This window comes from Petromyzon marinus, chromosome 82, assembly GCF_048934315.1.
Source record: "Petromyzon marinus isolate PM22_M1 ecotype Great Lakes invasive population chromosome 82, UKy_Petmar_22M1.pri1.0, whole genome shotgun sequence".
Lineage (NCBI taxonomy): Eukaryota > Metazoa > Chordata > Hyperoartia > Petromyzontiformes > Petromyzontidae > Petromyzon > Petromyzon marinus.
In genome coordinates this window covers 6,419,829-6,491,917 of record NC_133747.1, presented here as the reverse complement: position 1 = coordinate 6,491,917, position 72,089 = coordinate 6,419,829, and the positions used below count along the sequence as shown (strand labels likewise).

At 47.8% G+C, this 72,089-nt stretch overlaps 2 protein-coding genes across 2 annotated transcripts; both read left to right on the top strand.

Moving 5' to 3' along the window:
- Window positions 1–18,472: 18,472 nt before the first annotated feature.
- Window positions 18,473–37,025, top strand: LOC142907751 (uncharacterized). Its single transcript, XM_076057485.1, has 6 exons — window positions 18,473–19,236; window positions 23,456–23,547; window positions 25,198–25,369; window positions 30,879–31,003; window positions 36,776–36,827; window positions 36,942–37,025. The coding sequence occupies exons 1-6, from the start codon at window positions 18,931–18,933 to the stop codon at window positions 37,023–37,025; spliced, it is 831 nt and encodes a 276-aa protein (XP_075913600.1). The 5' UTR covers window positions 18,473–18,930.
- On the top strand, window positions 29,997–40,140 carry LOC142907732 (uncharacterized). Its single transcript, XM_076057405.1, has 4 exons — window positions 29,997–31,003; window positions 32,980–33,018; window positions 36,776–36,827; window positions 36,942–40,140. The coding sequence occupies exon 4, from the start codon at window positions 38,572–38,574 to the stop codon at window positions 40,039–40,041; it is 1,470 nt and encodes a 489-aa protein (XP_075913520.1). The 5' UTR covers window positions 29,997–31,003; window positions 32,980–33,018; window positions 36,776–36,827; window positions 36,942–38,571; the 3' UTR covers window positions 40,042–40,140.
- Window positions 40,141–72,089: the final 31,949 nt, after the last annotated feature.

The following is a 72,089-nucleotide window of genomic DNA, read 5'->3' as shown; positions in this document are numbered from 1 at the left end:
TATAGGTGACAGTGTTTAGTCTATGGTGCAGTGCTGAGTCTATGGTGAGGTGTTGAGTCTATGGTGCAGTGTTGAGTCTATGGTGCAGTGCTGAGTCTATGGTGAGGTGTTGAGTCTATGGTGCAGTGTTGAGTCTATGGTGCAGTGTTGAGTCTATGGTGCAGTGCTGAGTCTATGGTGCAGTGTTGAGTCTATGGGTAGTGTTGAGTTTATGGTACAGTGCCGAGTTTATGGTGCAGTGTTGAATCTATGGGTAGTGTTGAGTCTATGGTGCAGTGTTGAGTCTATGGATAGTGATGAGTCTATGGTGCAGTGTTGAGTCTATGGGTAGTGTTGAGGCTATGGGCAGTGGTGAGTCTATGGGCAGTGCTGAGTCTATGGGTAGTGCTGAGTCTATGGTGCAGTGTTGAGTCTATGGGTAGTGTTGAGTCTATGGTGCAGTGTTGAGTCTATGGTGCAGTGTTGAGTCTATGGTGCAGTGTTGAGTCTATGGGCAGTGTTGAGTCTATGGTGCAGTGTTGAGTCTATGGGCAGTGTTGAGTCTATGGTGCAGTGTTGAGTCTATAGGTGACAGTGTTTAGTCTATGGTGCAGTGCTGAGTCTATGGTGAGGTGTTGAGTCTATGGTGCAGTGTTGAGTCTATGGTGCAGTGCTGAGTCTATGGTGAGGTGTTGAGTCTATGGTGCAGTGTTGAGTCTATGGTGCAGTGTTGAGTCTATGGTGCAGTGCTGAGTCTATGGTGCAGTGTTGAGTCTATGGGTAGTGTTGAGTTTATGGTACAGTGCCGAGTTTATGGTGCAGTGTTGAATCTATGGGTAGTGTTGAGTCTATGGTGCAGTGTTGAGTCTATGGATAGTGATGAGTCTATGGTGCAGTGTTGAGTCTATGGGTAGTGTTGAGGCTATGGGCAGTGGTGAGTCTATGGGCAGTGCTGAGTCTATGGGTAGTGCTGAGTCTATGGTGCAGTGTTGAGTCTATGGGTAGTGTTGAGTCTATGGTGCAGTGTTGAGTCTATGGTGCAGTGTTGAGTCTATGGTGCAGTGTTGAGTCTATGGTGCAGTGTTGAGTCTATGGGCAGTGTTGAGTCTATGGTGCAGTGCTGAATCTATGGTGCAGTGTTGAGTCTATGGGCAGTCCTGAGTCTATGGGGCAGTGTTGAGGCTATGGGCAGTGGTGAGTCTATGGGCAGTGCTGAGTCTATGGGTAGTGCTGAGTCTATGGTGTAGTGTTGAGTCTATGGGTAGTGTTGAGTCAATGGTGCAGTGTTGAGTCTATGGTGCAGTGTTGAGTCTATGGTGCAGTGTTGAGTCTATGGGCAGTGCTGAGTCTATGGGTAGTGCTGAGTCTATGGTGCAATGTTGAGTCTATGGGTAGTGTTGAGTCTATGGTGCAGTGTTGAGTCTCTGGTGCAGTGTTGAGTCTATGGTGCAGTGCTGAATCTATGGTGCAGTGTTGAGTCTATGGGCAGTCCTGAGTCTATGGTGCAGTGTTGAGTCTATGGTTCAGTGTTGAGTCTATGGTGCAGTGCTGAGTCTATGGTGCAGTGTTGAGTCTATGGTGCTGTGTTGAGTCTATGGGTAGTGTTGAGTCTATGGTGCAGTGTTGAGTCTATGGTGCAGTGTTGAGTCTATGGTGCAGTGTTGAGTCTATGGTACAGTGTTGAGTCTATGGTGCAGTGTTGAGTGTATGGTGCAGTGTTGAGTCTATGGGCAGTGTTGAGTCTATGGTGCAGTGTTGAGTCTATGGGCAGTGTTGAGTCTATGGTGCAGTGTTGAGTCTATAGGTGACAGTGTTTAGTCTATGGTGCAGTGCTGAGTCTATGGTGAGGTGTTGAGTCTATGGTGCAGTGTTGAGTCTATGGTGCAGTGCTGAGTCTATGGTGAGGTGTTGAGTCTATGGTGCAGTGTTGAGTCTATGGTGCAGTGTTGAGTCTATGGTGCAGTGCTGAGTCTATGGTGCAGTGTTGAGTCTATGGGTAGTGTTGAGTTTATGGTACAGTGCCGAGTTTATGGTGCAGTGTTGAATCTATGGGTAGTGTTGAGTCTATGGTGCAGTGTTGAGTCTATGGATAGTGATGAGTCTATGGTGCAGTGTTGAGTCTATGGGTAGTGTTGAGGCTATGGGCAGTGGTGAGTCTATGGGCAGTGCTGAGTCTATGGGTAGTGCTGAGTCTATGGTGCAGTGTTGAGTCTATGGGTAGTGTTGAGTCTATGGTGCAGTGTTGAGTCTATGGTGCAGTGTTGAGTCTATGGTGCAGTGTTGAGTCTATGGTGCAGTGTTGAGTCTATGGGCAGTGTTGAGTCTATGGTGCAGTGCTGAATCTATGGTGCAGTGTTGAGTCTATGGGCAGTCCTGAGTCTATGGGGCAGTGTTGAGGCTATGGGCAGTGGTGAGTCTATGGGCAGTGCTGAGTCTATGGGTAGTGCTGAGTCTATGGTGTAGTGTTGAGTCTATGGGTAGTGTTGAGTCAATGGTGCAGTGTTGAGTCTATGGTGCAGTGTTGAGTCTATGGTGCAGTGTTGAGTCTATGGGCAGTGCTGAGTCTATGGGTAGTGCTGAGTCTATGGTGCAATGTTGAGTCTATGGGTAGTGTTGAGTCTATGGTGCAGTGTTGAGTCTCTGGTGCAGTGTTGAGTCTATGGTGCAGTGCTGAATCTATGGTGCAGTGTTGAGTCTATGGGCAGTCCTGAGTCTATGGTGCAGTGTTGAGTCTATGGTTCAGTGTTGAGTCTATGGTGCAGTGCTGAGTCTATGGTGCAGTGTTGAGTCAATGGTGCTGTGTTGAGTCTATGGGTAGTGTTGAGTCTATGGTGCAGTGTTGAGTCTATGGTGCAGTGTTGAGTCTATGGTGCAGTGTTGAGTCTATGGTACAGTGTTGAGTCTATGGTGCAGTGTTGTGTCTATGGGTAGTGTTGAGTCTATGGGCAGTGTTGAGTCTATGGTGCAGTGTTGAGTCTATGGGTAGTGTTGAGTCTCTGGTGCAGTGTTGAGTCTATGGTGCAGTGTTGAGTCTCTGGTGCAGTGCTGAGTCTATGGGTAGTGTAGAGTCTATGGTGCAGTGTTGAGTCTATGGTGCAGTGTTGAGTCTCTGGTGCAGTGTTGAGTCTATGGTGCAGTGTTGAGTCTATGGGCAGTCTTGAGTCTATGGTGCAGTGCTGAATCTATGGTGCAGTGTTGAGTCTACGGGCAGTCCTGAGTCTATGGGGCAGTGTTGAGGCTATGGGCAGTGGTGAGTCTATGGGCAGTGCTGAGTATATGGGTAGTATTGAGTCTATGGGTAGTGTTGAGTCTATGGGTAGTGTTGAGTCTATGGTGCAGTGTTGAGTCTATGGTGCAGTGTTGAGTCTATGGTGCAGTGTTGAGTCTATGGTGCAGTGTTGAGTCTATGGTGCAGTGTTGAGTCTATGGGTAGTGTTGCGTCTATGGTGCAGTGTTGAGTCTATGGTGCAGTGTTGAGTCTATGGGCAGTGTTGAGTCTATGGTGCAGTGCTGAATCTATGGTGCAGTGTTGAGTCTATGGGCAGTCCTGAGTCTATGGGGCAGTGTTGAGGCTATGGGCAGTGGTGAGTCTATGGGCAGTGCTGATTCTATGGGTAGTGCTGAGTCTATGGTGCAGTGCTGAGTCTATGGGTAATGTTGAGTCTATGGCGCAGTGTTGAGTCTATGGGGCAGTGTTGAGTCTATGGGCAGTGTTGAGTCTATGGTGCAGTGCTGAATCTATGGTGCAGTGTTGAGTCTATGGGCAGTCCTGAGTCTATGGGGCAGTGTTGAGTCTATGGGTAGTGTTGAGTCTATGGACAGTATTGAGTCTATGGTGCAGTGTTGAGTCTATGGTGCAGTGTTGAGTCTATGGTGCAGTGTTGAGTCTACGGTGCAGTGTTGAGTCTATGGTGCAGTGTTGAGTCAATGGTGCAGTGTTGAGTCTATGGTGCAGTGTTGAGTCTATGGGTAGTGTTGAGTCTATGGGTAGTGTTGAGTCTATGGGTAGTGTTGAGTCTATGGTGCAGTGTTGAGTCTATGGTGCAGTGCTGAGTCTATGGTGCAGTGTTGAGTCTATGGTGCAGTGTTGAGTCTATGGTGCAGTGTTGAGTCTATGGTGCAGTGTTGAGTCTACGGTGCAGTGTTGAGTCTATGGTGCAGTGTTGAGTCAATGGTGCAGTGTTGAGTCTATGGTGCAGTGTTGAGTCTATGGGTAGTGTTGAGTCTATGGGTAGTGTTGAGTCTATGGGTAGTGTTGAGTCTATGGTGCAGTGTTGAGTCTATGGTGCAGTGCTGAGTCTATGGTGCAGTGTTGAGTCTATGGTGCAGTGTTGAGTCTATGGTGCAGTGTTGTGTCTATGGTGCAGTGTTGAGTCTGTGGGTGGCAGTGTTCAATCTATGGCGCAGTTACTCATTGTTTTTTTTGGTAAAGTCACGTATGTAGAAATACAATAAAATTTTATTAAAACAAAAAGCAATCACGACGTTTCGATCACAACGCAAGCGATCTTCATCAGGTGTCAAGAACAAATCACGGAGGTAAATACAAACACAAAAAGATGAGAGACGAGAATTCAACAAACCTGAAAAAACATTATGTGAAGCACATCCAGTCAGGCCAACAACACAGACACTTCCTGGCGGACCACGAATTTCAGAAGAGTGTTAAATTTCGTGTTTAACCTTTGGATTGCACATACCAGCATAGATAGAATGAAAAATACGAGGTACACGGTCAGTAGAAATACATATACAAGTCCACCAAGAGGTAAGAAGGGAAGAAAGACGGACAGGGAGGCAGAGAGAGGGGGGGGGGGCAGAGGGATGAACAGAAGCTTAAATAGGAAATACGGTTGGAGGGGGGGAGGGGCCAGAGCGAGAGCGGCAGCTCAAACACGCACATCTTACACATACAAAATGGCAGCTCAAAAAAGGACCACCTCTTGTGAATACAAAACGGCAGCTCAAAAAATGACCACCTCTTGTGAATACAAAACGGCAGCTCAAAAAAGGGCACATCTTACACATTATTACAACGGTAACTTCCCCGTAGAAGTGTGATAACAAAGTATTAAAGCTTTCGTGACTGCATAAAATTACTCATTGGTTTTTTCGGTAAAGTCACGTATGTAGAAATACAATAAAATTATACTAAAACAAAAAACAATCACGACGTTTCGATCACAACGCAAGCGATCTTCATCAGGTGGTATGTGCAATCCAAAGGTTGAACACGAAATTTAACACTCTTCTGAAATTCGTGGTCCGCCAGGAAGTGTCTAAAAACTGTGTTGTTGGCCTGACTGGATGTGCTTCACATAATGTTTTTTCAGGTTTGTTGAATTCTCGTCTCTCATCTTTTGTGTTGTATTTACCTCCGTGATTTGTTCTTGACACCTGATGAAGATCGCTTGCGTTGTGATCGAAACGTCGTGATTGTTTTTTTGTTTTAATATAATTTTATTGTATTTCTACATACGTGACTTTACCGAAAAAAACAATGAGTAATTTTATGCAGTCACGAAAGCTTTAATACTTTATTATTCTATGGTGCAGTGTTGAGTCTATGGTGCAGTGTTGAGTCTATGGTGCAGTGTTGAGTCTATGGGTGGCAGTGTTGGGTCTATGATGCAGTGTTGAGTCTATGGTGCAGTGTTGAGTATGGTGCAGTGTTGGGTCTATGGTGCAGTGTTGAGTCTATGGTGCAGTGTTGAGGCTATGGTGCAGTGTTGAGTCTATGGTGCAGTGTTGAGTCTATGGTGCAGTGTTGAGTCTATGGGTGGCAGTGTTGGGTCTATGGGCAGTGTTGAGTCTATGGTGCAGTGTTGAGTCTATGGGCAGTGTTGGGTCTATGGTGCAGTGTTGGGTCTATGGTGCAGTGTTGGGTCTATGGTGCAGTGTTGGGTCTATGGTGCAGTGTTGATTCTTTGGTGCAGTGCTGAGTCTATGGTGCAGTGTTGAGTCTATGGGTGGCAGTGTTGGGTCTATGGTGCAGTGTTGAGTCTATGGTGCAGTGTTGAGTCTATGGGCAGTGTTGTGTGTGGGCTACACGGGGTGCCCTCTGCCATTGTCTGCCGTGCGTGCTAAGTGAGCCCAATGTGGATGACAGCGATGGAGTTGGGAATTCCTCTGCCCAGGCAAAGTCGTGGAGCTCCTCTGGTTTCAATCTGGGATGGCCTCCTCCTCCTGCCTGCTGATGATGATGCTGCTGCTGATGATGATGATGCTATCGGTGTCCATTGCAGGTATGAGAGTTGCAGCCTCTGTGTGTGTGAGTCAGTCTATGGGTATCTATGTGTGTGTGTGTGTCTATGGGTCTCTATGTGTGTATGTCTATGGGTCTGTGTGTGTGAGTCAGTGGGTCTATGTGTGTGTGTCTATGTGTCTCTGTGTGTGTGTGAGTCAGTGGGTCTATGTGTGTGTGTCTATGGGTCTCTGTGTGTGTGTGAGTCAGTGGGTCTATGTGTGTGTGTCTATGGGTCTGTGTGTGTGTGTGAGTCAGTGGGTCTGTGTGTGTGTCTATGGGTCTATGTGTGCGTGTCTATGGGTCTCTCTGTGTGTGTGAGTCAGTGGGTCTATGTGTGTGTGTCTATGGGTCTCTGTGTGTGTGAGTCAGTGGGTCTATGTGTGTGTGTGTCTATGGGTCTCTGTGTGTGTGTGAGTCAGTGGGTCTCTGTGTGTGTGTCTATGGGTCTATGTGTGTGTGTCTATTGGTCTCTGTGTGTGTGTGTGTCGGGGTCTGTGTGTCAGTCTATGGGTGTGAGTGTTATGAGTCTATGGGTCTGTGTTTGTCAGTCTATGGGTCTCTGTGTGTGCGCTTATGGCTCACGCCTATGGGTCTCTGTGTGTGTGAGTATATGGTTGTGTGTGTGTTTGTGTGTGTGTGTCAGTCTATGGGTCTCTGTGTATATCAGTCTATGGGTCTGTGTGTGTGTCAGTCTATGGGTTTCTGTGTGTATTAGTCTATGGGTCTGTGTGTGTGTCAGTCTATGGGTCTGTGTGTGTGTCAGTCTATAGGTCTGTGTGTGTGTCAGTCTATGGGTTTCTGTGTGTATTAGTTGTATGGGTCTGTGTGTGTCAGTCTATGGGTCTGTGTGTGTGTCAATCTATGGGTCTGTGTGTGTGTCAGTCTATGGGTCTGTGTGTGTGTCAGTCTATGGGTCTGTGTGTGTGTCAGTCTATGGGTCTGTGTGTGTGTCACTCTATGGGTCTCTGTGTGTATCAGTCTATGGGTCTGTGTGTGTCAGTCTATGGGTCTCTGTGTGTGGGAGTCTATGGGTTTCTGTGTGTAGGAGTATATGGTTGTGTGTGTGTATCAGTCTATGAGTCTGTGTGTGTGTCTATGGGTCTCTGTGTGACTCTACGGGTCTCTGTGTGTGTCTATGGGTCTCTGTGTGTGTGTGTGTCGGGGTCTGTTTGTGTCAGTCTATGGGTGTGAGTGTTATGAGTCTATGGGTCTGTGTTTGTCAGTCTATGGGTCTCTGTGTGTGCGCTTATGGCTCACGCCTATGGGTCTCTGTGTGTGTGAGTATATGGTTGTGTGTGTGTTTGTGTGTGTGTGTCAGTCTATGGGTCTCTGTGTATATCAGTCTATGGGTCTGTGTGTGTGTCAGTCTATGGGTTTCTGTGTGTATTAGTCTATGGGTCTGTGTGTGTGTCAGTCTATGGGTCTGTGTGTGTGTCAGTCTATAGGTCTGTGTGTGTGTCAGTCTATGGGTTTCTGTGTGTATTAGTCTATGGGTCTGTGTGTGTCAGTCTATGGGTCTGTGTGTGTGTCAATCTATGGGTCTGTGTGTGTGTCAGTCTATGGGTCTGTGTGTGTGTCAGTCTAAGGGTCTGTGTGTGTGTCAGTCTATGGGTCTGTGTGTGTGTCACTCTATGGGTCTCTGTGTGTATCAGTCTATGGGTCTGTGTGTGTCAGTCTATGGGTCTCTGTGTGTGGGAGTCTATGGGTTTCTGTGTGTAGGAGTATATGGTTGTGTGTGTATCAGTCTATGAGTCTGTGTGTGTGTCTATGGGTCTCTGTGTGACTCTACGGGTCTCTGTGTGGGTCTATGGGTCTCTGTGTCAGTCTATGAGCCTCTGTGTGAGGTCTATGGTTCTATGTGTGGTTGTACAGGTATCTGTGTGCGTCTATGGATCTCTATGCATGTCTATGGGTCTCTCTCCGGTTATATGGGTCTTTCTGTGACTCTACGTGTCTCTGCGAGTCTATGGGTCTCTGTGTGAGTAGTCTATGGGTGTCTGAGTGAGTCTGTGGGTCTCTCCGTGGGTCTACGATCCTCTGCGCGAGTCTTCGAGTCTCCGAGTGACGAGGCTGACGACGCCGTTGTGGTCGTCGTCAGGTGAAGTTGAACACGGTCACCAGCTCGAATCTGGCCCCGGTAAGCGGTGTGGCAACAGCTCGGTGGTCGGCGATTCACAGCCGACGACGGCGATCTCATCCGCTCAGCCGCCGCGGGCGACTCCGATCTCACGGTGACCACGGAGCGGAGAGTCTTCGCCACGCCCGGAGGTCGAGCCGTCCTCGGTTGCAGCTTCAGCTGCAGCGGCTGGGAGCCGGGCGCCCGGCCGCTCGTGGAATGGTGGCGGCTGCGAATTTCCACCACAGAGAAGGTTTGCGGCACGCTCGCCATGGCCCGGCGTTCGCGTCGGCTCCGGCGCCTCCCCGGTACCCCGGGCGTTGCGCATCCCCTCGCCCCCGATGTCTGCGAGGGAGCTTTCCGTCCCCCTGCTACCATGTCCAAAAGGGTTTCCATTGCGTGTGCGTTGCTGTGCATCCAACAGATCCGCATGCCCCGGAATGGTTACCCGTGATATGAAGGTGGAAAACGAAATGGACTTAACGGCCCTTCTCTTCGTGGTTCTTTCGGCAAAGTCGCGTAGAATGGAAATAAGTTAATAAAAATAAAACATGATAAAATAAGATTCTCACGGCGTTTTGGCCACAAAACGAGTGGCCTTCTTCAGGTGAATAAAACAGGACTGTCCAGAAGACAGCGCTCGAGTGAACACTGCCAAGCCTGGACCGCGTCTGTTTCAGCTGTGTGGGCGGAATTTACCATATGAGTTGGCATGTCGCCCAGCACACTCCACTGCTGTGCATCCAACAGATTCTGGTCGTCCAGGACAACTCTACAATGTGGTCGCTCACTCCGCGCGTCGAGTGGAGCGGCGACCTCGGTGGCAGCTGCAACGCCACCATCGCCATCGTGGACCTCGACCGGTCCGACGTGGGCTTCTACATCTGCGACGTCACCGATGTCCTCCGCTACAGAGAGGGGCGCAGCACCGTGGAGCTGGTCTTGGTGCCGGCGGCAGCGGACACTCAGACAGGCTGGAACAAAACACGTAACATAATTAATGACAAAATGAGAATCGGTGTCCTGTACCCGTTCTGGCAGTAATACAACTTGGAGTTGCGTTTGGATGCTCAAACACCACAATAGGACCATGATAGAGGGTTTTTTTGGGGGGGGTTAGATCACGTAAATATATAAATGTTGTGTCGTTAAACCCACCACCACCCGACACAGCCAACTAGAATGGGTTGTCACGTAAACAGAACGTGCCAATTTGTCACTAGTGCAGCAACACCGGTGTGTTGGAGACCCAAGCCACCACATCTAACTCAAAACACCTCTATTATTATGGATGATATTGGTCACGATAGCCTACGTGTTAAACTGACGACAATAGGTTATAGCTTTCGCAAGGAATCAAGTCTCTGCATTAACCCACACACGCTACCTGTGGTGAACATACAAACGAAACATGGCTCTGATGATAATAATAATAATAATGTCAAAATCGATGGCGTTGTCGTTGAAACCGATTGGCCCACACCAGAGACATCAGCAGACTTCTTTACGGCTGAGTCTCACTACCAGTGTCAGTCGACCAGTTAAATAATAATAAATCATTACTCAAGGTATGCATTGTCTTTAATAATAACGTAATTACGTTATATGCATTGTCGTTGAAACAGATTTGCCCACACGCATCGGACATCTGATTGGCCCACACGAATCAGAGACATATCTCTCCGGATGAGCTCGACTGGAAACCCTCCACAGGAATTTTTTTAAAAATTCCGACTGATTCTGGCACGAGCAGAGGGGGTGCTGGTATCTGCAAACGCCGAGATAGACCCACCGATTAATACGAGGCATCAAATGGGACCCGTAGATGCGAGTGCTTCACCCCCAAGCATATTAATGCCTTTGATGTTCGCATTGCCCTTGTACTGCTCCCGTTTTTCGCGGCCTTTGGTCGAGAGTACCGGTGGAACAAAGCCATAAAATCAGGGCTGTCTCTGGTGTAGGCTAATCCGTTTCGAGGATACCAAAGTGAGTGAAGTATTTTATTTATTTATTTAAAGCTTTCGTGACTACAGGGATTCATATTCTTGGTTCTTTCGGTAAAGTCACGTAGAAGGGAAACAATAAAATAATACTAATATAAAATTGTTTTATGTATTTATTTACTTACTTTTGTTGTTTCCCTTCTACGTGACTTTACCAAAAGAACCAAGAATATGAATCCCTGTAGTCACGAAATATTTAAATAAATAAAAGACTGCAGTATTACAAGCGTATTTGTTTCCATATTTTTTACGACTTGTTATCGATGTCCAATTGGTATTGTTGAACATCTGAACACCTCCTGCATTCAAAATGGACAGGGTAAAGCTTTGTTTGATCGTTCATTATCTAAATACGGGCGTAGCGGAAACTTTCCCCAGCAACACACGCAGACAGAAAGTTCCACTCCGTTTATTTCCTCTGTCAGACGTAGCTCCCTCCTTCACCCACAGCTCTCTCCTTCACCCACAGCTCTCTCCTTCATCCACAGCTCTCTCCTTTATCCACAGCTCTTTCCTTCACCCACAGCTCCCTCCTCCACCCACAGCTCCTCCTTCACCCACAGCTCCCTCCTTCTCCCACAGCTCCCTCCTTCATCCACAGCTCCTTCCTTCATCCACAGCTCCTCCTCCACCCACAGCTCCCTCCTTCATCCACAGCTCTCTCCTTTATCCACAGCTCTTTCGTTCACCCACAGCTCTCTCCTTCACCCACAGCTCTCTCCTTCACCCACAGCCCTCTTCTTTATCCACAGCTCCCTCCTTCACCCACAGCTCCCTCCTTCATCCACAGCTTCTTCCTTCATCCACAGCTAATTCCTTCATCCACAGCTCCCTCCTTCATCCACAGCTCCCTCCTTCATCCACAGCTCTCTCCTTCACCCACAGCTCTCTCCTTCACCCACAGCTCCCTCCTTCACCCACAGCTCCCTCCTTCACCCACAGCTCCCTCCTTCACCCACAGCTCCCTCCTTTACCCACAGCTCCCTCCTTCATCCACAGCTCCCTCCATCCACAGCTCCCTCCTTCACCCACAGCTCCCTCCTTCATCCACAGCACTCTCCTTCACCCACAGCTCTCTCCTTCACCCACAGCTCCCTCCTTCATCCACAGCTGTCTCCTTCACCCACAGCTCCCTCCTTCACCCACAACTCCCTCCTTCATCCACAGCTCTCTCCTTCATCCACAGCTCCCTCCTTCTTCACCCACAGCTCCCTCCTTCACCCACAGCTCTCTCCTTCATCCACAGCTCTCTCCTTCACCCACAGCTCCCTCCTTCACCCACAGCTCCCTCCTTTGCCCACAGTTCTCTCCTTCACCCACAGCTCCCTCCTTCACCCACAGCTCCCAGCTTCACCCACAGATCCCTCCTTCATCCACAGCTCCCTCCTCCACCCACAGCTCCCTCCTTCATCCACAGCTCTCTCCTTCACCCACAGCTCTCTCTTTCACCCACAGCTACCTCCTTCATCCACAGCTCTCTCCTCCACCCACAGCTCCCTCCTTCATCCACAGCTCCCTCCTTCATCCACAGAGGTGAGGGAACGCCAATGTTCTGGGGACAGCTATGAAGGGGGGAGCGTTTCATTGGCAAAAGGGTGCCATGGATAGGATTTGTATTCCTGCAATTACAATTGGCTGCACTTAAACTATGCTATTTTGTATTTTACCAGCTGTATAAGGCCCCACAGAGACCCGTAGAGACCAATATTAATAGAGACCGATAGACGCCTATTCTCATAGAGGTCCACTAAATCCCATAGACACCCATACTCAAAGAGACACGCGGAGACCCATAGACACCCATACTCATCGAGACCCACAGAGATTCACAGAGACACAGAGACACCCATTCTCATGGAGACGCACAAAAACCATAGACACCCATACTCAAATAGACCAGCAGAGGCCCATAGGCACCTATTCTCATAGAGACCCACAAACACCCATAGACACCCATACTCAGAGACCCGCAGAGAGACGCAGAGACTCGCAGAGAGCCATAGGAACCCATTATAATAGAGACCCACAAACACCCATAGACACCCATACTCATAGAGACCCACAGAGACCCATACAGACCCATAATAAAACTAAACTACGTTTAATTTTACCAGCTCCACTACTGAGCTGTGTATCTCTTTTTTCAGAAGCGACCTGACCATCACAAATGACCAACGGAGACAGATGGACACCCACACTCATATAAACCAATAATCATAGAGACCCACACTCATAGACACCCAGACTCATAGAAACCAATAATCATAGAGACCCACACTCATAGACACCCACACTCAAATAAACCAATAATCATATAGACCCACACTCATAGACACCCACACTCATAGAAACCATTAATCATAGATACCCACACTCATAGACACCCACACTCATAGAAACCAATAATCATAGAGACCCACATTCATAGACACCCACACTCATAGAAACCAATAATCATAGAGACCCATACTCATAGACACCCACACTCATATAAACCAATAATCATAGAGACCCACACTCATAGACACCCACACTCATATAAACCAATCATCATAGAGATCCATACTCAGACACCCACACTCATAGAAACCAATAATCATAGAGACCCATACTCATAGACACCCACACTCATAGAAACCAAAAATCATATAAACCAATAATCATAGACACCCACACTCATAGAAACCAATAATCATAGAGGCCCATACTCAGACACCCACACTCATAGAAACCAATAATCATATAAACCAATAATCATAGACACCCACACTCATAGAAACCAATCATCATAGATACCCGCACTCATAGAAACCAATAATCATAGACACCCACACTCATAGAAACCAATCATTATAGAGACCCATACTCATAGAGATCCATACCCGTAGACACCCACACTCATATTAATCAATAATCATAGAAACCAGTAATCATAGAGACCCATACTCATAGAAACCAATAATCATATAAACCAATAATCATAGACACCCACACTCATAGACACCCACACTCATAGAAACCAATCATCATAGAGACCCATACTCATAGAGACCCATACTCATAGACACCCACACTCATATCAATCAATAATCATAGAAACCAATAATCATAGAGACCCATACTCATAGACACCCACACTCATAGAAATGAATAATCATAGAGACCCATACTCATAGACACCCACACTCATAGAAACCATAAATCATATAAACCAATAATCATAGACACCCACACTCATAGAAACCAATAATCATAGAGGCCCATACTCAGACACCCACACTCATAGAAACCAATAATCATATAAACCAATAATCATAGACACCCACACTCATAGAAACCAATCATCATAGACACCCGCACTCATAGAAACCAATAATCATAGACACCCACACTCATGGAATCAATCATTATAGAGACCCATACTCATAGAGATCCATACCCATAGACACCCACACTCATATTAATCAATAATCATAGAAACCAGTAATCATAGAGACCCATACTCATAGAAACCAATAATCATATAAACCAATAATCATAGACACCCACACTCATAGACACCCACACTCATAGAAACCAATCATCATAGAGACCCATACTCATAGAGACCCATACTCATAGACACCCACACTCATATCAATCAATAATCATAGAAACCAATAATCATAGAGACCCATATTCATAGACAACCACACTCATAGAAACCAATAATCATAAAAACCAATAATCATAGACACCCACATTCATAGACACCCACACTCATAGAAACCAATAATCATAGACACCCACAATCATAGAAACCAATCATCATAGAGACCAATACTCATAGAGATCCATACTCATAGACACCCACACTCATATCAATCAATAATCATAGGAAAAAATAATCATAGAGACCCATACTCATAGACACCCACACTCATAGAAACCAATAATCATAGAGACCCACACTCATAGACACCCACACTCATAGAAACCAATAATCATAGAGACCCATACTCATAGACACCAATAATCATAGAGACCCACACTCATAGACACCCACACTCATAGAAACCAATAATCATAGAGACCCACACTCATAGACACCCACACTCATAGAAACCAATAATCATAGAGACCCATACTCATAGACACCCACACTCATAGAAACCAATAATCATAGAGACCCATACTCATAGAAACCAATAATCATAGACACCCACACTCATAGAAACCAATCATCATAGAGACCCATACTCATAGAGATCCATACTCATAGACACCCACACTCATATCAATCAATAATCATAGAAACCAATAATCATAGAGACCCATACTCATATAAAACAATAATCATAGACACCCACACTCATAGACACCCACTCTCATAGAAACCAATAATCATAGACACCCACACTCATAGACACCCACACTCATAGAAACCAATAATCATAGACACCCACACTCATAGACACCCACACTCATAGAAACCAATAATCATAGACACCCACACTCATAGACACCCACACTCATAGAAACCAATAATCATAGACACCCACATTCATAGACACCCACACTCATAGAAACCAATCATCATAGAGACCCATACTCATAGAGACCCATACTCATAGACACCCACACTCATAGAAACCAATCATCATAGAGACCCATACTCATAGACACCCACACTCATAGAAACCAATAATCATAGACACCCACATTCATAGACACCCACACTCATGGAAACCAATCATCATAGAGACCCATACTCATAGAGACCCATACTCATAGACACCCACACTCATAGAAACCAATCATCATAGAGACCCACACTCATAGAAATGAATAATCATAGAGACCCATACTCATAGACACCCACACTCATAGAAACCAAAAATCATATAAACCAATAATCATAGACACCCACACTCATAGAAACCAATAATCATAGAGGCCCATACTCAGACACCCACACTCATAGAAACCAATAATCATTTAAACCAATAATCATAGACACCCACACTCATAGAAACCAATCATCATAGACACCCGCACTCATAGAAACCAATAATCATAGACACCCACACTCATGGAATCAATCATTATAGAGACCCATACTCATAGAGATCCATACCCATAGACACCCACACTCATATTAATCAATAATCATAGAAACCAGTAATCATAGAGACCCATTCTCATAGAAACCAATAATCATATAAACCAATAATCATAGACACCCACACTCATAGACACCCACACTCATAGAAACCAATCATCATAGAGACCCATACTCATAGAGACCCATACTCATAGACACCCACACTCATATCAATCAATAATCATAGAAACCAATAATCATAGAGACCCATATTCATAGACAACCACACTCATAGAAACCAATAATCATAAAAACCAATAATCATAGACACCCACATTCATAGACACCCACACTCATAGAAACCAATAATCATAGACACCCACACTCATAGAAACCAATCATCATAGAGACCAATACTCATAGAGATCCATACTCATAGACACCCACACTCATATCAATCAATAATCATAGAAAAAAATAATCATAGAGACCCATACTCATAGACACCCACACTCATAGAAACCAATAATCATAGAGACCCACACTCATAGACACCCACACTCATAGAAACCAATAATCATAGAGACCCATACTCATAGACACCAATAATCATAGAGACCCACACTCATAGACACCCACACTCATAGAAACCAATAATCATAGAGACCCATATTCATAGACACCCACACTCATAGAAACCAATAATCATAGAGACCCATACTCATAGAAACCAATAATCATAGACACCCACACTCATAGAAACCAATCATCATAGAGACCCATACTCATAGAGATCCATACTCATAGACACCCACACTCATATCAATCAATAATCATAGAAACCAATAATCATAGAGACCCATACTCATATAAAACAATAATCATAGACACCCACACTCATAGACACCCACACTCATAGAAACCAATAATCATAGACACCCACACTCATAGACACCCACACTCATAGAAACCAACAATCATAGACACCCACACTCATAGACACCCACACTCATAGAAACCAATAATCATAGACACCCACACTCATAGACACCCACACTCATAGAAACCAATAATCATAGACACCCACATTCATAGACACCCACACTCATAGAAACCAATCATCATAGAGACCCATACTCATAGAGACCCATACTCATAGACACCCACACTCATAGAAACCAATCATCATAGAGACCCATACTCATAGACACCCACACTCATAGAAACCAATAATCATAGACACCCACATTCATAGACACCCACACTCATGGAAACCAATCATCATAGAGACCCATACTCATAGAGACCCATACTCATAGAGACCCACACTCATATAAACCAATAATCATAGAGACCCACACTCAAAGACACCCACACTCATAGAAACCAATAATCACAGAGACCCACACTCATAGAAACCAATAATCATAGAGACCCATACTCAAAGACACCCACACTCATATAAACCAATAATCATAGAGACCCAAACTCATAGACACCCACACTAATAGAAACCAATAATCATAGAGACCCATACTCAGACACCCACACTCATAGAACACCAATAATCATAGAGACCCATACTCATAGACACCCACACTAATAGAAACCAATAATCATAGAGACCCATACTCATAGACACCCACACTCATAGAAATCAATAATCATAGAGACCCACACTCATAGACGCCCACACTCATAGACACCCACACTCATAGAACACCAATAATCATAGACACCCACACTCATAGACACCCACACTCATAGAAACCAATAATCATAGAGACCCACACTCATAGAAACCAATAATCATAGAGACCCATACTCATAGACACCCACACTCATAGAAATCAATAATCATAGAGACCCATACTCAAAGACACCCACACTCATAAAAACCAATAATCATAGAGACCCATACTCATAGACACCCACACTCATTGAAACCAATACTCATAGATACCCACACTCATAGAAACCAATCATCATAGAGACCCACACTCATAGACACCCACACTCATAGAAACCAATAATCATATAAGCCAATAATCATAGACACCCATACTCATAGAAACCAATAATCATATAAACCAATAATCATAGACACCCACACTCATAGACACCCACACTCATAGAAACCAATAATCATAGACACCCACACTCATAGAAACCAATCATCATAAAGACCCATACTCATAGAGATCCATACTCATAGACACCCACACTCGTATCAATCAATACCATTGAAACCAATAATCATAGAGACCCATACTCATAGACACCCACACTCATAGAAACGAATAATCAGAGACCCATACTCATAGAAACCAATAATCATAGAAACCAATAATCATAGACACCCGCACTCATAGAAACCAATCATCATAGAGACCCATACTCATGGAGATCCATACTCATAGAGATCCATATTCATACATACCCACACTCATATCAACCAATAATCATAGAAACCAATCATCATAGAGACCCATACTCATAGAGATCCATACTCATAGACACCCACACTCATATCAACCAATAATCATAGAAACCAATAATCATAGAGACCCATACTCATAGAAACCAATAATCATATAAACCAATAATCATAGAGACCCACACTCATAGACACCCGCACTCATAGAAACCAATAATCATAGAGACCCATACTCATAGAGATCCATACTCATGGAGATCCATACTCATGGAGATCCATACTCATGGAGATCCATAATTATAGACACCCACACTCATAGAAACCAATACTCAGAGACCCATACTCATAGAAACCAATCATCATATAAACCAATAATCATAGACACCCACACTCATAGAAACCAATAATCATAGACACCCGCACTCATAGAAACCAATCATCATAGAGACCCATACTCATAGAGACCCATACTCATAGACACCCACACTCATATCAATCAATAATCATAGAAACCAATAATCATAGAGACCCATACTCATAGAAACCAATAATCATATAAACCAATAATCATAGACACCCACACTCATAGACACCCACACTCATAAAAACCAATCATCATAGAGACCCATACTCATAGAGATCCATACTCATAGAGATCCATACTCATACATACCCACACTCATATCAACCAATAATCATAGAAACCAATCATCATAGAGACCCATACTCATAGAAACCAATAATCATATAACCCAATAATCATGGAGACCTATACTCATAGAGATCCATACTCATAGAAATCAATACTCATAGAGATCCATACTCATAGACATCCATACTCACAGAGACCCATACTCATAGAGATCCATACTCATGGAGATCCATACTCATAGACACCCACACTCATATCAACCAATAATCATATAAACCAATAATCATGGAGACCTATACTCATAGAGATCCATGCTCACAGAGACCCATACTCGTAGAGATCCATACTCATGGAGATCCATACTCATAGACACCCACACTCATATCAACCAATAATCATAGAAACCAATAATCATGGAGACCTATACTCATAGACATCCATACTCACAGAGACCCATACTCGTAGAGATCCACAGAGAATCACACAGACCTGTGCCGCGTCGTGTATTAGCACTGCGTCTGTGTGTTGGCGTGCGCTTTGTCAACATTTCAGCACCAACGGCGCGCCCCAACAGCTACCTGCGAGTGCGCACGTCCGGCGCGGTGTCCGTCCAGGCGGGAATCGCCGCCACCCTCGAGTGCTCCTACGCGTGCGGCGCGACCCACGTGCAGGACACGGTGGTGGAGTGGTGGCGGATTCGGGTGCCCACTAGCGAGAAGGTGGGTGGTGGTGATGGTGGTGGTGGCGGTGGTGATAGTGGTGGTGGCAGTGGTGGTGGTGATGGTGGTGGTGGCAGTGGTGGTGGTGATGGTGGTGGTGGTAGCAGTGGTGGTGGTGATGGTGGTGGTGGCGGTGGTGACAGTTGTGGTGGTGGCGGTGGCAGTGGCAGTGATAGCGGTGGTGGTGGTGGTGACGGTGGTGGTGATGGTGATGGTGACGGTGGTGGTTGTGGTGATGGTGGTGACAGTTGTGGTGGTGGCGGTGGTGGCAGTGGTAGCGGTGGTGGTGGAGGCAGTGGTGGTGGTGATGGTGGTGGTGGTGACAGTTGTGGTGGTGATGGTGGTGGTGGTAGCGGTGGTGGTGGCGGTGGTGGTGGTGACAGTTGTGGTGGTGGCAGTGGTGGTGGTGACAGTTGTGGTGGTGGCGGTGGTAGTGGTGGCAGTGGCAGTGATAGCCTTGGTGGTGGTGGTGGTGACGGTGGTTGTGGTGATGGTGGCAGTTGTGGTGGTGGTGGTGGTGGCGGCGGCGGTGGTGGCGGTTGTGGTGGTGGCATCCGTTTGTCACACCGAGCGCTGTGATTCTACCATCTGCAAAAGCTTCGGCTCGTCTCTGTCGCCCGTGACCTTCTGTTGTATATGCCGGGTCTTGAAAATTTCATAAAAATAATATGAATTTAATGAGATAAAAAATGCGTAATTTTCCGAAAAAAGTTTTAATTGGTATAATTAAGCGCATAAATTATGCTAATTAATATGTAATCTTATTAATTTATGTGATTGCATGCGATTATGCTAATGCAACCGTTATGATAATTAGGCCCTGCCTCATTATCGAGGGTAGTATTATCAATCGGGATCATAAAATTAATTGTATGAAGTTATGCAGGTGTGATGTAAGTATGCCAGATTAAGCTCGGCTTCGTTGTCTAGGTTTGTATTATAAATCGGTATGATACAATTATTCTCGCTTTAACATTTACTGATTATGTCTTAGTGTTTTTTATATCAGGTCTCCAAATTCACATCTCACTGCAGGATACAATTCTTATAATTAAGATTATTAAGCATGAACTTCGGAAGGCACCACGCAGACACTTCTGTGTTAAGCAATTTCGACACAAAACCTTAACACTCTAATATGCGAACTCTTATGCTTGGAATTGTCAACACAGTACTCCTGGAGATGTTCTCCTCATTGATCCATACATTTAACCCTCAATGATCACGTTTGTTAACAGAACAATCGGTTAATTCCTCAGAGGAAAGCGAGCATTCACGGCGATAGAAACCAAAAGTCCTTAAAAATTCATGCAACGATATTCATACGAAGGCAATAAAGAATCATGTCCCGAAGGCAAAACGTATACGGCAATGAATTCATGGGTAAGATTTTGTAATTAACGAAATGTTTGGAACAATGGTGTGTGGCAGTGTGCCTACTTCAGCAAATGCTTATCAATTGGCTAAGGCTTCAATAAATTCGCGGGCAAGAGTCTGTGATCAAAAGAAGGATTTCAACACAATATTCTCCCTGTGAATGTGTAGATTCGTAACCTAGGTTTTTAATAGTTTCGTTTTCATCGATGAATTCATTGATAACATTTATGCAAAATTTTGATTTAAAGCTTTCGTGACTGCAGTAATTCATATGCTTAGTTCTTTCGGTAAAGTCACTTTGAAGGGAAACAACAACATAATAAAATATATATAAAACAATAAAAATTCTCACGACGTTTCGACCATAACACAAACGGTCGTCTTCAGGTGAGAATTTTTATTGTTTTATATATATTTTATTATTTTGTTGTTTCCCTTCAACGTGACTTTACCGAAAGAACTAAGAATATAACATTTATGCAATTCAAAAGAAATATAACTACTCAAATACCTCGGCTCGCCTTCTCACAAAGGACCGGAAATTCTGTTGATTTCGCTCTGTGTTGTGGGGGGGGGAGTTGTACGTGTGTCCGTGTGTGTGTGTGTGTTCTGATTTATTAAGCCATCTGTTCATTCTCCCCCTGGCTTGATTCCTGTACCCCTGCTCAAGCCATCTTTTCATCCGTGGAACAATCACGTGCCCCAAATTGCCACATCCCGGTTTATTATGGTCATAATAATTCTCTGGTGGGGCTTTTTTTTTAAATTTCCCTCTTCCCGCTTGGTGTGACACTCTTTTGCCTCTCACAAGGGGGTGTGTTGAGGCTTTTGAAGTTAAACATTTTATTTTACCTCCTATGGCTCGATACCGTACCACTTTGTAGCTATGATTCTGTGCGTGACTCAAGGTATGTTTGTGGCAGTGTTTACAGTGCTTCCATTGTGGCGTTTGATTTTGATTTTTAAGAGGCGATGCCTTCTGCCTGCGTATGCAAATGTCTATCACGTGCTGCTGGAAGACAAAGGCGGCCGGGAGGCTCTCTTTTTCTATGGAATACATTTACCTTGGTCACGTGATCGACCCACCTCGCCCCATCTCCCCTGGCTAACCCCCCCGGTTTAACACTTCATAATTATTATTTGGTTTATGTTTCCCAATATTCGTGAATAACTTTAGTATTCAACGCATATATACGAGTGTTGATATTCTAGATTTAAAGCTTTCGTGACTGCAAGGATCCATACTCTTTGGGTCTATTCAGTAAAGTCACGTAGGTAAAAAATAAAACAACAAAAATCACGACGTTTCGGCCACAACACAAGCAGCCTTCATCAGGTGAAGGGATCAGGCTGTCTCGAGGACAGCGCTGGAGTGTCCTCGAGACAGCCTGATCCCTTCACCTGATGAAGGCCGCTTGTGTTGTGGCCGAAACGTCGTGATTTTTGTTGTTTTATTTTTTACCTACGTGACTTTACCGAATAGAACCAAAGAGTACGAGTGTTGATAACCCACTACTGTAGATTGTAGCCTGGTTTTTAATCGGAGTGAGTGTGTTGGTCTATGATGCTCACTTTTTCTTGTTGCTGAGTTTTTTTGGACATTCTGTGAATTAAAATAACCAAAAAAACTTGTCTGTCCGGTTTTCGCCACCCTGGAAACGGGTGAGGCTTTGAAGCCGTGTCGGGATTTTCCAGAATCTCATTAACAATTCCCCCCTTCTCTTTTGGTTTGGGATTTATTATCTTTTACGGCTTATCTCCGGCTGCCTGTTTCCGAGTGAGAAGGGCAGCTGCTGTGAGGGGAGGAGGGGGAGTTTTGCATCATCCCCTTTTGCCCCAAGTGACACCACGATTGATAAAAAAAAAACGATTGGCAGAATTATTCTTAATATCAATTTGTAAAAAAGGCCTATATATACAACACCTCCCTCGCCCCTCCACTCCTTCCCATCCCTCCCCTACTCCCTCCCCTACCCCCTACTCACCCCTCTACCGTGACCCCCTCCCCTACTCACCCCTCTACCCCTGTCAACCCATTGCCGTACCCTGGCACGGCCCCTTGCCGTCCATCATCCAGCGTTGTCACCACACGGCAGTCAACCCATGGCACCTGCTCCATTGAAGCTATCATCAGAGCTGGCAACCCGTACGGTTTAGCCAGAATTCTTGTACACTGAAAGTGAGTTTACAGGTCCATACGGCGTACAGCCGTTTCAATACGGGCATAGTGTATAGTAGTGTAGTGTGTAGTGTATAGTGTGTAGTGTATAGTAGAACATCTGTTAACCCATACGGTTTACCCCATATTCTTGTACAGCGACAGTGAAAAAAGTGGCGGTTATTTTTAACGTTAGCACCACGGAGAGCGATTTGGAAGTTATTCAGATGGACGAGTCCATCTATGTTCGGAAAAGAGGAGGGGGGAGACGAAAATAATGGATGCGGTCTGAAAGCCACCATAAGCGTGAACAATCAGTTAAGACCCGAAATGGTTTATCAAATCCTTCCAATGATTGCTAAGCCAGAATCCATCTTCTCGGTTGAAATTGTCTCTGTGCTTGTATATGTGGATAAGCCTCATGAACGAATCTCTCATGGTAGCCAGATGGCTTGCAAAGAACCCCTTACCGATTGGCTGCGTTGGGTGGTGTCAGCAGAGGGATGTAGCGGCACAACATTCATATATTTTATAAACCCAAGACACCAAAAAAAACCTCATCGATTATGGATAACGCCGGTCGAGAAAGCGTCACTACCACTACCACCACGACCACCTCCAGCCACGCGTTCAACTGACAGCGGCGTGTTAAACTAACCGGGCCGCGTTCCCCATGCGCACAAGATTTTGGTGATGGACGGGTCCCCGCATCTCTACCACCTGAGGGCCGAGTGGATCGGCGACACGGGCACCTGCAATGCGTCCATCGCGCTAAGGTGGGTGGCCTTGCAGGGCGCTTCTGTGCCAACTTGCTGAGCAACAGCAACAGCGGCAATGTTGGGCAGGAAATTAATTGACGTGTTGGGTAGCGGTACAGCGGTAGTACATACAGGAGACTCGATTGTCCACGGAAATGATGGGCAGGATGGCCGCGGATAATTCAAAATCGCGAATGATCCGAAAAATACGAAACCATTTTCCGCGGGTTTTTCTGCAAAAACCACTCGTGTTTTTTCTTACTTTCTACCTATTATAATAAGTATACTCACGATGGATGACCGATCGATGATGCGCATGCTTGGTGATGATGACACTTCCCTGGCTCCCGCCCACTAAGTGTATGATAGCAGAGCACCAGCCAATCAACATCAATCAAACTCTGATCAACGAAGTAGACTCAACACTGCCCCCCATAGACTCAACACTGCCATAGACTCAACACTGCCCTCCATAGACTCAACACTGCCCCCCATAGACTCAACACTGCTATAGACTCAACACTGCCCCCCATAGACTCAACACTGCCCCCCATAGACTCAACACTGCCACCCACAGACTCAACACTGCCACCCACAGACTCAACACTGCCACCCACAGACTCAACACTGCCCCCCATAGACTCAACACTGCCCCCCATAGACTCAACACTACAACCCATAGACTCAGCACCGCCACCCATAGACTCACCACTGCCACCCATAGACTCAACACTGCCATAGACTCAACACTGCCCCCCATAGACTCACCACTGCCACCCATAGGCACATACTACATAGAGTAGCATAAGAACTTTGGTGCTCGTCAAAGACTGTAGGGGCAAGTGCTGTTAGCGAGTAGCAGCGCCTATGAAGGCTACCGGCACTGTGGCACACACACAGAGGGGGTGGGTGGCCAGCACCACGCCCGGCCGCCTTTGTCTCCCGCAGTGCGAGCGATGTTGACTACACGATCACTACACCACCACCACCACCGCTACACCAGGTACTCATTTGAGGTTCAGATAATAACAATCGCTGTTGTTGGTGACCGTGAGAATCGACTTCTGGTCGCCGTGTTCATAGAGCAGCGCGCTAACCGCTGCACCACCGCTCCCCTTTGTTAGCACTCGTCACACGACGCTTGTGCCAGGCTAGGTGCACGTTAAGGCCACGTGAAGTGTCGAACGCCCGCTGGCAGGAGGTCACGGGACAGACCCAGCAGGTGCCATGAGTTGACTGCTGTGCCAGGCTAGGTGCATTACGAGGTCACGGAACAGACCCAGCAGGTGGCATGGGTTGTACTGCTGTGCCAGGCTAGGTGCATGAGGAGGAGGTCACGTGACAGACCCAGCAGGTGCCATGGGTTGACTGCTGTGTGCGCACACACACACACGTGTACACACACAAGTGTACACACACACACACACACGTGTACACTCACACACACTTATGTGTACACTCACACACACACGTGTACACTCACACACACACACACGTGTACACTCACACACACACACGTGTACACTCACACACACACGTGTACACTCACACACACACACGTGTACACTCACACACTCACACACACACGTGTACACTCACACACACACACGCACGCGTACACACACACGCACGCGTGTTCGTCCGTCCGTGTTCTATGGCGTGCTGCAGAGACGTGCAGGAGAACGACACGGGCAGCTACCTCTGTGACGTCCTCCTCCTGCCCGCCTACAACGAGGGGCGCGACCTGCTGACGTTGGTGGTCGCTGGCAACAGCGGTGAGCGGCCATCGCGCAATGGAATCGGACGCCCGGCGACATTGCCCAGCGCAGATTTGCCACCCGCCCCCCATTCCTCATATACAGGGACTCTTCCTCTATTTACGGACATTCGACTTACGGAATTTCTACTCATAATAAAGGTTTTTGGGTTAGATCGCGTTATTTATAAATGTGTTGTAACCCTCCGCCACCCGACACGGCCAATCAGCAAAAAAGTGTCACGTTGACAAAAGACTGACTAATTACTCATCTACAACTCATTGCTAATCATAACCTTTGACTGATTACCAATCGATTATATAATTACTGCACCTGATATGAGTTAAATGATGACGTCACCCTGCTGCTGTTCTATTTAAGACCGGGAGCAAGCGAGGGCTTTACCATTCTGTTGAAGTGCCCGATGATGCTGGATTTAATTATCAGCGAAACGTCGTACAACTCAAACTGTAAATGTTGTGGATTCACTCTTCAACACACCGGTGGGCTAAAGTAGTGAACTATTTTTGTCTTTTGTCAACGTGACACTTTTTTGCTGATTGGCCGTGTCGTGTGGTGGAGGGTTGCGACACATTTAAAAAATAACGCGATCTAACCCAAAAACCTTTATTATGAATAATTTTGGTCGCGAAAGCCTTCTACGTGTTAAACGGAATTTCTACTTACAAGCATTCACTTCATTCATATACTTCTGCTTGCGAACATTCGACATACGAACTTTCTCCTCATGAACATTCTACTTTCACATCCACTTACGAACATTCGACTTACGAAATTTCAAAGATACGAACAAATCCTCTCCCCCGTAATGTTCAGTTGCAGTCTGTTTCGAACCGAGAGTCGTAAGTTCAATAGATGGCGGTGGTGGCATCTACATCTACAGAACGTGAAAAACCAGTGGCATCTACATCTGTAGAACGTGAAGAACCAGTGGCATCTACAGAACGTAAAGAACCAGCGGCATCTACATCTGTAGAACGTGAAGAACCAGTGGCATCTACATCTACAGAACGTGAATAACCAGTGGCATCTACATCTACAGAACGTATAGAACCAGTGGCATCTACATCTACAGAACGTGAAGAATCAGTGGCATCTACATCTGCAGAACGTGAAGAATCAGTGGCATCTACATCTACAGAACGTGTAGAACCAGTGGCATCTACATCTACAGAACGTGTAGAACCAGTGGCATCTACATCTACAGAACGTGAAGAATCAGTGGCATCTACATCTGCAGAACGTGAAGAATCAGTGACATCTACATCTGCAGAACGTGATGAACCAGTGGCATCTACATCTACAGAACGTGAAGAACCAGTGGCATCTACATCTGTAGAACGTGAAGAACCAGTGGCATCTACAGAACGTAAAGAACCAGCGGCATCTACATCTGTAGAACGTGAAGAACCAGTGGCATCTACATCTACAGAACGTGAATAACCAGTGGCATCTACATCTACAGAACGTGAAGAACCAGTGGCATCTACATCTACAGAACGTGAATAACCAGTGGCATCTACATCTACAGAACGTGATGAACCAGTGGCATCTACATCTACAGAACGTGAAGAACCAGTGCCATCTACATCTGTAGAACGTGAAGAACCAGTGGCATCTACATCTGTCGAACGTGAAGAACCAGTGGTATCTACAGAACGTAAAGAACCAGCGGCATCTACATCTGTAGAACGTGAAGAACCAGTGGCATCTACATCTACAGAACGTGAATAACCAGTGGCATCTACATCTACAGAACGTGTAGAACCAGTGGCATCTACATCTACAGAACGTGAAGAATTAGTGGCATCTACATCTGCAGAACGTGAAGAACCAGTGGCATCTATATCTACAGAACGTGAGGAACCAGTGGCATCTACATCTACAGAACGTGAATAACCAGTGGCATCTACATCTACAGAACGTGATGAACCAGTGGCATCTACATCTACAGAAGGTGAAGAACCAGTGGCATCTACATCTACAGAACGTGAAGAGCCAGTGGCATCTACATCTACAGAACGTGTAGAACCAGCGGCATCTACATCTACAGAGCGCGAAAAACCAGTGGCATCTACAGAACGTGAAGAATCAGTGACATCTACATCTGCAGAACGTGAAGAACCAGTGGCATCTACATCTACAGAACGTGAAGAACCAGTGGCATCTACAGCTACAGAACGTGATGAACCAGTGGCATCTACATCTACAGAACGTGTAGAACCAGTGGCATCTACATCTACAGAACGTGAAGAACCAGTGGCATCTACATCTACAGAAAGTGAAGAACCAGTTGCATCTACATCTACAGAACGTGAAGAATCAGTGACATCTACATCTGCAGAACGTGAAGAACCTGTGGCATCTACATCTACAGAACGTGATGAACCAGTGGCATCTACATCTACAGAACGTGAAGAACCAGTGGCATCTACAGAACGTGAAGAATCAGTGACATCTACATCTACAGAACGTGAAGAACCAGTGGCATCTACATCTACAGAACGTGAAGAACCAGTGGCATCTACATCTACAGAACGTGAAGAACCAGTGGCATCTACATCTGCAGAACGTGTAGAACCAGTGGCATCTACATCTACAGAACGTGAAGAACCAGTGGCATCTACATCTGTAGAAAGTGAAGAACCAGTGGCATCTACATCTGCAGAACGTGAAGAACCAGTGGCATCTACATCAACAGAACGTGATGAACCAGTGACATCTACATCTACAGAACGTGAAGAACCAGAGGCATCTACAGAACGTGAAGAACCAGTGGCATCTACATCTACAGAAAGTGAAGAACCAGTTGCATCTACATCTACAGAACGTGAAGAATCAGTGACATCTACATCTGCAGAACGTGAAGAACCAGTGGCATCTACATCTACAGAACGTGAAAAACCAGTGGCATCTACATCTGCAGAACGTGAAGAACCTGTGGCATCTACATCTAAAGAACGTGATGAACCAGTGGCATCTACATCTACAGAACGTGAAGAACCAGTGGCATCTACAGAACGTGAAGAATCAGTGACATCTACATCTACAGAACGTGAAGAACCAGTGGCATCTACATCTACAGAACGTGAAGAACCAGTGGCATCTACATCTACAGAACGTGAAGAACCAGTGGCATCTACATCTGCAGAACGTGTAGAACCAGTGGCATCTACATCTACAGAACGTGAAGAACCAGTGGCATCTACATCTGTAGAACGTGAATAATCAGTGGCATCTACATTTGCAGAACGTGAAGAACCAGTGGCATCTATATCTACAGAACGTGAAGAATCAGTGGCATCTACATCTACAGAACGTGTAGAACCAGTGGCATCTACATCTACAGAACGTGCAGAACCAGTGGCATCTACATCTACAGAAAGTGAAGAACCAGTGGCATCTACATCTACAGAACGTGAAGAATCAGTGACATCTACATCTGCAGAACGTGAAGAACCAGTGGCATCTACATCTACAGAACGTGAAAAACCAGTGGCATCTACATCTGCAGAACGTGAAGAACCAGTGGCATCTACATCTACATAACGTGTAGAACCAGTGGCATCTACATCTACAGAACGTGAAGAACCAGTGGCATCTACATCTACAGAACGTGATGAACCAGTGGCATCTACATCTACAGAACGTGATGAACCAGTGGCATCTACATCTACAGAACGTGATGAACCAGTGGCATCTACAGCTGCAGAACGTGAAGAACCAGTGGCATCTACAGCTGCAGAACGTGAAGAACCAGCGGCATCTACATCTGTAGAACGTGAAGAACCAGTGGCATCTACATCTACAGAACGTGAATAACCAGTGGCATCTACATCTACAGAACGTGTAGAACCAGTGGCATCTACATCTATAGAACGTGAAGAATCAGTGGCATCTACATCTGTAGAACGTGAAGAACCAGTGGCATCTACATTTCCAGAACGTGAAGAACCAGTGGCATCTACATCTACAGAACGTGAAAAACCAGTGGCATCTACATCTACAGAACGTGAATACCAGTGGCATCTACATCTACAGAACGTGAAGAATCAGTGACATCTACAGAACGTGAAGAACCAGTGGCATCTACAGAACGTGAAGAACCAGTGGCATCTACATCTGCAGAACGTGATGAACCAGTGACATCTACATCTACAGAACGTGAAGAATCAGTGACATCTACATCTGCAGAACGTGAAGAACCAGTGGCATCTACATCTACAGAATGTGAAAAACCAGTGGCATCTACATCTGCAGAACGTGAAGAACCAGTGGCATCTACATCTGCAGAACGTGATGAACCAGTGACATCTACATCTACAGAACGTGAAGAACCAGTGGCATCTACATCTGCAGAACGTGATGAACCAGTGACATCTACATCTACAGAACGTGAAGAACCAGAGGCATCTACAGAACGTGAAGAACCAGTGGCATCTACATCTGCAGAACGTGAAGAACCAGTGGCATCTACATCTACAGAACGTGATGAACCAGTGGCATCTACATCTACAGAACGTGAAGAACCAGTGGCATCTACATCTACAGAACGTGAAGAACCAGTGGCATCTACATCTGCAGAACGTGAAGAACCTGTGGCATCTACATCTGTAGAACGTGAAGAACCAGCGGCATCTACATCTACAGAACGTGATGAACCAGTGGCATATACATCTGCAGAACGTGAAGAACCTGTGGCATCTACATCTACAGAACGTGATGAACCAGTGGCATCTACATCTACAGAACGTGATGAACCAGTGGCATCTACATCTACAGAACGTGAAGAACCAGTGGCATCTACAGAACGTGAAGAATCAGTGACATCTACATCTGCAGAACGTGAAGAACCAGTGGCATCTACATCTACAGAACGTGAATAACCAGTGGCATCTACAGCTACAGAACGTGATGAACCAGTGGCATCTACATCTACAGAACGTGTAGAACCAGTGGCATCTACATCTACAGAACGTGAAGAACCAGTCGCATCTACAGAACATGAAGAACCAGTGGCATATACATCTACAGAACGTGAAGAACCAGTCGCATCTACAGAACGTGAAGAACCAGTGGCATCTACATCTGCAGAACGTGAAGAACCAGTGACATCTACATCTACAGAACGTGAAGAACCAGAGGCATCTACAGAACGTGAAGAACCAGTGGCATCTACATCTACAGAACGTGAAGAACCAGAGGCATCTACAGAACGTGAAGAACCAGTGGCATCTACATCTACAGAACGTGAAGAACCAGTGGCATCTACATCTACAGAATGTGAAGAACCAGTGGCATCTACATCTACAGAACGTGAAGAACCAGTGGCATCTACATCTACAGAACGTGACGAGAAGGATCCACTCAAGACGCCAGGAAGTGGTGTCATGTGGACGCCCTCGCGAGCGTGCTCCAAGGGCTTGCCCGCTAATGCAGCGTTCCGCTGACCGCTGCGTCATAAACGATAGGCACGAACGAAGGAATTAAAAAGAAAATGAGCGAACGAACTCCCCCCCCCTCCCCCCACTTATTGCGCGCCCGTTTTGTTTCCGAGCGTGCGCTCCAGAGACCCCCAGTGGGCGGGACGAGGAGGATCCCTCGAGGGTCATCTCCATCACAGCCGGTGCCATCTGTGTGGGCCTGGTCGTCGTCATCGCCGCCATCATCATCGCCGCTGTGTACTTCCTTAAGAAGTGAGTGGCGTACGCGACGTAGTCTATAGTAGTGTATAGTAGTGGTATGTGTATAGTAGTGTATAGTAGTGTATAGTGTATAGTAGTGTATAGTGTATAGTAGTGTAGTGTATAGTAGTGTATAGTAGTGTATAGTGTATAGTAGTGTATAGTAGTGGAGTAGTGTATAGTGTATAGTAGTGTATAGTGTATAGTAGTGTATAGTAGTGGAGTGTATAGTAGTGGAGTGAATAGTAGTGTATAGTGTATAGTAGTGTATAGTAGTGTGGTGTATGGTAATGTGTAGTATAGTGTAGTGTGTAGTGTATAGTAGTGTGTAGTGTATAGCAGTGTATAGTGTAGTGTATAGTAGTGTAGTGTATAGTAGTGTAGTGTATAGTTGTGTATAGTGTATAGTAGTGTCGTGTATAGTAGTGTAGTGTATAGTAGTGTAGTGTATAGTAGTGTAGTGTATAGTAGTTGTATAGTGTAGTGTATAGTAGTTGTATAGTGTAGTGTATAGTAGTGATATATAGTGTAGTGTATAGTAGTGTAGTGTATAGTAGTGTATAGTAGTGTGGTGTATGTTAATGTGTAGTATAGTGTAGTGTGTAGTGTATGGTAGTGTGTAGTTTATAGTAGTGTATAGTGTAGTGTATAGTAGTGTAGTGTATAGTAGTGTATAGTGTATAGTAGTGTCGTGTATACTAGTGTAGTGTATAGTAGTGTATAGTAGTGTGGTGTATGGTAATGTGTAGTATAGTGTAGTGTGTAGTGTATAGTAGTGTATAGTGTAGTGTATAGTAGTGTAGTGTATAGTAGTGTATAGTAGTGTCGTGTATAGTAGTGTAGTGTACAGTAGTTGTATAGTGTAGTGTATAATAGTTGTATAGTAGTTGTATAGTAGTGTAATGTATAGTAGTGTATAGTGTATAGTAGTGTGGTGTATGGTAATGTGTAGTATAGTGTAGTGTGTAGTGCATAGTAGTGTGTAGTGTATAGTGGTAGTGTATAGTAGTGTATAGTAGTGTGTAGTGTATAGTAGTTGTATAGTGTAGTGTATAGTAGTGATATATAGTGTAGTGTATATTAGTGATATATATTATAGTGTTTAGTAGTGACATATAGTATAGTGTAGTATATAGTGTATAGTGTAGTGTAGTATACTAGTACAGCACACCGGTGTGTTGGAGAGAAAATCCACAACATTTACCACCTGAGCACGACGTTTCACCAGTAATTACTGCGAGCTTCATCAGTCGACAAAATCTGGCCGACACAAATCTAGACGCGCATCTCGAAATGCAGAGGGGAAAACCGGAGGAGCCGCAGACAACTCCAGACGGCCACCACGCGGAGAGAGACGCAGACTCCAAATATACAGCAGCAGGCGTCAGGGTCGGGATCGAACGCACGACCTCCTGCATACCAGGCGAGGTAGTCAACATCTCACAACGAGGAGAGAGAGACGCAGACTCCACATAAACAGAAGTAGGTGTCAGGGTCGGGATCGAACCCACGACCTCCTGCATACCAGGCGAGGTAGTCAACATCTCACAACGAGGAGAGAGAGAGACACAGACTCCACATAAACAGAAGTAGGTGTCAGGGTCAGGATCGAACGCACGACCTCCTGCATACCAGGCGAGGTAGTCAACATCTCACAACTAGGAGAGAGAGCGAGACGCAGACTCCACATGAACAGATGTAGGTGTCAGGGTCGGGTTCGAACGCACGACCTCCTGCATACCAGGCGAGGTAGTCAACATCTCACAACGAGGAGAGACAGAGACACAGACTCCACATAAACAGAAGTAGGTGTCAGGGTCGGGATCGAACGCACGATCTCCTGCATACCAGGCGAGGTAGTTAACATCTCCTAGCCATCTGAGTGACAAACACCACACTGCGATGGTAACGCCACATGAACGTGAATGCGTGCGGGCACTAATTCCGATGTTTGTGTATATTTTTCCCTGTTATATTCATCGTTTCAGGAGAAAGAGTCAAGAAACGCAGGCCCAAAGCTCCGCTGGGTGAGTGGGCGAGCGTTTGTGATCCACTGCTGGATGAAGGCCTCATGTAGTCCCAGCCACAATCCTGCACCCAAACCAATTCCACTGCTCCATCTTCACCACCCCCCCCTCCCTCCGTTAGCTGCCACTCCAAGTCTATGGGTGGCAGTGTTGAGTCTATGGGTGGCAGTGTTGAGTCTATGGGTGGCAGTGTTGAGTCTGTGGGTGGCAGTGTTGAGTCTATGGGTGGCAGTGTTGAGTCTGTGGGTGGCAGTGTTGAGTCTGTGGGTGGCAGTGTTGAGTCTGTGGGTGGCAGTGTTGAGTCTGTGGGTGTCAGGGGTGAGTCTGTGGGAGGCAGTGTTGAATCTTTGGGTGGCAGTGTTGAGTCTATGGGCAGTGTTGAGTCTATGGGTTGCAGTGTTGAGTCTATGGGTGGCAGTGTTGAGTCTGTGGGTGGCAGTGTTGAGTCTATGGGTGGCAGTGTTGAGTCTATGGGTGGCAGTGTTGAGTCTACGGGTGACAGTGTTGAGTCTGTGGGTGGCAGTGTTGAGTCTGTGGGTGGCAGTGCTGAGTCTGTGGGTGGTAGTGATGAGTCTGTGGGTGGCAGTGTTGAGTCTCTGGGTGGCAGTGTTTAGTCTGTGGGTGGCATTGTTGAGTCTATGGGTAGCAGTGTTGAGTCTATGGGTGGCAGTGTTGAGTCTATTGGTGGCAGTGTTGAGTCTATGGGTGGCAGTGTTGAGTCTGTGGCTGGCAGTGTTGAGTCTATGGGTGGCAGTGGTGAGTCTATGGGGGGCAGTGTTGAGTCTGTGGGTGGCAGTGTTGAGTCTATGGGTGGCAGTGGTGAGTCTAAGGGTGGCAGTGTTGAATCTATGGGTGGCAGTGGTGAGTCAATGGGTGGCAGTGTTGAGTCTAAGGGTGGCAGTGTTGAGTCTGTGGGTGGCAGTGTTGAGTCTATGGGTGGCAGTGTTGAGTTTATGGGTGGCAGTGCTGAGTCTGTGGGTGGTAGTGTTGAGTCTGTGGGTGGCAGTGTTGAGTCTATGGGTGGCAGTGTTGAGTCTATGGGTGGCAGTGTTGAGTCTACGGGTGGCAGTGTTGAGTCTGTGGGTGGCAGTGTTGAGTCTGTGGGTGGCAGTGCTGAGTCTGTGGGTGGTAGTGTTGAGTCTGTGGGTGGCAATGTTGAGTCTCTGGGTGGCAGTGTTTAGTCTGTGGGTGGCAGTGTTGAGTCTGTGGGTGGCAATGTTGAGTCTATGGGTGGCAGTGTTGAGTCTATGAGTGTCAGTGTTGAGTCTAAAGGTGGCAGTGTTGAGTCTATGGGTGGCAGTGGTGAGTCTAAGGGTGGCAGTGTTAAATCTATGGGTGGCAGTGGTGAGTCTATGGGTGGTAGTGTTGAGTATAAGGGTGGCAGTGTTGAGTCTGTGGGTGACAGTGTTGAGTCTATGGGTGGCAGTGTTGAGTCTACGGGTGGCAGTGTTGAGTCTGTGGGTGGCAGTGTTGAGTCTGTGGGTGGCAGTGCTGAGTCTGTGGGTAGTAGTGTTGAGTCTCTGGGTGGCAGTGTTGAGTCTGTGGGTGGCAGTGTTGAGTCTATGGGTAGCAGTGTTGAGTCTATGGGTGGCAGTGTTGAGTCTATGGGTGGCAGTCTTGAGTCTATGGGTGGCAGTGTTGAGTCTGTGGGTGGCAGTGTTGAGTCTATGGGTAGCAGTGTTGAGTCTATGGGGGGCAGTGTTGAGTCTGTGGGTGGCAGTGTTGAGTCTGTGGGTAGCAGTGTTGAGTCTGTGGGTGGCAGTGCTGGGTTTGTGGGTGGTAGTGTTGAGTCTCTGGGTGGCAGTGTTGAGTCTGTGGGTGGCAGTGTTGAGTCTATGGGTAGCAGTGTTGAGTCTATGGGTGGCAGTGTTGAGTCTATGGGTGGCAGTGTTGAGTCTATGGGTGGCAGTGTTGAGTCTGTGGGTGGCAGTGTTGAGTCTATGGGGAGCAGTGTTGAGTCTATGGGGGGCAGTGTTGAGTCTGTGGGTAGCAGTGTTGAGTCTGTGGGTGGCAGTGTTGAGTCTATGGGTGGCAGTGGTGAGTCTATGGGTTGCAGTGTTGAGTCTAAGGGTGGCAGTGTTGAGTCTGTGGGTGGCAGTGTTGAGTCTGTGGGTGGCAGTGTTGAGTCTATGGGTGACAGTGTTGAGTCTATGGGGGCAGTGTTGAGTCTATGGGTGACAGTGTTTAGTCTATGGTTGGCAGTGTTGAGTCTGTGGGTGGCAGTGTTGAGTCTATGGGCAGTGTTCAATCTGTGGATTGTTCTTTTCCGCGTTTATAATTTATGTAGTGTAGAGTGTACAGTGTAGAGTGTGTAGTGTATAGTGTAGTGTATTGTGCTAAACGGAGGTGCATGCAAGGAACAACAAACGAAACACAAAGAGCATTTCGAAATAAATTCGCCGTAATTGTCGATTGAAAAAGTGGCTTCCCAATAGAATCAACAATCGGTTAAAATCATCGCCGTTTGTAAATCTGTAAGGCCCTACTGAGCTACGTAATTGTTATTCAGAAGCCACCTGGCCATCACCGGTGACAGCTTCACCAAGTGGCTTATGATCAACATGTGGACATTCAAAGCAGCAGCCTCATGCTCTCCAAACGCATGGTGATGTTCATTCTAAATGTGGAGGGACCCGGGGACAAAATCCACGCAACAGGCATTGTCAGGGTCAGGGATCGAACCCACGACCTCCCGTAGACCAGGCGAGGTGGTCAACATCTCACAGGGTCCGGGATCGAACCCACGACCTCCCGTAGACCAGGCGAGGTAGTCAACTATCTCACAGGGTCCGGGATCAAACCCACGACTTCCCGTATACCAGGCGAGGTAGTCAACATCTCACAGGGTCCGGGATCGAACCCACGACCTCCCGTATACCAGGCAAGGTAGTCAACATTTCACAGGGTTCAGAATCCAACCCACGACCTCCCGTATACCAGGCGAGGTAGTCAACATCTCACAGGGTCCGGGATCGAACCCACGACCTCCCGTAGACCAGGCGGGGTAGTCAACATCTCACAGGGTCCGGGATCGAACCCACGACCTCCCGTAGACCAGGCGAGGTGGTCAACATCTCACAGGGTCCGGGATCGAACCCAAGACCTCCCATAGACCAGGCGAGGTAGTCAACATCTCACAAGGTCTGGGATCGAACCCACGACCTCCCGTAGACCAGGCGAGGTAGTCAACATCTCACAGGGTCTGGGATCGAACCCACGACCTACCGTAGACCAGGCGAGGTAGTTAACATCCCCCCGAGTCACGACCATCACTCGCCTCAAGACGAGTCGCGTGGAGTGATTGGTGAGTTGGTGAGTGTCACTGGTGGAGTGATGGGTGAGTTGGTGAGTGTCACTGGTGGAGTGATGGGCGAGTTGGTGAGTGTCACTGGTGGAGTGATGGGTGAGTTGGTGAGTGTCACTGGTGGAGTGATGGGTGAGTTGGTGAGTGTCACTGGTGGAGTGATGGCTGAGTTGGTGAGTGTCACTGGTGGAGTGATGGGTGAGTTGGTGAGTGTCGCTGGTGGAGTGATGGGTGAGTTGGTGAGTGTCACTGGTGGAGTGATGGGTGAGTTGGTGAGTGTCACTGGTGGAGTGATGGGTGAGTTGGTGAGTGTCATTGGTGGAGTGATGGGTGAGTTGGTGAGTGTCACTGGTGGAGTGATGGCTGAGTTGGTGAGTGTCACTGGTGGAGTGATGGGTGAGTTGGTGAGTGGGCTGATGCTGCTGTTTGTTTTCGTTGTCTCGTCGCGTTCAGTGACAATCAGAGGAGCGAGGAAGCGATGCCGCTGCAGGATGCCAACACCGAGGTGAGTGGGGTGGGTGGAGGGCGATGACCCTGCGGGGTCGATGACACGTGCACCATGTGTATATTTGTACACAATGTGCAGGAATAAGACGCACGCATAACGCACGTGTCCCAGATGGCGACCGCCCAGCCACAGCAAGACGTCGCCTCCGCCGAAGATGAAGGCGACGATGAAGACGATGATGATGACGACGATTAAGACGATGTGAGTGCGACTTTCCCTTTGAGATGTTGACGAGGTGGCTCATCGTCGGAAGAAGCAGACACTCACCAACTCACCCATCACTCCATCAGTGACACTCACCAACTCAGCCATCACTCCACCAGTGACACTCACCAACTCACCCATCACTCCACCAGTGACACTCACCAACCCACCCATCACTCCACCAGTGACACTCACCAACTCACCCATCACTCCACACGCGACACTCACCAACTCAGCCATCACTCCACCAGTGACACTCACCAACTCACCCATCACTCCACCAGTGACACTCACCAACTCACCCATCACTCCACCAGTGACACTCACCAACTCACCCATCACTCCACCAGCGACGCTCACCAACTCACCCATCACTCCACCAGTGACACTCACCAACTCACCCATCACTCCACCAGTGACACTCACCAACACAGCCATCACTCCACCAGTGACACTCACCAACTCACCCATCACTCCACCAGTGACACTCACCAACTCAGCCATCACTCCACCAGTGACACTCACCAACCCACCCATCACTCCACCAGTGACACTCACCAACTCACCCATCACTCCACCAGTGACACTCACCAACTCACCCATCACTCCACCAGTGACACTCACCAACACAGCCATCACTCCACCAGTGACACTCACCAACACAGCCATCACTCCACCAGTGACACTCACCAACTCACCCATCACTCCACCAGTGACACTCACCAACTCAGCCATCACTCCAACAGTGACACTCACCAACTCACCCATCACTCCACCAGCGACGCTCACCAACTCACCCATCACTCCACCAGTGACACTCACCAACTCACCCATCACTCCACCAGTGACACTCACCAACACAGCCATCACTCCACCAGTGACACTCACCAACTCAGCCATCACTCCACCAGTGACACTCACCAACCCACCCATCACTCCACCAGTGACACTCACCAACTCACCCATCACTCCACCAGTGACACTCACCAACTCACCCATCACTCCACCAGTGACACTCACCAACTCAGCCATCACTCCAACAGTGACACTCACCAACTCACCCATCACTCCACCAGCGACGCTCACCAACTCACCCATCACTCCACCAGTGACACTCACCAACTCACCCATCACTCCACCAGTGACACTCACCAACACAGCCATCACTCCACCAGTGACACTCACCAACTCAGCCATCACTCCACCAGTGACACTCACCAACCCACCCATCACTCCACCAGTGACACTCACCAACTCACCCATCACTCCACCAGTGACACTCACCAACTCACCCATCACTCCACCAGTGACACTCACCAACTCAGCCATCACTCCACCAGTGACACTCACCAACTCACCCATCACTCCACCAGTGACACTCACCAACACAGCCATCACTCCACCAGTGACACTCACCAACTCACCCATCACTCCACCAGTGACACTCACCAACTCAGCCATCACTCCACCAGTGACACTCACCAACTCACCCATCACTCCACCAGTGACACTCACCAACTCACCCATCACTCCACCAATGACACTCACCAACTCACCCATCACTCCACCAGCGATACTCACCAACTCACCCATCACTCCACCAGTGGCACTCACCAACTCGCCCATCACTCCACCAGTGACACTCACCAACTCACCCATCACTCCACCAGTGACACTCACCAACACAGCCATCACTCCACCAGTGACACTCACCAACTCACCCATCACTCCACCAGTGACACTCACCAACACAGCCATCACTCCACCAGTGACACTCACCAACTCACCCATCACTCCACCAGTGACACTCACCAACTCAGCCATCACTCCACCAGTGACACTCACCAACTCACCCATCACTCCATCAGTGACACTCACCAACTCACCCATCACTCCACCAGTGACACTCACCAAATCACCCATCACTCCACCAGTGACACTCACCAACTCACCCATCACTCCACCAGTGACACTCACCAACTCACCCATCACTCCACCAGCGATACTCACCAACTCACCCATCACTCCACCAGTGACACTCACCAACTCACCCATCACTCCACCAGTGACACTCACCAACTCACCCATCACTCCACCAGTGACACTCACCAACTCACCGATCACTCCACAAGTGACACTCACCAACTCACCCATCACTCCACCAGCGATACTCACCAACTCACCCATCACTCCACCAGTGACACTCACCAACTCACCCATCACTCCACCAGTGACACTCACCAACTCACCCATCACTCCACCAGTGACACTCACCAACTCACCCATCACTCCACCAGTGACACTCACCAACTCACCCATCACTCCACCAGCGATACTCACCAACTCACCCATCACTCCACCAGTGACACTCACCAACTCACCCATCACTCCACCAGTGACACTCACCAACTCACCCATCACTCCACCAGTGACACTCACCAACTCACCCATCAGTCCACAAGTGACACTCACCAACTCACCCATCACTCCACCAGCGATACTCACCAACTCACCCATCACTCCACCAGTGACACTCACCAACTCACCCATCACTCCACCAGTGACACTCACCAACTCACCCATCACTCCACCAGTGACACTCACCAACTCACCCATCACTCCACCAGTGACACTCACCAACTCACCCATCACTCCACGCGCGTCACTCACCAACTCACCCATCACTCCACCAGTGACACTCACCAACTCACCCATCACTCCACACGCGACACTCACCAATTCACCCATCACTCCACCAGTGACACTCACCAACTCACCCATCACTCCACCAGTGACACTCACCAACTCACCCATCTCTCCACCAGTGACACTCACCAACTCACCCATCATTCCACCAGTGACACTCACCAACTCACCCATCTCTCCACCAGTGACACTCACCAACTCACCCATCATTCCACCAGTGACACTCACCAACTCACCCATCACTCCACCAGGGACACTCACCAACTCATTGAGAGGGGGTCAAATACTTATTTCCCATTAAAATGCAAATCAATTTATAACATTTTTGACATGCGTTTTTCTGGATTTTTTTGTTGTTATTCTGTCTCTCACTGTTCAAATAAACCTACCATTAAAATTATAGACTGATCATTTCTTCGTCAGTGGGCAAACGTACAAAATCAGCAGGGATCAAATACTTCACTGTAGTGTGTATATATGTAGTGTGTATATATACACTATAAATAGTGTGTGTATTATCTGTGTGTATTTATAATGTGTATATATACACTATATAGTGTGTGTATATATAGCGTGTGTATATACACTATATATAGTGTGTGTATAGTGTTTGTGTATATACACTATATATAGTGTGTTTATACCTATATATAATGTATATACACACTATATATAGTGTGTATGTATAGTGTATGTATACACTATATATAGTGTGTATAGTGTGTTTATACCTAAATATAATGTGTATATATCTTCGTATATATAGTTGTGTGTGTGTATATATATCTATGTATATATAGTTGTGTGAATATGTATATCTAGACGTGTGTGTAAAGTGTGTATATATACACTATATATAGTTGTGTGTGTGTGTATATATCTAGACGTGTGCGTGTATATATATAGTGTGTATATATACACTATATATAGTTGTGTGTATATGTATATCTAGACGTGTGTGTGTATAGTGTGTATATATATACACTATATATAGTTGTGTGTGTGTATATCTAGACGTGTGTGTATAGTGTGTATATATATTTGTGCAGCCCATGGGCTTGTAATTACCAACACGCTGTTCCGGCATCGGCGCATCCACACATCATGGATGCATGCCGGGTCCAAGCAAGAACATCTGCTGGACTACATAGTGACGGACCAGCGGATGCGAGCCCATGTCCTTGACACCAGGACCTACCGTGGAGCTGATCTGCCCTCTGACCATCGACTAGTCATCTGTAAGATGCGCCTGCCATTCTTCCACTCCGGTGGTGGGTGTACACCCAGGACCCCATTCCGACCTAAAGTGGCCTGGTATCAGTTATTTGATGAAAGTTGCAAGCGAGAATTTAATCATCACTTGCGGCTGGGATTGGCATCGTCCCCGACTCCTCCTGATGTCGAGGGTAAATGGGCGAGGTTTAGGACTGTGGCTCATGCAGCTGCAATGGCTGCTTTGGGTACGCAGTCCAAACCTCCCCAGAGACCCTGGCTGACAGAGGAGGTGTTCAGGATGGTTGAGAAAAAGCGACAGGCCCACTGTCATCGGCTACAGAATCCCACGTCAGAGAATGAGGAGGCTTACCGCAGCCTTCGCTCGGAGGTTCAGAGAGCCCTGAGGCGCTGCAAGGATGGGTGGTGGTCGCGGGTTGCTGAGGAGATGGAGTCTGCCTCAGTGGCCCGTGATCACAAATCTCTATTTAACTCCATCAAAAAAGTAACCTGCAGCGCCACACCTATTACCATCATTAGGGGAAAAAACGGTGATCCAATCTCCGACCCCCAGGAACAGGTTTGCAGATTTGCTGAGCATTTCTGTGAGGTCCTGGGGGAGGGAAAATCCCTCAGCCAGGAAAACATCGTGGCACAAAGTGAGGATGACCCTGCTGAGGCTGCGGTGCCTCAAATATTAGAAGAAGTCACCCCCTGTGACTGGCTGGCTGAAGTGCCATCTGTTGAGGAAGTACTGAAGGCGATCCAGAGTCTGAGACCAGGAAAGGCAGCGGGCAGAGATGATCTCCCAAGCGAAATGCTGAGGGAGGGTGGCGTTTGTGCACAGACTACCCTATATGACATCATAACAACGGTCTGGACCACTGGACGGGTTCCGCAGGATTGGATGGATGCCCTGGTGGTCCCCCTCTTTAAGAAGGGGGACCGCACAGACTGTAACAACTACAGGGGCATCTCACTCCTCAGTGTGCCGGGAAAGGTCCTGGCAAGGATTATTCAGCATCGCCTTGCCAGGCACGCTGAGGAGAGGCTTGCGGAGCCCCAATGCGGTTTCAGGAAAGGGCGGTCTTGCACAGATGCCATATTTTCTGTCCATCTGCTACAGCAGAGGTGTAGGGAATTCCAACAAGACCTACATCTCTGCTTTATTGACCTGGTCAAGGCCTATGATACCATCAGTAGGCCTGGGCTCTGGGTCGTTCTTCGTGCTTTTGGAGTACCTGACCCTCTGCTCACGATCATTAAGGACCTTCATGATGGTGAGTGGGCCCGGGTAAAACTACGTGGCCGGGAGTCAGAGCCATTCCCAGTACACCTTGGGGTGCGACAGGGATGTCCTCTGGCTCCCACATTATTTAACATCTATTTTGACCACGTAGTTCGTGAAGCCTTCAATAGCTGTACCGGGGGAATCTCCATATGGTACAGATATAATGGGAGGCTGATCGATGCCAGGGTGCGGTCAAGGGATGGCTCCCTATTGCTCAACCACGTTATGTATGCTGATGATTTGGTAATAGCTGCTCAGTCAGAGGAGGAGTTGAAGACGCTGCTGCTGAGACTGGAGCGTGCCACTAAGAGGTGGGGCCGTACCATCAGCCCCACCAAAACTAAGCACCTGCCTGGGTATTTTGTACCATCGGACACTCCACCCCCACAACTCCCAATCGGTGATGGGGCAGTTGTGGAGAGAGTGGAGAGTTTCCCATACCTGGGCAGTGTGCTTATGACTGGCTCCAGTTTAACAGCAGAGGTCTCACTCCGAATCAGTCGAGCGGCAATATCTTTTCATCGGTTGCGTAACGCTGTGTGGAAGCTACCTGGTCTGTCGCTCCGCACCAAGCTTCAGGTCTTCTCGGCCACCGTCATTCCCTCCCTTCTCTACGCTTGCGAAACGTGGACCCCCCTAATGGAACATCTTCGCCGGTTAGAAACATTTAGGCTGGCCTGCCTACGATCCATCCTGGGTTTAACCAGACTGGATTGTGTGAGGAGCTCACAAATCCTTGAAAAATCTGAGCAAGGTCCCATCGGTGAGCTCCTCCGGCGGGCAAGGCTGCGATGGCTGGGTCATGTAGCCCGCATGCCCAGCCAACGCATGCCGAAACAGCTTTTGTTCGGCCGGATTGAGGGGGCTAAGTGGGCGTGGCACGGGCTAGAGAAGAGATGGAGTGATGTGGTACAGGAGGACGTGGAGCTGAGTGGACTTGCCGATTACTGGTACCAGCGGTGTCAAGATCGGCCTCTGTGGAGGAGGCTCGTGAAGGATGCTACTGGGCAGTTGGAAGTAGTCGCCCTCCAACAACAACGGAGGGCGGAGGAGCGACGCTCACAACAACGAGCGGAGCGCCGGGTGGCTAAAGCACAGCAGGTTGCCACAGTAGGGGGCACAGGTGGTGCATCAGCCAGTCATCTCAGTCAGTCGACCCGTGGCACCTGGGTCTGCCCCGTGACCTCCTGTCAGCGGGCGTTCGACACTTCACGTGGCCTCAGGGTGCACATAGCCTGGCACAAGCGTCGTGCTGACGTCACCGCCACTTAGTGGCGAATGGCGGTTGTTGTTATATATACACTATTTATAGTTGTGTGTGTGTGTATATATCTAGACGTGTGTGTGTGTGTATATATATAGTGTGTATATATACACTATATATAGTTGTGTGTATATGTATATCTAGACGTGTGTGTATAGTGTGCATATATACACTATATATAGTTTTGTGTGTGTGTATCAAGACGTGTGAGTGTGTGTGTGCACGTTATTACGTATTGCTTCGATAGGGGCTTCCGTTACTTTCCACTGAGGCCACACGCAATCTCGCTTATCAATATCAGCATCTGCTGTTGGTAGCACAGCATCGGCCAAATTGCGTGAAATTTCTTATAGCGGGGCACTGGGTCAGCTTGACATTTGCAGGTTCAGTGGGGTGCAGTTGTGTGTAGTGTAGTGCATAGTGTAGTAGTGTATAGTGTAGTGTATAGTGTAGTGTATAGTGTAGTGTATAGTGTAGTGTGTGGTATGGTGAGTAGTGTAGTGTAGTGCGAGTGTGGTGAGTAGTGTGGTGTGTAGTGTAGTGTGTAGTGTAGTCTGGTGTGCACATAGCCTGGCACAAGTGTCGTGGTGACATCACCTAGTGGCGAATGGTGGTTGTGGTGTGTGTAGTGTGTGGTGTGTAGTGGAGTGTGTAGTGCGTGTGTGGTGTAGTGTGTGTGTGTACGTTGAACTTTCACACAATCGTACGTAGCCAACCGCACTAATTGGAAGTGCGCAGTGTATAGTGTAGTCTATAGCGGTGTAGTGTAGTATATATTAGTGTATGGTAGTGTATCGTGTAGTGTATAGTAGTATAGTGTGCAGTAGTGTATAATTGTGTAGCGTATGTACGTTGAACTTCTTTCGCACCGTATGTAGCCAACCGTGCGAATCGAAGGACAATAAACTGAACACAACAACAACAACATGCAGCAGATATGAAGAAGTGAGTTTGTCAATCTCAATGATGATTTCAAACTGCTATAGCTCCAGCGGATTCCTCAGATCGGAAGGAAGAGCGTTCCAGACGGCCGCAGAAGCGACGCATCTGAAAGCGCCGGGCAATGATGCAGTGGACCCGCTTGTCAATGTTGACGGTCATATTCTACACGCGGACAGGAATGATTTTACATTCGCTGTAGTGCACTTAAACAGATCGGCCTTGGACTTACAGAACGGAGGGTCCTAACTGTGTAAACATCTGTAGGCAGTTCCAGCAGAATCGGTTCTGGCTCTGCTGCTGATGCGACACGGAATGTGGAAACCAGTTCTTGCCTATAAATGATTGAGCTGTTCACCAACATTGCTGGTGGCTCTGCTGCTGATGAGACACGGGATGTGGAAACCAGTTCTTGCCTATAAATGATTGGGCAGTTCACCAACATTGCTTCTGGCTCTGATGCTGATGAGACACGGAATGTGGAAACCAGTTCTTGCCTATAAATGTTTGAGCTGTTCACCATATTTGGTTCCACCTCTGCTGCTGATGAGACACGGAATGTGGAAACCAGTTATTTCCTATAAATGATTGAGCTGTTCACCAACTTTGCTTCTGGCTCTGCTGCTGATGAGACACGGAATGTGGAAACCAGTTCTTGCCTATAAATGATTGAGCTGTTCACCAACTTTGCTTCTGGCTCTGCTGCTGATGAGACACGGAATGTGGAAACCAGTTCTTGCCTATAAATGATTGAGCTGTTCACCAACTTTGCTTCTGGCTCTGCTGCTGATGAGACACGGAATGTGGAAACCAGTTCTTGCCTATAAATGATTGAGCTGTTCACCAACTTTGCTTCTGGCTCTGCTGCTGATGAGACACGGAATGTGGAAACCAGTTCTTGCCGATAAATGTTTGAGCTGCTCAACAACATTGGTTCCGCCTCTGCTGCTGATGAAACACGGAATGTGGAAACCAGTTCTTGCCTATAAATGTTTGAGCTGTTCACCAACATTGCTTCTGGCTCTGCTGCTGATGAGACACGGAATGTGGAAACCAGTTCTTGCATATTGATGTATTAGCAGTTCAACTTTGCTTCTGGCTCTGCTGCTGATGAGACACGGAATGTGGAAACCAGTTCTTGCCTATAAATCTTTGAGCTGTTCACCAACATTGCTTCTGGCTCTGCTGCTGATGAGACACGGAATGTGGAAACCAGTTCTTGCCTATAAATCTTTGAGCTGTTCACCAACATTGCTTCTGGCTCTGCTGCTGATGCGACACGGAATGTGGAAACCAGTTATTTCCTATAAATGATTGAGCAGTACCAGTTCTTGCCTATAAATGTATTAGCAGTTCACCAACATTGCTTCTGGCTCTGCGGCTGATGAGACACGGAATGTGGAAACCAGTCATTGCCTATAAATGTTTGAGCTGTTCACCAACTTTGCATCTGGCTCTGCTGCTGATGAGACACGGGATGTGGAAACCAGTTCTTGCCTATAAATGATTGAGCTGTTCACCAACATTGCTTCTGGCTCTGCTGCTGATGAGACACGGAATGTGGAAGCCAGTCTTTGCCCTATGAGCATCTGGCAGGGCACACGAAGCTATTTATTTTATGTTTTAACAAATGTTCATACTCACTCCATTCCTAACTTCAGTGCGTGATGCGTAAGTTATATTTTGAAATAAAACTGGCACACGTGAACACAAAATAGTTTAACTCGTTTCGTCTAAAGTCGAAATCATTTACGGCGTTTAAATGACATTTGAAAAGGAATGAGGGACACTCGAACAATATTAACTTAAAAAACTAAACAATTAAAATTATTTAATGCCAGTATGAAAAGAAATTATATAAGCCTGTGCTGTATAATAACAACAATCCAATGTGTCCTGACTTGTGGGCCACCCTGTACAATAATAACAACCCCTATGTGTCCAGACTTGTGGGCCACCCTGTATAATAATAACAACCTCTATGTGTCCAGACTTTTGGGCCACCCTGTACAATAATAACAACCCCTATGTGTCCAGACTTGTGGGCCACCCTGTATAATAATAACAACCTCTATGTGTCCAGACTTTTGGGCCACCCTGTACAATAATAACAACCCCTATGTGTCCTGATTTGTGGGCCACCCTGTACAATAATAACAACCCCTATGTGTCCTGACTTTTAGACCACCCTGTATAATAATAACAACAACCCCAATGTGTCCTGACTTTTAGACCACCCTGTATAATAATAATAATAATAACAACCCCTATGTGTCCTGACTTTTAGACCACCCTGTACAATAATAACAACCCCTATGTGTCCTGACTTTTAGACCACCCTGTATAATAATAATAATAACAACCCCTATGTGTCCTGACTTTTAGACCACCCTGTATAATAATAATAATAACCCCTATGTGTCCTGACTTTTAGACCACCCTGTATAATAATAATAATAACAACCCCTATGTGTCTTGACTTTTAGACCACCCTGTATAATAATAATAATAACCCCTATGTGTCCAGACTTTTAGACCACCCTGTATAATAATAACAACCCCAATGTGTCCTGACTTTTAGACCACCCTGTATAATAATAACAACCCCTATGTGACCTGACTTTTAGACCACCCTGTATAATAATAATAATAACAACCCCTATGTGTCCTGACTTTTAGACCACCCTGTATAATAATAATAACAACCCCTATGTGACCTGACTTTTAGACCACCCTGTATAATAATAATAATCCCTATGTGACCTGACTTTTAGACCACCCTGTATAATAATATTAATAACAACCTCTATGTGTCCTGACTTTTAGACCACCCTGTATAATAATAATAATAATCCCTATGTGACCTGACTTTTAGACCACCCTGTATAATAATAACAACCCCTATGTGTCCTGACTTTTAGACCACCCTGTATAATAATAACAACCTCTATGTGTCCTGACTTTTAGACCACCCTGTATAATAATAACAATAACAACCCCTATGTGTCCTGACTTTTAGACCACCCTGTATAATAATAATAATAACCCCTATGTGACCTGACTTTTAGACCACCCTGTATAATAATAACAACCCCTATGTGTCCTGACTTTTAGACCACCCTGTATAATAATAATAACAACCCCTATGTGTCCTGACTTTTAGACCACCCTGTATAATAATAACAACCTCTATGTGTCCTGACTTTTAGACCACCCTGTATAATAATAATAATAACAACCCCTATGTGTCCTGACTTTTAGACCACCCTGTATAATAATATTAATAACAACCCCTATGTCACCTGACTTTTAGACCACCCTGTACAATAATAACAACCCCTATGTGTCCAGACTTTTAGACTACCCTGTATAATAACAACCCCTATGTGTCCTGACTTTTAGACCACCCTGTATAATAATAACAACCCCTATGTGTCCTGACTTTTAGACCACCCTGTATAATAATAACAACCCCTATGTGTCCAGACTTTTAGACCACCCTGTATAATAACAACCTCTATGTGTCCTGACTTTTAGACCACCCTGTATAATAATAATAACAACCCCTATGTGTCCTGACTTTTAGACCACCCTGTATAATAATAATAACCCCAATGTGTCCTGACTTTTAGACCACCCTGTATAATAATAATAACAACCCCTATGTGTCCTGACTTTTATACCACCCTGTATAATAATAATAATAACAACCCCTATGTGTCCTGACTTTTAGACCACCCTGTATAATAATAATAATTATAACAACCCCTATGTGTCCTGACTTTTAGACCACCCTGTATAATAATAACAATAACAACCCCTATGTGTCCTGACTTTTAGACCACCCTGTATAATAATAATAATCCCTATGTGACCTGACTTTTAGACCACCCTGTATAATAATAATAATAACCCCTATGTGTCCTGACTTTTAGACCACCCTGTATAATAATAATAACAACCCCTATGTGTCCTGACTTTTAGACCACCCTGTATAATAATAATAATAACCCCTATGTGTCCTGACTTTTAGACCACCCTGTATAATAATAATAACAACCCCTATGTGTCCTGACTTTTAGACCACCCTGTATAATAATAATAATAACCCCTATGTGTCCTGACTTTTAGACCACTTTGTATAATAATAATAATAATAACAACCCCTATGTCACCTGACTTTTAGACCACCCTGTATAATAATAATAACAACCCCTATGTGTCCTGACTTTTAGACCACCCTGTATAATAATAATAATAACCCCTATGTGTCCTGACTTTTAGACCACCCTGTATAATAATAATAACAACCCCTATGTGTCCAGACTTTTAGACCACCCTGTACAATAATAATAACAACCCCTATGTGTCCTGACTTTTAGACCACCCTGTATAATAATAATAATAACAACCCCAATGTGTCCTGACTTTTAGACCACCCTGTATAATAATAATAACCCCTATGTGTCCTGACTTTTAGACCACTTTGTATAATAATAATAACAACCCCAATGTCACCTGACTTTTAGACCACCCTGTATAATAATAATAACAACCCCTATGTGTCCTGACTTTTAGACCACCCTGTATAATAATAATAACCCCTATGTGTCCTGACTTTTAGACCACCCTGTATAATAATAATAACAACCCCTATGTGTCCAGACTTTTAGACCACCCTGTACAATAATAATAACAACCCCTATGTGTCCTGACTTTTAGACCACCCTGTATAATAATAATAACAACCCCAATGTGTCCTGACTTTTAGACCACCCTGTATAATAATAATAATAACCCCTATGTGACCTGACTTTTGGGCCACTCTATAATAATAATAACAACAACCCCTATGTGTCCAGACTTGTGGGCCACCCTGTACAACAATAATAATAGCTAGAAACACAGCTATCGTTATCACAGCAGCACCACCACCACCACCAACTCGATCTCAATCTCGATCTCAAATTCGTGACTCGACATTCGTTCGGTGAAACAGCTGCCGACGGCTGATTTTGAGGCCAAATTTGAATTATGTAATTTCCTCGCCGAAGGTTCTCGGCTTCCCCTTCCCTCTCTCGCTCCCCTTCTCTCTCTCTCCCCCCGTCTCTCTTATTTTTACGGTCGGAGGAAACAAGAAGATGATCGGTGTTGTTAGGCACTTTGCTTCGTTCATCATTTCGGGTTTTTTTTTTGTTGCAACGCTTTTGCTTTACGTAACACCCCACCCACCCCTGTTTCAATGAAAGATTTCACGAAAGATTTCAAGCTCTGCTCCTTCTCTACCCTGTCCCTCTCTCTCTCTCCAGCCCCCCTCTCTCTCTCTCGGTCTCTCTACCCCCCCCCCCCCCTCTCTCTCCCTACTCGATGTCTATGTTCCCACTGTTTTTCTTAGTAATATTTATAACTACGACGAGTGCTGCATCTGCACCGAGCCCTCCTCGCAGTCCCACGGCCTCTGACGGTCGCTCAGAGCTCCACCCCCTCCCCCCTGTCTCTCACCCCCCCCCCCGTCTCTCCACCCCCCTCTCCCCCCCTCTCCCCCCCCCTGTCTCTCCCCCCCTCTCCCCCCCCTGTCTCTCCCCCCCCCCCCCCCCGTTTCCCGCAAGGAAGAGAGAGTAACCCAGAATGAAGATTGCAATCGGCACGCGCCGGCAAAATGTCAAACCTGCAGTTGGGTTTCCCCCATTTCCATCACCTCCGGCCGGTGTGAGAGTGAAATAGTGAGAGTGAAAGAGTGTGAGAGTGTGTGTGAGAGTGTGTGAGAGTGTGACAGTATGAGTGAGAGTGAGTGAGAGTGTGTGTGTGAGAGTGTGAGAGTGTGTGTGAGAGAGTGAGTGACAGTGTGAGTGAGAGAGTGAGTGACAGTGTGTGTGAGAGTGTGTGTGTGAGTGTGTGAGGGTGTGAGAGAGTGAGAGTGTGTGAGTGTGAGAGTGAGCGAGTGTGTGACAGTGTGTGTGACAGTGTGAGTGAGAGTGTGTGTGAGAGTGTGACAGTGTGAGAGTGAAAGAGTGAGAGAGTGAGAGTGTGAGAGTGTGTGAGAGTGTGAGAGTGAGAGAGTGTGAGTGAAAGAGTGTGTGAGAGTGTGAGAGTGTGAGTGTGAGAGTTTGAGAGAGTGTGATTGAGAGAGAGTGAGAGTGTGAGAGAGTGTGTGACAGTGTGTGTGACAGTGTGTGTGAGAGTGAGTGAGAGTGTGTGAGTGAGAGTGTGTGTGAGAGTGTGTGTGTGAGAGTGTGAGTGAGTGTGTGAGTGTGAGAGTGTGAGAGTGTGATAGTGAGTGTGAGAGTGTGAGAGTGAGAGAGTGTGCGAGTGTGCGAGTGAGAGTGTGTGAGAGAGTGTGAGTGTGAGAGTGTGAGAGTGTGTGTGAGAGTGTGAAAGTGTGAGTGAATGTGTGAGTGTGAGAGTGTGTGAGAGTGTAAGAGTGTGAGAGTGTGTGAGAGTGTGAGAGTGTGTGTGAGAGTGTGAGTGTGTGAAAGTGTGAGAATGTGTGTGAGAGTGTGAGAGTGTGAGTGAGTGTGTGATTGTGAGATTGTGTGAGGGTGTGAGAGTGTGTGTGAGAGTGTGAGTGTGTGAAAGTGTGAGAATGTGTGTGAGAGTGTGAGTGAGTGTGTGAGTGTGAGAGTGTGTGAGAGTGTGAGAGTGTGAGAGTGAGAGGATGAGAGCGTGTGAGAGTGTGAGTGTGTGAGTCCGGCAAAACAACCCCCTACCTCCTCGCGGTGCCGGACGGGCAACTCTGTCGTGGACAGTGCTGTGGGGGGAGGTCCAATTTCGATTGGCTCCTCCCCTCATGGCGTCTGTGACCACCACAGGGGCTAAACGGGGGCTCTGGACGGGTGCGAGGGGCTGGTAACCCCTCCACCTTCAATTAATTACAACTAAACCACGAGTTAAACTGATATATGTAACTAATAAGCTTGTGCCGGAGGCCCCGGGGGGCCAGGCGTCTATGACGTCTCCTGGCCAAACCCCGATTGGTGGGGCCAGGAGGTTGAATATCTACCCTCGGGGCTCCTCCAGAAACAACGAAAAACCACTACGGGTGGCCACGTGGAATGTTCGAACGCTCACTGCGGAGGAGAGGCTGCAACTCCTCTGTCGGGAGCTGGACCGGTACCGCCTGGATCTATGTGGCATTCAGGAGGTCCGGTGGACCGGTTCTGGCTCCTGCCACCATTAGGGGTGGACAGTCCTCTACTCGGGGCAGCAGACTGCCAAACAACAGGGTGTGGCTCTTCTTTTGAACAAAAGAATGAAGGGGGCGTGGGAGTGTGGCAGTGAGGTGTGGGAAGCTGTAAGCCCCAGGCTACTTTGGGCTCGCCTTCCCATCAACCGGAGGCGAGGAATGGTGGTCGTGGTTACTTATGCCCCCACCGAAGATGAACATCCGTGGAGGGATGCAGGCAAAGCCGATGAGTCAGATGCCTTCTATGACCTCCTGTCACAGGTGCTGGCTAAAGTGGCCCCTCGGGATAGAGTCATCATGTTGAGTGACTTCAATGCCCGAGTTGGTCATGATGCTGGCACCTGGTCTGGAGTGATTGGAAGGCATGGGCCAGATCAGCTACATTACAATGGTAGGAGGCTGCTAGATTTTTGTGCAGCCCATGGGCTTGTAATTACTAACACGCTCTTCCGGCATCGGCGCATCCACACAACATCATGGATGCATGCCGGGTCCAAGCAAATAACATCTGCTGGACTACATAGTGACGGACCAGCGGATGCGAGCCCATGTCCTTGACACCAGGACCTACCGTGGAGCTGATCTGCCCTCTAACCATCGACTTGTCATCTGTAAGATACGTCTGCCATTCTTCCGCTCCGGTGGTGGGTGTACACTCAGGACCCCATTCCAACCTAAAGTGGCCTGGTCTCAGTTATCTGATGAAAGTTGCAAGCGAGAATTTCATCATCGCTTGCGGCTGGGATTGGCATCGTCCCCGACTCCTCCTGATGTCGAGGGTAAATGGGCGAGGTTTAGGACTGTGACTCATGCAGCTGCAATGGCTGCTTTGGGTACACGGTCCAGACCTCCCCAGAGACCCTGGCTGACAGAGGAGGTGTTCAGGATGGTTCAGAAAAAGCGACAGGCCCACTGTCATCGGCTACAGAATCCCACGTCAGAGAATGAGGAGGCTTACTGCAGCATTTTCTCGGAGGTTCGGAGAGCCGTGAGGCGCTGCAAGGATGGGTGGTGGTCGCGGGTTGCTGAGGAGATGGAGTCTGCCTCAGTGGCCCGTGATAACAAATCACTATTTAACTCCATCAAAAAAGTAACCTGCAGCGCCACACCTATTACCATCAGGGGAAAAAACGGTGATCAAATCTCCGACCCCCAGGAACACGTTTGCAGATTTGCTGAGCATTTCTGTGAGGTCCTGGGGGAGGGAAAATCCCTCAGCCAGTAAAACATCATGGCACAAAGTGAGGATGACCCTGCTGAGGCTGCGGTGCCTCAAATATTGGAGGAAGTCACCCCCTGTGAGTGGCTGGCTGAGGTGCCATCTGTTGAGGAAGAACTGAAGGCGATCCGGAGTCTGAGACCGGGAAAGGCAGCGGGCAGAGATGATCTTCCAAGCAAAATGCTGAGGGAGGGTGGCGTTTGTGCACAGACTGGACAACTGGACAGGGTTCCACAACTGAACGGGTTCCACAGGATTGGAAGGATGCCCTGGTGGTCCCCCTTTTTAAGAAAGGGGACCGCACAGACTGCAACAACTACAGGGGCATCTCACTCCTCAGTGTGCAGGGAAAGGTCCTGGCAAGGATTATTCAACATCACCTTGCCAGGCTCGCCGAGGAGAGGCTTGCAGAGCCCCAATGCGGTTTCAGGAAAGGACGGTCCTGCACAGATGCCATATTTTCTGTCCGTCTGCTACAGCAGAGGTGTAGGGAATTCCAACAAGACCTACATCTCTGCTTTATTGACCTGGTCAAGGCCTATGATACCATCAGTAGGCCTGGCCTCTGGGTTGTTCTTCGTGCTTTTGGAGTACCTGACCCTCTGCTCACGATCATTAAGGACCTTCATGATGGTGAGCGGGCCCGGGTAAAACTTCGTGGCCGGGAGTCAGAGCCATTCCCTGTACACCTTGGGGTGCGACAGGGATGTCCTCTGCCTCCCTTATTATTTAACATCTATCTTGACCACGTAGTTCGTGAAGCCTTCAATAGCTGTACCGGGGGAATCTCTATATGGTACAGATATAATGGGAGGCTGATCGATGCCCGGGTGCGGTCAAGGGATGGCTCCCTATTGTTCAACCACGTTATGTATGCTGATGATTTGGTAATAGCTGCTCATTCAGAGGAGGAGTTGGAGACGCTGCTGTTGAGACTGGAGCGTGCCACTAAGAGGTGGGGCCTTACCATCAGCCCCACCAAAACTAAGCACCTGCCTGGGTATTTTGTACCATCGGACACTCCACCCCCACAACTCCCAATCGGTGATGGGGCAGTTGTGGAGAGAGTGGAGAGTTTCCCATACCTGGGCAGTGTGCTTATGACCGGCTCCAGTTTAACAGCAGACGTCTCACTCCGAATCAGTCGAGCGGCAATATCTTTTCATCGGTTGCGTAACGCCGTGTGGAAGCTACCTGGTCTGTCGCTCCGCACTAAGCTTCAGGTCTTCTCGGCCACGGTCATTCCCTCCCTTCTCTACGCTTGCGAAACGTGGACCCCCCTAATGGAATATCTTCGCCGGTTACAAACATTTAGGTTGGCCTGCCTACGATCCATCCTGGGTCTAACCAGACTGGATTGTGTGAGGAGCTCACACATCCTTGAAAGATCTGGGCAAGGTCCCATTGGTGAGCTCCTCCGGCGGGCAAGGCTGCGATGGCTCGGTCATGTAGCGCCATGCCCAGTCACCGCATGCCGAAACAACTTTTGTTCGGCCGGATCGAGGGGGCTAAAACGGGCGCGGCACGGGCTAGAGAAGAGATGGAGTGATGTGGTACAGGAGGACGTGGAGCTGAGTGGACTTGCCGATGACTGGTACCAGCGGTGTCAAGATCGGCCTCTGTGGAGGAGGCTCGTGAAGGATGCTACTGGGCAGTTGGAGGCAGTCGCCCTCCAACAACAACGGAGGGCGGACGAGCGATGCTCACAACAACGAGCGGAGCGCCGGCTGGCTAAAGCACAGCAGGTTGGCACAGTAGGGGGCACAGGTGGTGCATCAGCCAGTCATCTCAGTCAGTCGACCCGTGGCACCTGGGTCTGCCCCGTGACCTCCTGCCAGCGGGCGTTCGACACTTTACGTGGCCTCAAGGTGCACATGGCCTGGCACAAGCGTCGTGGTGACGTCACCGCCACTTAGTAGCGAATGGCGGTTGTTGTTATTGTTTTGTGTGTGTGTGAGTCTTGTGTGTAAGTGAGAGAGTGAGTGGGGAGCGGTGGTGCAGCAGTTAGCGCTACGCTGCGCTGCGAACCCGGATACCCGAGTTGGATTCCCGCTCACTGGCAACACCAGTGACGATTATCTGAACCGGTCCCGGGCCTCCCCTAGGTCGACTCAGCCTCAAATGAGTACCTGGTGTAGCGGTGTGTAGTAAACATCGCCACTGGGGAGACAAAGGCGGCCGGGCGTGGTGCTGGCCACCCACCCCCTCGTGTGCCGTTCCGGCTTTCAGAGCTGCTGCTAACAGCACTTGCCCCTACAGTCTGTTACAGGCTACACGGGGGATCTGTGTGCGTGTGAGAGTGTGTGTGAGAATTTGTGTATACAGCTGCTACTCGCTAATCGCACTTGTCACATAAAGACTCCTAGAGGCTACCCGGGGCACCTTTGGCTTTGCCTGTATTTATCTATAAAGCAGCTACTCGCCACCAGCACTTGCCTCAATTCGTTTGTCGAGGCTACACGGGGGACCTTTGTCTGTGTCTGAGTGTGTTGAACCATTTATCCCACCGCTCTGTCTGCTGAGTTGACGTTGGGGGGACACATTATCTCTCAACACCCACCACCCACCACTCACCACCACCACCCACACACCCACCAACACCCACCACCACCACACACACCCACCACACCACACCCACCACACCACCCACCACTCACCAACACTCACCACTCACTCACCACCCACTTACTCACCAATCACTCACCAATCACTCACCACTCACTCACCACTCACTCACCACTCACTCACTCACCAAGCACTCACCAATCACTCACCAATCACTCACTCACCAATCACTCACCACCTTCTCACTCACCAATCACTCACCACTCACTCACTCACCAATCACTCACCAATCACTCACCACTCACTCACTCACCACTCACTCACCAATCACTCACCACTCACTCACGACTCACTCACCACTCACTCACTCACTCACCACTCACTCACCACTCACTCACTCACCACTTACTCACAACTCACTCACCACTCACTCACTCACTCACCACTCACTCACTCACCAATCACTCACCACCTTCTCACTCACCACTCACTCACCACTCACTCACCACTCACCACTCACTCACCAATCACTCACCACTCACTCACTCACCACTCACTCACCACTCACTCACTCACTCACCACTCACTCACCACCTTCTCACTCACTCACCACTCACTCACCACTCACTCACTCACCACTCACTCACCACTCACTCACTCACCACCTTCTCACTCACCACTCACTCACCAATCACTCACCACTCACTCACCACTCACTCACCACTCACCACTCACTCACCAATCACTCACCACTTACTCACAACTCACTCACCACTCACTCACTCACCACCTTCTCACTCCCCACTCACTCACCACTCACTCACCACTCACCACTCACTCACTCACTCACCACTCACTCACCAACTTCTTACTCACAACTCACTCACCACTCACTTACCAATCACTCACCACCTTCTCACTCCCCACTCACTCACCACTCACTCACCACTGACCACTCACTCACCACTCACTCACCACCTTCTCACTCACCACTCACTCACCAATCACTCACCACCTTCTCACTCACTCACTCACCACTCACTCACTCACCAATCACTCACCACCTTCTCACTCACCACTCACTCACCACTCACTCACCACTCACCACTCACTCACCAATCACTCACTCACCAATCACTCACCACTCACTCACCACTCACCACTCACTCACCAATCACTCACTCACCACTCACTCACCACCTACTCACTCATCACCACTCACCAATCACTACTCACCACGTACTACTCACTACTCACCACTACTCACCACTCACACACTCAGACACACACACTCAGACACTCACACACACACTCAGACACTCAAACACAGACACTCACACACACACTCAGACACTCACACACACACTCAAACACTCACACACTCAGACACTCACACACACACACAGACACTCACACACACACTCAGACACTCACATACACTCAAACACTCACACACTCAGACACTCACACACACAGAGACACTCACACACACACTCAGACACTCACACACACACACTCACACACTCAGACACACACTCAGACAATCACACACACACTCAGACACTCACACACACACTCAAACACTCACACACTCAGACGCAACAACAACCGCCATTCGCCACTAAGTGGCGGTGACGTCACCATGACGCTTGTGCCAGGCTATGTGCACCTTGAGGCCACGTGAAGTGTCGAACGCCCGCTGGCAGGAGGTCACGGGGCAGACCCAGGTGCCACGGGTCGACTGACTGAGATGACTGGCTGATGCACCACCTGTGCCCCCTACTGTGCCAACCTGCTGTGCTATAGCCACCCGGCGCTCCGCTCGTTGTTGTGAGCGTCGCTCCTCCGCCCTCCGTTGTTGTTGGAGGGCGACTACCTCCAACTGCCCAGTAGCGTCCTTCGCGAGCCTCCTCCACAGAGGCCGATCTTGACACCGCTGGTACCAGTCATCGGCAAGTCCACTCAGCTCCACGTCCTCCTGTACCACATCACTTCATCTCTTCTCTAGCCCGTGCCGCGCCCGCTTAGCCCCCTCAATCCGGCCGAACAAAAGCTGTTTCGGCATGCGGTGGCTGGGCATGCGAGCTACATGACCCAACCATCGCAGCCTTCCCCGCCGGAGGAGCTCACCGATGGGACCTTGCCCAGATCTTTCAAGGATTTGTGAGCTCCTCACACAATCCAGTCTGGTTAAACCCAGGATGGATCGTAGGCTGGCCAGCCTAAATGTTTCTAACTGGCGAAGATGTTCCATTAGGGGGGTCCACGTTTCGCAAGCGTAGAGAAGGGAGGGAATGACCGTGGCCGAGAAGACCTGAAGCTTAGTGCGGAGCGACAGACCAGGTAGCTTCCACACAGCGTTACGCAACCGATGAAAAGATATTGCCGCTCGACTGATTCGGAGTGAGACCTCTGCTGTTAAACTGGAGCCAGTCATAAGCACACTGCCCAGGTATGGGAAACTCTCCACTCTCTCCACAACTGCCCCATCACCGATTGGGAGTTGTGGGGGTGGAGTGTCCAATGGTACAAAATACCCAGGCAGGTGCTTAGTTTTGGTGGGGCTGATGGTAAGGCCCCACCTCTTAGTGGCACACTCCAGTCTCAGCAGCAGCGTCTCCAACTCCTCCTCTGAATGAGCAGCTATTACCAAATCATCAGCATACATAACGTGGTTAAGCAATAGGGAGTCATCCCTTGACCGCACCCGGGCATCGATCAGCCTCCCATTATATCTGCACCATATGGAGATTCCCCCGGTACAGCTATTGAAGGCTTCACGAACTACGTGGTCAAAAAAGATGTTAAATAATGTGGGAGCCAGAGGACATCCCTGTCGCACCCCAAGGTCTACAGGAAATGGCTCTGACTCCCGGCCACGTAGTTTTACCCGGGCCCGATCACCATCATGAAGGTCCTTAATGATCGTGAGCAGAGGGTCAGGTACTCCAAAAGCACGAAGAACAACCCAGAGCCTAGGTCTACTGATGGTATCATAGGCCTTGACCAGGTCAATAAAGCAGAGATGTAGGTCTTGTTGGAATTCCCTACACCTCTTTCCTGAAACCGCATTGGGGTTCCTCAGCGTGCCTAGCAAGGCGATGTTGAATTATGCTTGCCAGGACCTTTCCCGGCACACTGAGGAGTGAGATGCCCCTGTAGTAGTTACAGTCTGTGCGGTCCCCCTTCTTAAAGAGGGGGACCGCACAGAGCATCCTTCCAATCCTGCAGAACCTGTCCAGTGGTCCAGACTGTTGTTATGATGTCATATAGGGCAGTCTGCGCACAAACGCCACCCTTCCTCTGCATTTCGCTTGGGGGATCATCTCTGCCCGGTACCTTTCCTGGTCTCAGACTCTGGATCAACTTCAGTACTTCCTCAACAGATGGCACCTCAGCCAGCTATTCACAGCGGGTGACTTCCTCCAATATTTGAGGCACCGCAGCCTCAGCAGGGTCATCCCCACTTTGTCCCAGGATCTTTTCCAGGCTGAGGGATTTCCCCTCCCCCAGGACCTCACAGAAATGCTCAGAAAATCTGCAAACCTGTTCCTGAGGATCGGAGATTGGATCACCGTTTTTTCTCCTAATGATGGTAATAGGTATGACGCTGCAGGTTACTTTTTTCGATGGTGTTAAATAGAGATTTGTGATCGCGGGCCACTGAGGCAGACTCCATCTACTCAGCAACCCGTGACCACCACCCATCCTTTTCGCGCCACATGGCTCTCCGAACCTCCGAGCGAAGGCTGCGGTAAACCTCCTCATTCTCTGACGTGGGATTCTGTAACCGATGACAGTGGGCCTGTCGCTTTTTCTCAACCATCCTGAACACCTCCTCTGTCAGCCAGGGTCCTTGGGGAGGTCTGGACTGCGTACCCAAAGCAGCCATTGCAGCTGCATGAGTCACAGTCCTAAACCTCGGCCATTTACCCTCGACATCAGGAGTGGGGGATGATGCCAACCCCAGCCGCAAGTGATAATGAAATTCTTGCTTGCAACTTCCATCAGCTAGCTGAGACCAGGCCACTTTAGGTTGGAATGGGGCCCTAGGTGTACACTCACCACGGGAGTGGAAGAATGGCAAGCGCATCTCACAGATGACTAGTCGATGGTCAGAGGGCAGATCAGCTCCACGGTAGGTCCTGGTGTCAAGGACATGGGCTTTAAACCGCTGATCCGTCACAATGTAGTCCAGCAGATGTTCTTGCTTGGACCCGGTATGCATCCATGATGTTGTGTGGATGCGCCGATGCCGGAACAGCGTGTTGGTAATTTCAAGCCTATGGGCTGCACAAATATCTAGCAGCCTCCTACCGTTGTTATTGAGCTGATTCTGGCCCATGCCCTCCAATCACTCCAGACCAGGTGCCAGCATTATGACCAATTCGTGCATTGAAGTCACCCAACAAGATGACTCTATCCCGACCGGCCACTTTAGCCAGCACCTGTGACAAGAGGTCATAGAAGGCATCTGATTCATCGGCATAAGTTGCCACGACCACCACTCCTCGCCTCGGGTTGATGGGAAGGCAAGCCCAAAGTACCCTGCGGCTTACAGCTTCCTACACCTCACCGACACGCTCCCACGCCCCCTTCATTCTTTTGTTCAGAAGACGAGCCACACCCAGTTATTTGGCAGTCTCCTGCCCCGAGTAGAGGACTGTCCACCCCTCATGGTGGCAGGAGCCAGAGTCGGTCCACCGGACCTCCTAAATGTCACAGAGATCCAGGCGGTACCGGTCCAGCTCCCTACAGAGGAGTGGCGGCCTCTCCTCCGCAGTGAGTGTTCGAACATTCCACGTGGCCACACGAAGTGGCTTTTCGTTGTTTCTGGAGGAGCCCTGAGGGTAGAGATTCAATCTCCTGGCTCCGCCAATTGGGGTTTGGCCAGGAGACATCATAGACGCCTGTCCCCCCGGGGCCACCGGCACAAGCTTATTAATTTGATATTTTAGACGTGCTTTAGTGGTAATTTATTGAAGGTGGAGGGATTACCAGCCCCTCGCACCCGTCCAGAGCCCCCATTTCGCCGCTGTGGTGGCTTCAAACGCCCTGAGGGGAAAGGCCAATCGGAATTGGCCCTCCCACCACAGCGTTGTCTACGACGGAGTTGCCCGTCCGGCACCACGAGGAGGTAGGGGGTTCTTTTGCCACACATATATACTCTCACACACACACACTCACACAATCTCACACACATACACACACAATCTTTCACACACACTCTCTCACACACAATATCTCACACAATCTCACACTATCTCACACTCTCACACACTCTCTCACATACACATACACACACACTCTCACACAATCTCACACAACAACAACAACCGCCATTCGCCACTAAGTGGCGGTGACGTCACCACGACGCTTGTGCCAGGTCATGTGCACCTTGAGGCCACGTGAAGTGTCGAACGCCTGCTGGCAGGAGGTCACGAGGCAGACCCAGGTGCCACGGGTCGACTGACTGAGATGACTGGCTGATGCACCACCTGTGCCCCCTACTGTGCCATTTTGCCTGTGCTTTAGCCACCCGGCGCAACGCTCGTTGTTGTGAGCGTCGCTCCTCCGCCCTCCGTTGTTGTTGGAGGACGACTGCCTCCAACTGCCCAGTAGCGTCCTTCACGAGCCTCCTCCACAGAGGCCGATCTTGACACGGCTGGTATCAGTCATCGGCAAGTCCACTCAGCTCCACGTCCTCCTGTACCACATCACTCCATCTCTTCTCTAGCCCGTGCCGCGCCCGTTTAGCCCCCTCAATCCGGGCGAACAAAAGCTGTTTCGGCATGCGGTGGCTGGGCATGCGGGCTACACGACCCAGCCACACACTCTCACACACTCTCTCACACAATCTCACACACGCACACACTCTCTCACACATACACCCTTACACACCTCCACCACCAATCTCCACCACCACCACCTTTACCACCACCAATCTCCACCACCACCAACAATCTCCACCACCACCAATCTCCACCACCACCACCTCCACCACCACCAATCTCCACCTCCACCACCAATCTCCACTACCACCACCAATCTCTACCACCACTACCACCACCACCACTACCACCACCACCTCCACCACCAATCTCTACCAACACCATCAATCTCTACCACCACTACCACCACTACCACCACCACTACCACCACTACTACCACCACCACTTCCACTACTACCACCACCACCACTACCACCACTACCAGCACCACCACTACCACCACTACCACCACCACCACTACCACCACTACCACCACTACCACCACCACCACTACCATCACTACCACCACCAGCACCTCCACCCACTTCCTCGACCTTACACCGGCGGGTTCAGACCGCGAGCCAAAATCGGTAACCACAGAGAGGAGCTGTTCCATTTAAACAGCTGCATAGTGGAGAGTTTAGTAGTGAATGTTAGTGTAGTAGTATATAGTGTAGTAGTGTAGTAGTTTATAGTCTAGTGGTGTACTAGTATATTGTGTAGTAGTGTAGTAGTATATAGTCTAGTAGTGTAGTAGTATATAGTGTAGTAGTGTAGTAGTATATAGTATAGTGTAGTAATGTAGTAGTATATAGTATAGTGTAGTAGTATCTAGTGTAGTAGTATATAGTGTAGTAGTGTAGTAGTATATAGTGTAGTAGTGTAGTAGTACATAGTCTAGTAGTGTAGTAGTATATAGTGTAGTAGAATATAGTGTAGTAGTGTAGTAGTATATAGTGTAGTAGTAGTATATAGTGTAGTAGTGTAGTAGTATATAGTGTAGTAGTGTAGTAGTATATAGTGTAGTAGTATATAGTGTAGTAGTATAGTAGTATATAGTGTAGTAGTGTAGTAGTATATAGTGTAGTAGTGTAGTAGTATATAGTCCAGTAGTGTAGTAGTATATAGTCTAGTAGTGTAGTAGTATATTGTGTAGTAGTGTAGTAGTATATAGTGTAGTAGTGTAGTAGTATATAGTGTAGTAGTTTAGTAGTATATAGTGTAGTAGTGTAGCAGTATATAGTGTAGTAGTGTAGTATATAGTGTAGAGTCTAGTAGTGTATAGTGTAGTAGTGTATAGTGTAGTAGTATATAGTGTAGTAGTGTAGTAGTATATAGTGTAGTAGTGTAGTAGTATATAGTGTAGTAGTTTAGTAGTATATAGTGTAGTAGTGTAGCAGTATATAGTGTAGTAGTGTAGTATATAGTGTAGAGTCTAGTAGTGTATAGTGTAGTAGTATATAATCTAGTAGTGTAGTAGTGTATAGTGTAGTAGTGTAGTAGTATATAGTGTAGTAGTGTAGTAGTATATAGTGTAATAGTTTAGTAGTATATAGTGTAGTAGTGTAGCAGTATATAGTGTAGTAGTGTAGTATATAGTGTAGAGTCTAGTAGTGTATAGTGTAGTAGTATATAATCTAGTAGTGTAGTAGTATATAGTGTAGTAGTGTAGTAGTATATAGTGTAGTAGTGTATAGTGTAGTAGTATGTAATCTAGTAGTGTAGTAGTATATAATGTAGTAGTGTAGTAGTATATAGTGTAGTAGTTTAGTAGTATATAGTGTAGTAGTGTAGTAGTATATAGTGTAGTAGTGTAGTAGTATATAGTGTAGCAGTGTAGTAGTATATAGTGTAGTAGTGTATTAGTTCATAGTGTATTAGTATATAGTGTTGTAGTGTATAGTGTAGTATATAGTGTATAGTCTAGTAGTGTATAGTGTGGTAGTGTATAGTGTAGAGTCTAGTAGTGTATAGTGTAGTAGTGTATAGTGTTGTAGTGTATAGTGTAGTGTAGTAGTATATAGTCTAGTAGTGTTGTAGTATATAGTCTAGTAGTGTATTAGTATATAGTCTAGTAGTATATAGTCTAGTAGTGTAGTAGTATACAGTCTAGTAGTGTAGTAGTATATAGTCTAGTAGTGTAGTAGTATATAGTCTAGTAGTGTATTCGTATATAGTGTAGTAGTGTAGTAGTATATAGTGTAGTAGTGTAGTAGTATATAGTGTAGTAGTGTAGTAGTATATAGTGTAGTAGTAGTATATAGTGTAGTAGTTTAGTAGTATATAGTCTAGTAGTGTAGTAGTATATAGTCTAGTAGTGTAGTAGTATATAGTCAAGTAGTGTAGTAGTATATAGTGTAGCAGTGTAGTAGTATATCGTGTTGTAGTGTATTCGTTTATAGTGTATTAGTATATAGTGTTGTAGTGTATAGTAGTGTATAGTGTAGTATATAGTGTAGTAGTATATAGTGTAGTAGTGTATAGTGTTGTAGTGTATAGTGTAGTGTAGTAGTGTATAGTGTAGTGTATAATCTAGTAGTGTAGTAGTGTATAATGTATAGTGTTGTTGTGTATAGTATAGTATTGTAGAGTGATGTAGTATATGGTGTACTGGACAGTAGTATGTATAGTGTAGTGTTTATTGTATAATGTAGAGTTTAGTAGTGCACAGTGATGTAGTATTTAGTGTAGTTGTGTAGCGTAGTGTATAATGTAGAGTGTAGTAGTGTATAGTAATGTAGTAGTTATTGTTCTGTGTAGTTTCTAGTGTAATGTATAGTGTAGAGTTTAGTAGTGCATAGTGATGTGGTGTATCGTGTAAAGTTTAGTAGTGCATAGTGATGTTGCTCATAGTGTAGTGTATAATGTAGAAGGTAGTGTATGGTGTTTCAGTTTTATGATTTAGGTATAACACTGTGAGCCATGCGGCTCTTGAATCGGGTGCAACCGCAACATACAAAAACATGAACAAGAAAACATCTTAAAGTGACGATGCGCAACAGAAAAATCCAGGAAAAAACAGCAAAGTCTTCCAGAAAAAGCACCGTACGTCAACGCTGTGTGCAAAAATCCCTGTGGGATGCAAGTCAAACAATAACAAGCATAAGACAATGTAGATTAAAGTTATCAGTCTTACTCTGTACTACAACAAACAAATATGGCTAACCCAAAACGTTTTCAAAATCACCAAAATTAAGCTATTAAATCAATGTAACAGTGATCATAGGAACTGTGATTCAAATTTAACAATAAACGATAAACATAATATGTACGACCAAACTTTGCAGCCATAGTTGGCTGCATGAGTCACTCCATAACAGCAGAAGTATTCAATAGCAGTATCAAAATTTTTCAATACACCTTTAAAGATCAGCACAATATAATCAAAGCTCAAGATCATACCTTGCAGCGGTCATCCGGAGCGATATATTTTATTTCACGCCACTCTGCATAGCAGTGGCAGCTAGGGGTGTACAACTCCTCTAGAGCAGTTTTGAGTCAAGATCTCACAAGTAGTGATCCAAGTTGCAGTTCATTGGCGATAGCATTCCAGACCCTGGTGCATCAATAGCAAAGGCCCTTCCTCCAGTATTTGTACGGCAATAGGGAATGTGAAGCTGGTAAATGAGCGAAGACCTGAGGTCAAATTTGTTCTTTGAAACAGAGAGGAGATCCAGTAGGTAGTCTGCTGATTTTTTTGTAAGTACATCGTGAATAAATAAGATCTGGTGCACAAGCCGTCGAACATTAAGAGATGTTACGTTTGACCCAATGTAGAGATCACAGTGGTGAGTCCTATATGGGCAGTTTAATGCAAATTTTAAGGCCGAGTGGTAAATTGAGTCAAGCTTCTTCAGTACAGTACTTGGGGCTGATTTATACACGATGTCACAGTAATCCAGTAGAGGCAGTTTGGTAGCTTTTATCAATTCCAAGCGGAACATAGGGTGAAAGCAGTGCTTGTGTCGATACAGAAAACCAATTGTTTATTATATATTTTTATCAATATAATCAATGTGATCTTGAAAATTAAGTTTTGAATCCAAGATAACCCCAAGATACTTATAGATCTTGACTTGCTCTATTTGACGATTATTTAAGGAATGTAATTGGGGAAGAATAACTTCCTGCTTTAGTCTTGGTGAGAAGCATAGCACCTTGGTTTTGGAGGTATTCCGGACTAGTTTAAGAGCAACTAGCTGATGTTGTAGTTTGTTGAAATCACCCTGGAGCTTAGCAATCACGTTATCCGGAGAGCGGCCAGCAGTAATCAGTATCGTGTTATCTGCAAACAGATTTACCCTGGAATGATCCAGGTCAGTGCCCAAGTCATTGACGTAAAGAGAGAACAAGAGGGCGCCGAGGATGGAACCCTGTGGAACCCCTTTTGTTATCTTAACACTGTTTGACCTCCAACCATCTGTGAATACAGTTTGGGTGCGAGAAGAGAGGTAATTTTTTACCATTCCACTGCGTGTTTGGAGAAACCGAGGCAACTTAGTTTACCAAGCAGGGTGTTGTGGTCCACTGCATCAAAGGCTCTGGACAGGTCAAGAAAAAGACAGGCGCAGTACTGCTTATTATCAAGGCTACTGTAAATGTGATTCAGAGAGTCTAATGCAGCAGATGTGGTGCTGTATTTTATTCGGAACCCAGATTGTTTAAGATGTAGTAGATTGTTGGTGGACAGGAAACTGCTAATTTGGTAGTTCAATCATTTGTTTTGTTAATTTAATCAACGGGGACAAAATTGTGATAGGTCGGTTGTTATTTGGATCATCTTTAGGACCCCCTTCGTGAAGTGGACGAACATAGGAACGTTTCCATTCTAGAGACAGGTTGAAAATATGGGCTAGAGGTTTGTATATTAGGTGACCAACAGTTAGCAGAGCAAAAACGGGGATACTATCAGCTCCAGTAGAGGAGGACACTTTGAGGTAGGGCAGTTGTTTCGGAACATTACTTTCGTGGATAGGCTGGAAACTAAATTCGTTTAATGTTTGGACAGGGGTGTAGGAAATTGCATGAGCAGGGGTGACTCCCAAAACATTATCAAAAAGATCACCAGCTTCAGAAAAATGCAGGTTAAAATTGTAGACTATTTTTTGGGGCTCTGAAAAATAGTCCCGATTTCGGTTAAGCGCAACGGGCAGATTATCTGTGTTAGATGCCTTTTCGATACATTTGATTGTTCTCCAGAAGGGTAGTTTATAGTGTAGTGTAGTGTATAATGTAGAGTGTAGTAGTCCATAGTAATGTAGTATATAGTGTCGTGTATAGTACTGCATAGTGTGTGAGTGTGTGTGTACGTCTGAGCTCGTGTGTGTGCACGTGTGTGTGCGCGCGTGTGTGTGCGCGTGTCTGTGTGTGTATGTGTGTGTCTGTGTGTGTGTGTGCGTGTGTGTGTGTGTCTGTGTGTCTGTGTGTGGCAAAACAACCCCCTACCTCCTCGCGGTGCCGGACGGGCAACTCTGTCGTGGACAGTGCTGTGGGGGGAGTTCCAATTTTGATTGGCTCCTCCCCTCATGGCATATGTGTCCACCACATGGGCTAAACGGGGGCTCTGGACGGGTGCGAGGGGCTGGTAACCCCTCCACCTTCAATTAATTACCACAAAACCACGAATTAAAGTGAAATATGTAACAACTAAGCTTGTGCCAGAGGCCCCGGGGGGCCAGGCGTCTATGACGTCTCCTGGCCAAACCCCAATTGGCGGAGCCAGGAGATTGAATACCTACCCTCGGGGCTACTCCAGAAACAACGAAAAGCCACTACGGGTGGCCACGTGGAATGTTCGAACGCTCACTGCAGAGGAGAGGCTGCCACTCCTCTGTCGGGAGCTGGACCGGTACCGCCTGGATCTATGCGGCATTCAGGAGGTCCGGTGGACCGGCTCTGGCTCCTGCCACCATGAGGGGTGGACAGTCCTCTACTCGGGGCAGCAGACTGCCAAACAACAGGGTGTGGGTCTTCTTTTGAACAAAAGAATGAAGGGGGCGTGGGAGCGTGGCGGTGAGGTGTGGGAAGCTGTAAGCCCGAGGCTACTTTGGGCTCGCCTTCCCATCAACCGGAGGCGAGGAATGGTGGTCGTGGTTACTTATGCCCCCACCGAAGATGAACATCCGTGGAGGGATGCAGGCAAAGCCGATGAGTCAGATGCCTTCTATGACCTCCTGTCACAGGTGCTGGCTAAAGTGGCCCCTCGGGATAGAGTCATCATGTTGGGTGACTTCAATGCCCGAGTTGGTCATGATACTGGCACCTGGTCTGGAGTGATTGGAGGGCATGGGCCAGATCAGCTCAATAACAACGGTAGGAGGCTGCTAGATTTTTGTGCAGCCCATGGGCTTGTAATTACCAACACGCTGTTCCGGCATCGGCGCATCCACACAACATCATGGATGCATGCCGGGTCCAAGCAAGAACATCTGCTGGACTACATAGTGACGGACCAGCGAATGCGAGCCCATGTCCTTGACACCAGGACCTACCGTGGAGCTGATCTGCCCTCTGACCATCGACTAGTCATCTGTAAGATGCGCCTGCCATTCTTCCACTCCGGTGGTGGGTGTACACCCAGGACCCCATTCCAACCTAAAGTGGCCTGGTCTCAGTTATCTGATGAAAGTTGCAAGCGAGAATTTCATCATCGCTTGCGGCTGGGATTGGCATCGTCCCCGACTCCTCCTGATGTCGAGGGTAAATGGGCGAGGTTTAGGACTGTGACTCATGCAGCTGCAATGGCTGCTTTGGGTACGCGGTCCAGACCTCCCCAGACACCCTGGATGACAGAGGAGTTGTTCAGGATGGTTGAGAAAAAGCGACAGGCCCACTGTCATCGGCTACAGAATCCCACGTCAGAGAATGAGGAGGCTTACCGCAGCCTTCGCTCGGAGGTTCGGAGAGCCGTGAGGCGCTGCAAGGATGGGTGGTGGTCGCGGGTTGCTGAGGAGATGGAGTCTGCCTCAGTGGCCCGTGATCACAAATCGCTATTTAACTCCATCAAAAAAGTAACCTGCAGCGCCACACCTATTACCATCATTAGGGGAAAAAACGGTGATCCAATTTCCGACCCCCAGGAACAGGTTCGCAGATTTGCTGAGCATTTCTGTGAGGTCCTGGGGGAGGGAAAATCCCACAGCCAGGAAAACATCGTGGCACAAAGTGAGGATGACCCTGCTGAGGCTGCGGTGCCTCAAATATTGGATGAAGTCACCCCCTGTGAGTGGCTGGCTGAGGTGCCATCTGCTGAGGAAGTATTGAAGGCGATCCGGAGTCTGAGACCAGGAAAGGCAGCGGGCAGAGATGATCTCCCAAGCGAAATGCTGAGGGAGGGTGGCGTTTGTGCACAGACTGCCCTATATGACATCATAACAACAGTCTGGACCACTGGACGGGTTCCGCAGGATTGGAAGGATGCCCTGGTGGTCCCCCTTTTTAAGAAGGGGGACCGCACAGACTGTAACAACTACAGGGGCATCTCACTCCTCAGTGTGCCGGGAAAGGTCCTGGCAAGGATTATTCAGCATCGCCTTGCCAGGCACGCTGAGGAGAGGCTTGCGGAGCCCCAATGCGGTTTCAGGAAAGGGCGGTCCTGCACAGATGCCATATTTTCTGTCCGTCTGCTACAGCAGAGGTGTAGGGAATTCCAACAAGACCTACATCTCTGCTTTATTGACCTGGTCAAGGCCTATGATACCATCAGTAGGCCTGGGCTCTGGGTCGTTCTTCGTGCTTTTGGAGTACCTGACCCTCTGCTCACGATCATTAAGGACCTTCATGATGGTGAGCGGGCCCGGGTAAAACTACGTGGCCGGGAGTCAGAGCCATTCCCTGTACACCTTGGGGTGCGACAGGGATGTCCTCTGGCTCCCACATTATTTAACATCTATTTTGACCACGTAGTTCGTGAAGCCTTCAATAGCTGTACCGGGGGAATCTCCATATGGTACAGATATAATGGGAGGCTAATCGATGCCCGGGTGCGGTCAAGGGATGGCTCCCTATTGCTCAACCACGTTATGTATGCTGATGACTTGGTAATAGCTGCTCAGTCAGAGGAGGAGTTGGAGACGCTGCTGCTGAGACTGGAGCGTGCCACTAAGAGGTGGGGCCTTACCATCAGCCCCACCAAAACTAAGCACCTGCCTGGGTATTTTGTACCATCGGACACTCCACCCCCACAACTCCCAATCGGTGATGGGGCAGTTGTGGAGAGAGTGGAGAGTTTCCCATACCTGGGCAGTGTGCTTATGACTGGCTCCAGTTTAACAGCAGAGGTCTCACTCCGAATCAGTCGAGCGGCAATATCTTTTCATCGGTTGCGTAACGCTGTGTGGAAGCTACCTGGTCTGTCGCTCCGCACTAAGCTTCAGGTCTTCTCGGCCACGGTCATTCCCTCCCTTCTCTACGCTTGCGAAACGTGGACCCCCCTAATGGAACATCTTCGCCGGTTAGAAACATTTAGGCTGACCTGCCTACGATCCATCCTGGGTTTAACCAGACTGGATTGTGTGAGGAGCTCACAAATCCTTGAAAGATCTGGGCAGGGTCCCATCGGTGAGCTCCTCCGGCAGGCAAGGCTGCGATGGCTGGGTCATGTAGCCCGCATGCCCAGCCACCGCATGCCGAAACAGCTTTTGTTTGGCCGGATTGAGGGGGCTAAGCGGGCGCGGCACGGGCTAGAGAAGAGATGGAGTGATGTGGTACAGGAGGACGTGGAGCTGAGTGGACTTGCCGATGACTGGTACCAGCGGTGTCAAGATCGGCCTCTGTGGAGGAGGCTCGTGAAGGATGCTACTGGGCAGTTGGAGGCAGTCGCCCTCCAACAACAACGGAGGGCGGAGGAGCGACGCTCACAACAGCGAGCGGAGCGCCGGGTGGCTAAAGCACAGCAGGTTGGCACAGTAGGGGGCACAGGTGGTGCATCAGCCAGTCATCTCAGTCAGTCGACCCGTGGCACCTGGGTCTGCCCCGTGACCTCCTGCCAGCGGGCGTTCGACACTTCACGTGGCCTCAGGGTGCACATAGCCTGGCACAAGCGTCGTGGTGACGTCACCGCCACTTAGTGGCGAATGGCGGTTGTTGTTGTTGTTGTGTGTGAGTGTGTGTGGGTGTGTGTAGCGGTTAGCGCGCTGCGCTATGAACCTGGCGACCCGGGTTCGATTCCCGCTCACGACCAACACCAGTGACGATTATCTGAATCGGTCCCGGGCCTCCCCTAGGTCGACTCAGCCTCAAATGAGAACCTGGTGCGGTGTGTAAACATTGCCACTAGGGAGACAAAGGCGGTCGGGCGTGGTGCTGGCCACCCACCCCCACCTGCCATTCTTCCACTCCAGTGGTGGGTGTACATCCAGGACTCCATTCCAACCTAAAGTGGCCTGGTCTCAGTTATCTGATGAAAGTTGCAAGCGAGAATTTCATCATCGCTTGCGGCTGGGGTTGGCATCGTCCCCCACTCCTCCTGATGTCGAGGGTAAATGGGCGAGGTTTAGGACTGTGACTCATGCAGCTGCAATGGCTGCTTTGGGTACGCGGTCCAGACCTCCCCAGAGACCCTGGCTGACAGAGGAGGTGTTCAGGCTGGCTGAGAAAAAGCGACAGGCCCACTGTCATCGGCTACAGAATCTCACGTCAGAGAATGAGGAGGCTTACCGCAGCCTTCGTTCGGAGGTTCGGAGAGCCGTGAGGGGCTGCAAGGATGGGTGGTGGTCGCAGGTTGCTGAGGAGAAGGAGTCTGCCTAAGTGACCCGCGATCACAAATCTCTATTTAACTCCATCAAAAAAGTAACCTGCAGCACCACACCTATTTCCATCATTAGGGGAAAAAACGGTGATCCAATCTCCGACCCCCAGGAACAGGTTTGCAGATTTGCTGAGCATTTCTGTAAGGTCCTGGGGGAGGGAAAATCCCTCAGCCAGGAAAACATCGTGGCATAAAGTGAGGATGACCCTGCTGAGGCTGCGGTGCTTCAAATATTGTAAGAAGTCACCCCCTGTGAGTGGCTGGCTGAAGTGCCATCTGTTGAGGAAGTACTGAAGGCGATGCCGAGTCTGAGACCAGGAAAGGCAGCGGGCAGAGATGATCTCCCAAGCGAAATGCAGAGGGAGGGTGGCATTTGTACACAGACTGCCTATATGACATCATAACAACAGTCTGGACCACTGGACGGGTTCCGCAGGATTGGAAGGATGCCCTGGTGGTCCCCTCTTTAAGAAGGGGGACCGCACAGACTGTAATAACTACAGGGGCATCTCACTCCTCAGTGCGCCGGGAAAAGTCCTGGCAAGGATTATTCAACATCGCCTTGCCAGGCACGCTGAGAAGAGACTGGCGGAGCCCCAATGCAGTTTCAGGAAAGGGCGGTCCTGCACAGATGCCATATTTTCTGTTTGACTGCTACAGCAGAGGGGTAGGGAATTCCAGCAAGACCTACATCTCTGCTTTATTGACCTGGTCAAGGCCTATGATACCATCAGTACGCCTGGTTCTGGGTTGTTCGTCGTGCTTTTGGAGTACCTGACCCTCTGCTCACGATCATTAAGGACCTTCATGATGGTGAGCGGGCCCGGGTAAAACTACGTGACCAAGAGTCAGAGCCATTCCCTGTACACCTTGGGGTGCGACAGGGATGTCCTCTGGCTCCCACGTTATTTTACATCTATTTTGACCACGTAGTTTGTGAAGCCTTTAATAGCTGTACCGGGGGAATCTCCATATGGTACAGATATAATGGGAGGCTGATCGATGCCTGGGTGCGGTCAAGGGATGGCTCCCTATTGCTCAACCATGTTATGTATGCCGATGATTTGGTAATAGCTGCTCAGTCAGAGGAGGAGTTGGAGACGCTGCTGCTGAGACTGGAGCGTGCCACTAAGAGGTTGGGCCTCACCATCAACCCC

What these genes read in the sequence shown, in the direction of transcription:
- LOC142907732 (XM_076057405.1), top strand. Translation starts at nt 38,572, where the DNA reads ATGACACTCACCAACTCACCCATCACTCCACCAGCGATACTCACCAAC.
- LOC142907751 (XM_076057485.1), top strand. Translation starts at nt 18,931, where the DNA reads ATGGAGACCTATACTCATAGACATCCATACTCACAGAGACCCATACTC. An exon ending in AATGCGTCCATCGCGCTAAG is followed by an intron (nt 23,548 to 25,197) that starts GTGGGTGGCCTT and finishes GGCGTGCTGCAG; the next exon opens with AGACGTGCAGGAGAACGACA. An exon ending in CCAGCGCAGATTTGCCACCC is followed by an intron (nt 25,370 to 30,878) that starts GCCCCCCATTCC and finishes TGCGCTCCAGAG; the next exon opens with ACCCCCAGTGGGCGGGACGA.